This window comes from Pinus tabuliformis, chromosome X, assembly GCF_031772625.1.
Source record: "Pinus tabuliformis cultivar Carrire ecotype Pingquan chromosome X, CPIR1, whole genome shotgun sequence".
NCBI lineage: Eukaryota > Viridiplantae > Streptophyta > Pinopsida > Pinales > Pinaceae > Pinus > Pinus tabuliformis.
In genome coordinates, this window is record NC_142308.1 from 126,045,966 (window position 1) to 126,118,054 (window position 72,089).

General features: G+C 38.1%; 1 protein-coding gene across 1 annotated transcript; it reads left to right on the plus strand.

Annotated features, from left to right (window-relative positions):
• The first annotated feature begins 22,706 nt into the window (after nucleotides 1-22,706).
• On the plus strand, nucleotides 22,707-33,321 carry LOC149138756 (ARGOS-like protein). Its single transcript, XM_089446725.1, has 2 exons — nucleotides 22,707-24,278; nucleotides 32,539-33,321. Exon 1 carries the CDS (start codon nucleotides 23,875-23,877, stop codon nucleotides 24,157-24,159), a length of 285 nt encoding a protein of 94 aa, XP_089302851.1. The 5' UTR covers nucleotides 22,707-23,874; the 3' UTR covers nucleotides 24,160-24,278; nucleotides 32,539-33,321.
• Nucleotides 33,322-72,089: the final 38,768 nt, after the last annotated feature.

The window sequence follows — 72,089 nt, forward strand, 5'->3', positions numbered from 1 at the left end:
ACCTGATCACACCTCCCCACCGGGAACTTTTGGACTCCAAAAGTTTACTTCCCTAGTCAATATAAATAGGTTGGAACTCAAAAATACCCAAAAAATCACTACAAATTGTAAAATTTTCAATTGGTGCCCTTCAATCCCCAATCAAGGCACTTCACTTATCATCCTCATGAAGACCTGTTGTCATGTTAAGAATTGAGCCATCATTCTTATCGTTGTTGCAAGAACAAAATACTAATGAGTGGAATCTGAACATTCTCTCTACTCTCATCTTTGCATGGCTCCAAAAACACTTCATCTTGAATTTTAATTCGTTGAAGACAAACTTGACCCCATCTAGGAATTCAGAAGCAAAATAAACTTGCTTTAACGTCTTCAAGCTGAGCTTGTACATAAAAAGTACACTGCTGAAATTTTCCATGATATGATTGACCTTTCCTACAATACATAGTCATCTTATACAATCTTAAAAACAAAGATTCAATTCACACAAGTTTCAAATCGAATACTTGTATCAGTGAACATATGACAATTTGTAGACAACTTTGAATGACAATCTTGTACATTCACAAAAGTCCTTAACATGTGGACTATAACAAGTCAATACATACATCAATGAAAAACATCTACTTGTTGAACATAGTGACAATGAATGTTCACTTTACAAAAGTACCTAAATAGGTAATGACAACAAGTATTTACAAAATTTTACAAAACAACTTCACAATAAGTGTACCCAAACTTTGCCTCTCCTAGGCTTGTGGGTTCTCTTCTTGCACCATCTTGTCTTGAAGGTCACTTAGGATTGTGGAGAGTCCTCTTTGCCACCTTTTGTTTCCCTTGCATTATGCAGCATAATCTCTTTACCTTTCTTTGAATGAAGTTCTAGATGCAACTTCCAACATCGTTCAGTGTCATGTCCATGCACTTTGCAATGAGCACAGAAAAACTTCTTCTTGTTTGTTGACATAGAAGTTCTCTCATGCAAAAGAAAGTCATTATGCTTGATGCCCAAAATTTGGTTCATTCGTTTAACCATTATCATATGTTGCTCACATACAACCACACAATGGTCAAAAGCATCACAAAATGTACAAGGGTACTGATTCCACAAGTATTCAAAATTTCCATGCATTGGAAAACACTCTTGAGAGTTATACCTACTTTAGAGTTGCAGCTTCGACGATTGTCACAAGGTGGTGACATCTCATGCTCAGATGTTTGATGTACCTCAAGTTGTTTGGAGCATTCCCCAAACTCCCTTCGACCATATCCCAATCCCATATACTTCAGTCTCTCCTCAACCATAATTGGATTGGTAATACCTTGGCCATTTATGCTGAGGCCTCCACCTTCATATCCCATCTTGGAAAACAACTTCATACCTATGCCCTTGGTATGTTGTTCGAATGCTGCAAAAGAGTTGTTATGCATATAAACAGAAGGAGTGGAACTTGAGATGCTAATTACCTCCTTAAATTTGTCATTCATCTTTTCAGCTTTTGATGATGATGATGATGACCAACTTGTAGATGACTCTAGCCACCCACTCTTATCCACTGGAATATGGTGTGTTTCTTGAAGATGTTTGAAACAAGCACATGCAAGATCTTCCACATATGGCCCAAAAACATTATTTGAACCATGACCACATATTGACCTCATGCTGGAGGTTTCTCTTGCTGGTACTGGAGTAGAGATTTCTGCAACTTGCTCATCAAGCACTTGCTGCAAAACAAAGCGCATGTGTCTCTTCTCCTCTTCAGCTATCTCTAACATCCTTCTCAACTCTATGTTCTCCATCCGAAGAGCCAAATTATGCTCCTCTAGCTCTTGGAGATTCTTTTTGCTCCCTTTCTTGCAACTTATTCAACTGGTGCTCTGATACCAAACTGATTTGAAATTGGATTAGATGACTTCTCCCTCTTTTACAAAATCAAATAAAACAAAAATTAGGACAGTTTCGATGCTTTGCAAGATTAAAAATGGTCTTGAAACAACAAGTTTTTGAATGTCTCTTCACCTCATGAATTAGTATTCATATGTAACTTAACATAATGAACATATCATGACATAATCCATGCAGGCATAAAGAAGAGAAAGACAAAAGGTTTGTTGACGGAGTTCACCCCTCCTAGGTTACATCTCTGAGCATGTCACCATGACTAGACCACTCATATATTCAGTATCAAAATGAAGTACATAAACATTTGTTGAAGGTAAATATGTGGCTATTACCCCTATATGGTAATTTTCTCCTACAAAGAACTCTCACAACAACAAAAACTCAAAACATCTCCTACAAAGATGACATACTTCAACTGAAATGAGCTAAAAACATCATGTGAACCCTTCAATTCCACATTGAAGCACATAATCAAAACTTCATGTTAAGAGAAGTTGAACTTGAGCTAAACTTTGCTGGTTACAACTTCTACAGTAGTCTTCTGGAAGTGAGAATATCCCTACAAGGTCTTATCCATGCCCAAATACCTCCCAGAACTACTTCCAAAGCTTGACTGATCCATACACCTTTAGTTTCAAACCTGAAAAAAGACTTTGTATATGTTATCAAATCATAAATTAGAGGTTACCAATGGATTCAGAACATCCAAAAACCCCTAAGTAGCCTCTTTCTGAGCTCCATTTGGATAAAAACTCAAAAAGTTATGAGCTTCCAAGCTCTCTCATGAACTTCACTGTTAACCATCCTACAAATTCGCCCTTCTAACTAACTATCCTACAAATCTGCCCCAAAAATTGCTAACGGAGCAATAATTCCGCCCTCCACTGGTGCATTTTATTGGAACTTTAATTCAACCTCTAACCCCTTGAGACCGAAAATCAGGGTCGTGTGGGCACATAGGGCTGAGGGTTGGGCCTCAACACTCATCCCCACCGGTTAAGCTCTTAAAAGTCAACATATGGTTATATGGACTCCACGGGGCGGAGGGTCGGGCTAACACCCCGCCCTTCCTGCACATAAGTCCTGGGGCTGCCCCCCTTACCTTAGTGCCTTAACCCAAGCGCCTTTTTCTTTCCGCCTTCGGTAAATGCATTGTCAAACGACCAAGGGATGCCCCCCTGCTTTAACGCCTACCTTGTAGCCTTCGCTGCGGGCATATGAGGTGTAGTATGACAACGAGCCAAAGCTCTTTCCTCCGCCTCCACTCCTTAGTGCCTTCATAGGTTATATGGTAGCGGTCTGGTGGTACCTTGTTATGGCCTTGGGTTGGGGCTAAGCCCCAAGCCCTTGGCTCCCTCCGCCATGGTTCTGTGGTGTGTGGTGTGTCTGGGAGCTAGGGGTTAGCCCCGACCCCTTCCCCTATATAGTGCCAATGTATACTTTAGTGGTTAGCCACTATGACTTATAAGAACCACCGTGCACCCTAGTGGTAAGGCGCTTGACTTATGCTTGATTGGTCCCCTATTTGATCCCTGTGGGGGGAAATTTGGCCCATAACAAAATTTTGACCACCTTTGGGAGGCCACGTGGAAGCCACCCATTGGCCCACGTGGCTCCTAGTTATTGGACCACATAAAAACACCAACAACCAATCAAAACACATAAAAATTTGACCAATCCGGAAAGGATGAGTGACAACTTGTCATTGGCCCACATTGTACAATCGCCTTGTCGAGTCAACGCACAGACTGTATGGTCAACGTACCTTGCTTGTTTTGGAAAATGATCAGAACGTGATATCAAGAGCATATGATATCGGTTTTAAGCGATTCAAGTTGCGTTGGATTCAGATCGTCGAGATATTCAATTTTACGCTAGTTTCAAGAAATTATGAGCACTTTCATTTTTGAGCTTAAAATTGATCACTTGATCACACATAGATGTATTGGTTAAGGATTGAATCCATGATATAATCAATCCATTCTCTTTCAATTCTTACATATAATCTATTTCTTTCTACATAGTTTTATGAATGAGTAGTGCTTTCACATTTCATAAAAAGTGATTGAGGAATTCCATGGATATGAGGAGAAGAGTTAGGGTTTTCTGTGGTGCAATCCTCGCCGCCACAAAGAGTGTGTCTACTCCCACTTCATTCTATAATTTTCAACTCTTGGATCAACTCTAGATAGGTGATGGTGGAAGGCTTCCTCCATGCATTAAATCTCTTGCACACCTTATCATATCTGTCTTCCTTCTACATATCTCTTTCTTTAGCCGGTATATTTATCTTAAGTAAAGAGAGAAATGTCTCAGGTGGCATACATCCCCCCAACATGATAGTTCCTGCCCACACTCCTATGGATCTTTGATTTTTTATGTGTTTTATTACAATTTTCAACTCTTCTTGGGTGATCAATGACATTTTCATAGTCAACATAATAGATCGCTCCTCTATGAGCATGATCCCCTGGTTAACCATGCATCTCATTGTTGGATTCAGTTTATTGATGTTGATAGCAGGTCCTAAGGCCATGTACTGGTCTGATTTGTTGTATTATCTTACGAATCTAGGAGTTGGGACCATGAAGCAGTGTTCCGCTTTTTGGTTTAAGGTCGGAGGTTACTATCAAGTATTTTCTCGTTGCAATATTGGTCTTGCAATTTTCAATTTATAATGGGAGGCGATAGGTGGGTTCCTATGCCCAAATCAAACCTCATTGGAGGATATCTGAGCTACTTTTTGTCAGCGAAGCCAATGTACAGGTAAGGTTCCATGGAAGATCAAGCCTCTTTACGGGTGAAGAATGATGACATAGGGGAATAAGTGGAAGAAAAAAATCTAACAATGGCCTGAGTGGATCAACAGATCCTTTCTTCCTTAAGATGCCTAGTCCTGAGGCTGTAGGAAGCAAAAGTGACTGCCACAATCCAGATTTGACAATGAAAGTTCATTTCCCAATTTTCGTTAAATTCTTCGTTGGGAAATTCGTCATCATAATGGTATGTGCTCAGGATTTGTGAAAGACCTAAAACAAAAGATCTAAGAAAAGTTGGGAAAAACAATGCAAGATGTATCTAAGCTACAATAAAGCCTGATTTATGCAGGGAAAAACAATGCAAGATGTATCTAAGCTACAATATTATTGCATTCTAGCGATTCTTCCATCATATTAAAGCTGAGGTTATGTGGAGGATGCCCTGGATCTAGTAACCATAAAGGTCTAGCCTCATTCAAGGATGCGGTAAAAGGGAAGACTGAAGTGCACAAATCCTCTAAACACCTCCCCAATGTTCCTAGTCCCTATATGGTGAAGCAGATGAATCAAGTGCCAACATTGACAATAAACTTTCCAGTGGTAAATGAGCTCCACTCTAAATTTCAAACCAAAGCAGTCATATGTAGAATTAACAGTTTTTGTCCAAGAAGGAGGATTTATACCATTGGATCTTCTCTACTTGGACTAAAATTTGTGATATTCATCTATGTTCAAGGGGATTTTAATTATCAAATTTGATAAACAAAAGATTTGGATCACGCTTTAAACAAGGGAACATGGTTTTGGGGTAGTGCAAGACTTTTTATGATCCCATGGTTTCCGATTTTTGACACAAACACTATGGTGTTATACAAAATGCCGGTATGGGTCAGGTTACATAATTTGTCCCTACATTTATGACATTACAAAGTGTTAGAAGAAATAAAAAATTCTTTGGGCAAGTTCCTATAGGTGAATGTAGATAAACACAAAAGGACTTTTTACTTTTGTCAAGATCTACATAGAAGTGGACCTTAATAAAGGATTACATGATCACACCATTCTAATTCATAATAATTTACAGTGGGCTTAGCCTCTAAATTTTGAAAATAAGACATTTAGATGTTGTATTTGTCTTCAAACCGGACATCTACATAACTCGCGTCCTCTGGCAAAGAAAGACCCCAAAGAAAAAAGAGACAAGTCCAAAAGCCAAAGGGATGGTAGTTCATAGATTCATAAGATGATGAAGTAGGGGAAGAAGAAGCCCCATAAAATACTACAAATAATGTTGAACATAATTCCAAAGAAATCATAGAAAAGAGAAGGGTGGAACAAGTAGTTCCGACGACTCCATTTTCGTCCAAAATAACAATGACTTCAACTCACCATTAACATAATGAGAAGGATTTCTATGAAAAATAAACAAGCAGAACCAAAATAATTCACACATCAGAGAGCTCAGACTCTGCTAAAGAAACTTCAGTAAATGTAGAAGCTAATCAAATGGTCATTGTATCTTCCACTCCCAACTCTGGTGGTTGGCGAAAAGTGGATTAAAAAGCAATAGAAAATAATAATTTAGTGTTTTTTCTTTCTGATTTTTCTATCTTGGGAATCAAATAAAACTAATATGTTTAAATATTTTATAACATCTATAACATGTAATTTTATTCTTTTGAATAAATTCATAATTTTTCTTTAAAAAAAATATATTCGAGAAAACTAAAATACATTTTACATCACAATATGAAATATATAGGTAATATGAATTCCCACTATTGAAATGAAATATAACATAAATAACAATATAACATTTAAAAATTAATAACCCAATTTAAAATATATAATTTCCTTATTTTTATTTTCTCTCCTAAAAAACATATTTCTCATTTAAATTTGAAATACAATCTTCCTAAAAACATTATTACATTATTAAAGGTTACTTGATAATCATTTGCCATTGTCACTTCACACTCTTAGACAATATAAAAGGTTGCTAATGTCGTCCATATGCTCAATACATTCATCAAAAAAGTTCACTATAGACTTTCATAAAAGGGGGAAAAAATCAGCTATAACTTAACTTGCTTACTTCTAAATCAAAATATTAAAGAAATTATAATAGGAAACAATTATAAATATTTAGACATTTGCATGTCTAGTGTTTCATATTTTAATAGAGTTTGCTTTATTTAATTATCTCGAAAAAGTTGGATTTTTTGCAAAATTATATGGATCCACTTGTGAAGGCAATGTAAGGATGACATCATTAGAAAATTGTGTAAAACCTACTCTAAATAATGGCTGTGTCATGAGATATATATGACAAAGTGGCCATGTATGGACATAATTGAACTGAACTATCATTATGATTATTGAGAAGTAATAATTGTATTTATGTAATTAAAATAAATTATATATCATTTTTAAAGATGAAAAAGTTGTTTCAAAGTATAATTTTATCTATTTTTGAATTTTAGTAAACAATTCTGTTTCCATAAAATCAAGATGTAATGTGTGTCATAATATCCAATTATAGTATGATTTTATGTTAAAGTGATTTTTTTTCAAGGTGATAAAATTTATCATGATTTAATCATCTATCGAAAATAAGAACATTAATAATTGGTTATGATAAATGAAAGTGGATTAACTGTTACTATTATTCAAGAAAAATCATATTATTATTAGTGGTTCATAAGTGGTTTGATTTTGTCTCTTCATCAATCGGAAGCAATTTTAAGTTTCATTACACAATCAAAAAGTTGTTTAAAATATATATTATTTACAAGAATATTAATATCACATATTGTCTTTGCTAAAATTATAATAATAAAATCTCCCTGATGGGGGTGTGTATCGAGGAGATTGGTAGAATTGGGGGTTGTGCCCGCCACCTTGCAGAGGGGATTTCATGAAATCGAGGGGGTGGCGTGGCCACCCCTGTGCATGCAAAAACATGTAAGTATATTGCATTACATTAACCATTTAAGAGGCGGTCAAAGGAGGAAAGGGGGGTGGCAAGTCCATTTAAGAGACATTATCGCGAGGAAAAAGCTTGAAGCGTATGTAAATGAGGCTTGGTTTTCCTTTAAGGTGAACTCTAGGTTAGATGGAGGTGATTGTTTAAAAATAATATAGGAATATAATTGATTGGCATGCCTGGAAGTGGATCTAGAGGGCAAGGTTGTCAGAGTGAAGCTGTTTGTAAGTTGTGTAAAGGAAAATTGGGTGTTGGTTCTTTGGAGCTCGAGGCTAAGGAAGTTTGCTAGGTGTTTGAACCATCTTCTGACTACAAACCGTCATGTTTCAGATGCTTTAAAGGCACTGGTACACAAGGTCCCTCATTTGCCATCTTCCCTCAACGCACACAAACCACAACATCTTGGGTAATTCTGAAGCCTTCTTGTATTTATAATTTAGTTGTTGTCATTGTGCTTAGCTACAAGTGTTTGCTTCTGGTGTTGGTTTCTTGTATGGGATTTGATGTTGTCTTGTTGGTGTAGTTGTAGTAACAGGACTATATCTCTACATTGTAGTAGCTATCCTTTCACTTTTTATGGGTCGTGCATGCACCGATATTGTTTTATTTTATGTTGATGGATTTTTCCTCTCTGGAGTTGGTTTGGTTCCTTTTGGGTTTCATCGCCGTGGTATGTTTGACGGCTTTGACTTTTCCTTACCTCTGCTTTCAGTTTCCTGTTCCTAGCCAGTTATTTGTTGATATTAGAACGATACACTTGATCAACTACATGCAACATCAATGTATGAGAAGCAGGTGTGGAAGGGGAGGTCGTGGCCCATAGGGCTAAAATCGAGCTTAACAATAGGCCCAAGAGGCTTATGATATTTTCCAACCAACCATCCCCCCGGAAACCTGTATGAAATTCACCATTTGGAAACCTTGATAGCTAGATATAGGTAGGCCTTCTCAGATTTAGAGATAATGGACGAAATTAGGCAGTGGGCTTGTAACCCTGGTCATACCACAGGAAGGAAAAGCAATATTTTAATGCATTATCAATATACTGCCAAATGAAAACCCTATTGGGCAGGGTCCTTACTAAGAAGCAGGTTGAAAGATGTAATGCATTTAGAAGTCTTGAGGATGTCAAACATGTCCATAGAAACCTACAACTCTGTTTTGATAGAATGAACGCTTGACTGGCTCATATTGAGTGCCACATTCCATGCATTACTGCTACGTCAGCTCCTCCAAGATCTAGTGCCAAGGGTTCGACAATTCTTACCTCTTTTGATTCTTAGCTTTAGAAATGTTTGCTGATATTTTTGTTTTTTTATTCTGTAGTAGATACTTTAATTATGCTTTGGGTGTTAATACTTTTGAAGTTTTGTACAAATTATTCTATAAGCGGGTGGTAAAAAAAATTTGGTTTCTCATTGGGCAGGTTAAGGCCTTCTGCATAAAAACATGCTTAAGATGGATGGATGACTAATATGTCTTCAAATAACGTATATCATTGATCCTATATAAGAATATCATATATCATTAATCCTATATAAGACTAAATACTACGCATGGTGATGAGGAGGATTATGATTAACATTCATTTGAGACAAAAAATGGTCTATTGTACCTTAAGAAGGTAAGATATTACTTGGAATTCTTTAGCAATTTATTTGTAAGCTTGAAAAGTATTAAGAGAAGTGTTCCAATATCACCATAAGCTTTGTTGAGTTAAAAAACAAGAAAGTTTTTATTATGACAAATAATTTGAAATTTAAATATAATCTCAATATATCATGGACAATCTAAGAGAAAGTGTTTTTCATTTTTAACCCTCTCAGTGTCACAAAGGTGGCATACTCTTTCATCGGGTTTTCTAAATTGATCAATGCTCATTTTCACTTTGGAGCTCACGAGAATTTGTTTTTATTTTAGAAATGCTTATTTTCTTCTTTATACTAATTAAAATAGATACTTTTGATTTTCAAGATTTTATTTCAACTTTAAATAGAGAAAAATAAAGTAATTTAAATTATTTTTTTTCTTGTATTTTCACTTTCCATTACGAGGAAGATGTGAAATTTATTCCATTTTTAATATGAAGTACATGTATAATATTTAAAAAATATCAATAACAAAAAAATTAATAAAAACTATAAAATATTTTAATTTGTATGTTGAGTAAAATATTTTAATATCATATATATAGAGAGAGGGGGTTTTATTCCATTAATAAGTTCTTTCTAATTCAACGTATGATAAATTTGTAATTTATTGAATCTATAATATAGAGTTGACATGTAACATTTAAAAAAAGTATTAATAAGAAAAATCATTCTATATATTATACAAAACAAATTAATAATTAATAATTTCTTATAGTTCAACCATTTTATGAGTGTATTGTTTAAAACTAGCATAGGTCCGTCTTAACTCCAAATCTACCAAGTGAAGAGAAGAACCAAATCTTTCTATGTACAATTTTTTTTCCTCAAATTTGACACTCAAAAATAAGTTTACAATTTAAAAGATTTGATCCCTCTCATAAATCCAAAATATTAATTTTATTATTGATAATTTACTTTTATCTATAATATAATGTACTTAAACTAAAAAATATTTTTTTTTCAAAAATTTTAATATAAGTTTAATAAAAAAATTCTACCATAATTATTTTTATATATATATATATATATATATATATATATATATATATATATTTTAAATGTATATTCAAATGTTGTTCTTAGGTTTTCCGTATTTCTTACTTCACCTAAAACCTTAAAATTTAAAATGTAACTTTCTTTTTTTTAAATTGTCAAGAACCTTGACTTGATTTAATTGCATATCATATGTTAAAATTGTGTTCGCCATTAACATTGCTCTAATTCAACTTTGCAATAATTTTTGTGGAGCATTGAGGATAATGTTTAATATTATCTTTACTATAAGATTATTAGAGTTTAACTCAAAAAAATTTTGTCAATCAAAAATTTTTATTAGATTTTCATGAAGAACAATATTACATAATATGTTTCAATGACCTTTTCTTCTTTATTCTGACCAGACTTGTTGGAAGAGGGTGTTGAAGGATGTTTAAGATGGAACTTTACAATCTTTATTTCCTCCTGGCATCATAGCCATTTATTATAGTGGGGCTGCAAAGTAGCCATCATGCTCATGCATGTGAAAATCTATATGCTCCACTTGAGCTTCCAGATTGCGGAGGTGGTCATTTGTTTTGTGATGGTTCTGACGGAGAGAATCCAGTTGTTCCAGTATCTCATTTTGGTTGTACTGAATGTCATTTATGTAAGCAACAATCTCGTTGCGATCTTCGTACTCGTGGTCACAGAGGATGTCGAGATTGAGCTGGATCTCACGAGCTGCGTAGCTAAGGATTCCATGGTTTATGGCGCCTCAATTCTTCCTCGGGACCGAGCTGGGGAAAGCTCCATCTCACCCTCATGGGTCTTGCTAGCTAAAGTATCTGAAGATGAGCTATTGTGAGGAACGAGGCGACCAACATTCCCCAAATTTCCACCCCCACAACGTGGCCTCCCACGTTGACGAGGCATTGTTCTGATTGAGGGGATGCTGATCAAACCAGACTGGAGGCACCCAATAGTAAACCTGCAATGAAAAGAACAGTTGTTGCAACAACCCCTACCAAAGGAAGAGGATACCCGACACGACTGAGAAAACCTAGATACGGTACCATAAGGGGCTTCCCACAATTCGCGAGCAGAAATTTGGGCCAAGTATCCCCAGGCCAAAAACATCACTGACAACCTCCCCAACAGCTTGAAAAGGTACCCCAGAGACACTAAGCCGGAGAGCGAGAGGAACCAATTACTACTCGACTGAAAATCAAAGACTAACAACCCTTTGACCAAGTGACACTGAAAGAGAGAATGAAAAGGAAAACCAAGGTGGGAAAAGCTTCCAAGCGTGAGCTGAAGAGACCCAGAGAGAAAACCCAACTTGTCATCCCCACCATTACCAAGATACCCAAGTAAAAACCAAGTCCATGAGACAGAGTCGCCACCACCCCAGGGACCCCAAAACCCACATATGACACCCAGGATACTCCTCAGAATTTTCTTTAAGACAGAGATCACAATTCCTAATTCAAAACTGTTGAGATAGATTACCTTGAGCCAACAGAGCTCAGGGGCATGACTGAAAGCGAATTCTCGACCTTTGATAATGCCAACACCCAATTTTCCTCGCAGAAGAGAGTCAGGATCCCAGGTTCTCCTTCGAAAGCCACACTCCTGCCAGACTAGAGTGGACCTGACTTCCACAGTGCCACACCTCCAGAGCCAAAACCCCGACGAGCTACTATGGTTGCCATCACCCACTCCTTCAGCTTCCCGCTTACCAACATACATCGTCCAAATTCCCAACTGAACCAAGATCTCTGCCACACTGTTTATCATACCGACAACCTGCATTAAATGTCGCATATGCACCACGTGGTGGAGGAGGAAAGACCTAAGGCTTGTCTTGTCATTGTTTGATCACCCCCATCAGAGATGTTTAAATCAAAGTTATAAACATAGATATATTACAATTATTTTTAATAATAAAAATTTAAAAATAAAATAATTTATAGAAAATTAGATTTTTTTTTTCTTAATTTAATGGGACAACTTAAGTTCATCAACAATGTCTAACATGTAAATTTAAATCAAATTTGACAATTTTCTGACATTATTAATTAGTTATCAAAATAGTATTTGCTTTCAATAATGTAATTATATATGGCTTTTTAATCAAAATGTTAGTGTTGTTTAACTAGGCATTCAAGACATTGGTAGAAATTTAACATATGGAACATGGGCATTGTTGGGGGATCAAAATCCCTGGAGGTGAGCTACACATGGACACAAATACTTAACCACAATGCTAAATTAGGCCATTAACTAACTACATGAGGATATTGCCCCTTGACGAAAAGCATAGACAATTGGGAACGTTCAACAAGTTACCCTGTCACTACTTGAAATTGACAGGGTGAATATATCATGCTAGTAAGGAATCAAAAGGCCGTGTTGGACATTTGGGGTAAATGCTTTGTTACTCTAAAGATGGGCAAGGCATGGGAAAATACTTTGTCACAAAAACCATTCAACCCATGTTGTCATATGTGAATTTGTTTTGTGCACTCATGCTTAGGGGGATCAAATGCAAGGTTGTGTGTGGACATGGGCCCTTAATCAAATTGTCAAATCAGGGCATAATTGTGGTGTTTAGCGAGGCACTCACGCCATGTGTAGAGAGAATGGGCTTATAAAAACAAACCAATGTGCAATTATTGAACTACCAAACTTAACCAATTAAATGAACCACCTTGAGATAAATCGTGGTACTTCACACCCCAAACTATTTATGAATTATTGTTGTTTCAAAAGAAAAACTTGACTCTTGGCTAAAGGCATGGATTACTGTGATTTCTTTCTCTTTTTAACCCATCAAGCTATATGTGGAGTTGCCTTGATACATAGGCACCATAAGGCAAACGAATTGAAATCCAATACCCTATGAATATGGGTCTTTAACCGAAACACCAAATCAAAATGTGGATGGGTGTTTCATAATTAGTATTCATTTCATTTGTAGAAATTCAAGTAGAGTGACGGGATTTGTATCAATGCATTGACCCTTCACTTGCAACATTACTCATGACAATGTAACTTAATAGTTGATACTTTTTGAATTTCCCTCTCCCAACTTTTAAGGTCACACATTGGTGTATTGATTAAGGATCCAATATACATTGTGATTGATCTATTTCAAATCTCTTTTGACTCTTTAGTTGTTTACATCATTACTCTTTTTTTCCCATAGGTTATTTAATCTCCACATTTACATTGGTCTGCATCCCCCTTACCTTATCATACATACATATCTATAGGCACTTGGGGAACTAGGTTACTACAAAGAGAATCCAGATCCCACCATTGAGCACTTATTTAGCACACACTGTCCAATACAAAATCAAGTGGGATTAACCTTGAAACCTCCCAAAGTCCAAGCACTATAGGAGATTTTGCAAGCCAACTATCCTAGTGGGTCATGCCCATTCACAACATTACTCATAATAGTGTATCCATTGCAGTGTAATTGACTTGCCTTCAAATATTACTTCTACGACTTGACCTTTAAGATTACACATAAATGTATTGATTAAAGATTGAATCCACGATATAATCGATTGATGTTTTTTAATTCTTGCATATAATCTATTTCTTTCTATATAATTTTATAATAAATGAGTATTGCATCCACATTCCAAAATAAGTAATTAAAGAATTTCATCTTTCTTTAAATGCATCTAAATAACTAAAATACATTTTATATCACAATATGAAAAAAAAATGTATAATGTGAATTCCCAATATTGATATAAAATAAATAACAATATAATATTAAAAAAACAACCCAATAAAAAATATATAATTTCTTTATTTTTATTTTTTCTCTCATAAACAAAATATGTTTCTTAAATGAAATTTGAAATAAAATCTTCAAAATCTTCATAAAAGCATGATTACATAGTAACATAAAGGTTACTAAATCATCATGAGCCATTGTCACTTCACACTCTTGGACAATATAAATATAAAAGGTTGCTAATGTCGTCTATATGCCCAATACATTCATAAAAAGGTTCACTATAAATTTTCATAAAAAGGAAAACTTTCAGAGCTCCATAACTTAACTCGCTTACTTCTGAATCAAAATATTAAAATAAATTATAATATAAAAACAATTATAAATCTTTGGACATTTGAAGGCAATGTAAGGATAACATCACTAGAAAATTTTGTAAAACTTACTTTGAATAGTGGTCTAGTGTCATGAGATATATGACAAAGTGGCCATGTATTGAGACATGCATTGCATTGTTTGAAATACTCTAGAAAGTTTTGTAAAACCTACTTTGAATTAGGTAATAAAAAAAAATTACATATTATTTTTAAATATGAAAACGTTGTTTTAATTAAAGTATAATTTTCTCTATATATTTTATATTTTTAGAATTTTAGTAAACAATTTTATTTATTTATTTATTTTTTTCTCTATAAAATAAAAAGTAGGTAATGTGTTTCATAATATCTAATTATAGTATGATTTTATGTTAAAGTAATTTTTTTAGGTAGTAAAATATATTATAATTCAACTATCAATCGATAACAAGAATACCCATAATTAGTTATTAAGTAGACTAACTCATTACTATTATTCAAAAAAACCATATCATTATTAATGGTTCATAAGTGGTTAGACTTTGGCTCTTCACCAATCTGAAATAGTTTTAAGTTTTATTGCACAACAAAAAAATTATTTAACATATATAATATTTACAGGAAGAACCTTATCCCTTATTGTCTTTGCTAAAATTATAATAATAAAATCTCCTAATGAGGGGTGACAAGTTCGTCTGAGAGACATTATCACGAGGAAAAAGTTTGAAGTCCCTGAAAATGAGGCTTGGCCTGCCTTTTGGCGAACACTAGGTTAGATGGAGGAGTTTGGCTAAAAATAATATGAGAATATAACTGTTTGGCATCCTTTGGAAGCGGCTCTGGAGGGCAAGGTTATTAGAGTGAAGTTGTTGGTAAGTTGTGTAAAGGAAATTTGGGTGCTAGTTCTTTGTGGCTCGAGGCTAAGGAAGTATGTTGGGTGTTTAAACCATCTTCTGGCTGCAAACCACCGCATTTTAGTTACTTTAAAGATAACTAGTATGTAGGGTCCCTCACTAGCCATCTTCCCTCAACGCGCACAGGGCACCACATCTTGGGTAATTCTGAAGCCTTCCTGTATTTATAATTTATTTGTTCACATTGTGCTTGGTTATATGTGTTTTCTTTTGGTGTTGGTTTCTTGTAAAGGCTTGATTGTTATCTTGTTGGTGTAGCTATGGTAATGGGACTGTGTCCTTGCATTGTAGTAGTTATCCTTTCACTTTTTTCAGGCTTTATATGCACTGGTGTTGTTTTATTTTCGGTTGCTGGCTTTTCCCTCTTTGAAGTTGAGTTTGGATCCTTTTGGGTTTCATCACCCTAGTCTAGTTAACGACTATGACTTTGTCTTACCTCTGCTTTCAATTTCTTATTCTTTTCCAATTTTGTGTTGATATTAGAAGGACACACCTAGTTGACTACATACAACGCCAACATATGAGAAGCAGGCATTGGGGGAGGGGGAGGGGTAACCCCATAGTGCCAAAACCGAGTGCAACAATAGGGCCAAGGGGCTGCTAAGACCTTCCAATTGGTCATCCCCCTAGAAACCCGTAATGAAATTCACCAATTGGAAACCCTGATAGCTTGAGATAGGTAGACCTTCTTAGATTCAGAGATAATGGATGAAATTGGGTAGCGGGTTCCTAACGTTGGTCATACCATGGGAAGGAAAAAGTAGTATTTTAGTGTATACTGGGAAATGAAAACCTTGTTGAGTAGGGTCCTTACTGAGAAGCAAGCTAAAAGATATAATGCATTTGTAAGTATTAAGGATGTTAAACGTGTCTAAAGAAACCAATAGGCCTGTCTTGAGAGATTGGACACTCGGTTGGCTCATAATGAGCGCCATATTTTGTGAATTATTGCTATGTCAACTCCTTTAGGATCTAATGTCAAGGATCCGAAACCTCTTACCTCTTTCGATTCTTAGCTTTTGAAATGTTTGCTAGCAATTTTTTGTTTTTTAATTCAGTTGTTAATACTTTTGAAGTTTTGGACAAATTATTCTATAGGCAGGTGGTAAAAAAAATATGTTTTCCCTTTGGGTAAGTTGAGACCACCTGTTGACAAACATTCTTAAGATGGATGGATGACTAATGTACCTAGAAACATGATTTTGTGAGGCAATACAATATTAGCTTACAAAAAAATTTATAATAATAAAAACATATATCTTGAAATAACATATATCATTAATCCTATATAAGAATAAATACTACTCATGATGATGAGGAAGATTATGATTAACATCCATTGGAGACCAAAAATGGTTTATCATACCTTAAGAAGGTAAGACATTACTTGGAATTCTTTAGAAATTTATTTCTATGCTTAAAAAACATTAAGAGAAGTGTTCCAATATCACCATAGCTTTGCTGAGTTAAAAAGTCAATAAGGTTGGTATTGTCACAAATAATTTGAAATTTAAATCTAATCTCAATACATGATGGATGATCTAAGAGAAAATATTTTTTCAATTTCAACTCTCTTAGTGTCACAAAGGTGGCATACTCTTTCATCCCAAGAAGTTTAGAGAATTGAGTAATGCTCATTTTCACCATGGAGCTCATAAGAATTTGTTTTTATTTTGGAAATGCTTATTTTCTTCTTTAGACTAGCCAAGGTAGGGTTGATCACCTACTTATAATATCTTAATTTCTTTTTTTCCTCTTACTCTTTATCACACCATAATCTTTCCCTAAAATTTAAGGTAATAATATTATCCTTATTTTGCAAAATGATCTCTTCCTTTATCCCCCAATAGTTTAGTCAAGATCAAGCATCTTATGTGATCCCTATTTGAGCACAAAGTGGTTTTGGCTAGAGTTTGAAGCAATTTTAGGAAGCCTCTTCTCTTCAATGTTGTTTAACCTTTACTTATACATTAGGTACCTAGTCATAGCCATGCTCTTAATAGGAGAAAGGTCTCCTTTCATAGGGAGAATAAGATACAGTGCATATAGAAGATTTGTTTTATCTTTATTCACAACTCTTTGAGATTCTGAAACCTCACATCAATATAATATAATAAGAGTAATTAGAGTTTCAAAAATATTTTTTTATATTAAATTAAAAAATATAGTTATTCACAATTGTTCTGGAGTTAATAATACATTTTCCATCTTCCATCAATCATTTTCTCAATAATCTAATTATATTTAAACTTGTGATAAATATAGATTCTAAAATAATTGTAAAAAAACATTTACTTTAAATTATTATTTTCAACTTGTGATAAATATAGATTCTAAAATAATTGTAAAAAAAACATTTACCTTAAATTATTATATATAATATTTTTTATTTAATTATCACCCATTTCGTTTTGTCATTGTTGTTAACAGTCATAGTCATCTTAAAACATTCCCTAGTGGGTCATGCCCATTCACAACATTACTCATAATAGTGTATCCATTGCAGTGTAATTGACTTGCCTTCAAATATTACTTCTACGACTTGACCTTTAAAGTCACACATAAATGTATTGATTAAGGATTGAATCCACGATATAGTCGATTGATGTTTTTTCAATTCTTGCATATAATCTATTTCTTTCTACATAATTTTATAATAAACGAGTATTGCTTCCACATTCCAAAATAAATAATTAAAAAATTTCATCTTTCTTTAAATGCATCTAAATAACTAAAATACATTTTATATCATAATATGAAAAAAATGTATAATGTGAATTCCCAATATTGATATAACATAAATAACAATATAATATTAAAAAAACAACCCAATAAAAATATATAATTTCTTTATTTTTATTTTTTCTCTCATAAACAAAATATATTTCTTATTTAAAATGAAATTTGAAATAAAATCTTCATAAAAGCATTATTACATAGTAACATAAAGGTTACTAAATCGTCATGAGCCATTGTCACTTCACACTCTTGGACAATATAAATATAAAAGGTTGCTAATGTCGTCCATATGCCCAATACATTCATAAAAAGGATCACTATAAATTTTCATAAAAAGGAAAAATTTCAGAGCTCCATAACTTAACTCGCTTACTTCTAAATCAAAATATTAAAATAAATTATAATATAAAAACAATTATAAATCTTTGGACATTTGAAGGCAATGTAAGGATAACATCACTAGACAATTTTGTAAAACTTACTTTGAATAGTGGTCTAGTGTCATGAGATATATGACAAAGTGGCCATGTATTGAGACATACATTGCATTGTTTGAAATACTCTAGAAAGTTTTGTAAAACCTACTTTGAATTAGGTAATAAAAAAACTTACATATTATTTTTAAATATGAAAACGTTGTCTTAATTAAAGTATAATTTTCTCTATATATTTTATAGAATTTTAGTAGAATTTTAGTAAACAATTTTATTTATTTATTTATTTTTTCTCTATAATAAAAAGTAGTAGTAATGTGTTTCATAATATCTAATTATAGTATGATTTTATGTTAAAGTGATTTTTTTAGGTAGTAAAACATATTATAATTCAACTATCAATCGATAACAAGAATACCTATAATTAGTTATTAAGTAGACTTCATTATTAATGGTTCATAAGTGGTTAGACTTTGGCTCTTCACCAATCTGAAATACTTTTAAGTTTTATTGCACAACAAAAAAAATATTTAACATATATAATATTTACAGGAAGAACCTCATCCCTTATTGTCTTTGCTAAAATTATAATAATAAAATCTCCTAATGAGGGGTGACAAGTTCGTCTGAGAGACATTATCACGAGGAAAAAGTTTGAAGTCCCTGAAAATGAGGCTTGGCCTGCCTTTTGGCGAACACTAGGTTAGATGGAGGAGTTTGGCTAAAAATAATATGAGAATATAACTGTTTGGCATCCTTTGGAAGCGGCTCTGGAGGGCAAGGTTATTAGAGTGAAGTTGTTGGTAAGTTGTGTAAAGGAAATTTGGGTGCTAGTTCTTTGCGGCTCGAGGCTAAGGAAGTATGTTGGGTGTTTAAACCATCTTCTGGCTGCAAACCACCGCATTTTAGTTACTTTAAAGATAACTAGTATGTAGGGTCCCTCACTAGCCATCTTCCCTCAACGCGCACAGGGCACCACATCTTGGGTAATTCTGAAGCCTTCCTGTATTTATAATTTAGTTGTTCACATTGTGCTTGGTTATATGTGTTTTCTTTTGGTGTTGGTTTCTTGTATAGGCTTGATTGTTATCTTGTTGGTGTAGCTATGGTAATGGGACTGTGTCCTTGCATTGTAGTAGTTATCCTTTCACTTTTTTCAGGCTTTATATGCACTGGTGTTGTTTTATTTTCGATTGCTGGCTTTTCCCTCTTTGAAGTTGAGTTTGGATCCTTTTGGGTTTCATCACCCTAGTCTAGTTAACGACTATGACTTTGTCTTACCTCTGCTTTCAATTTCTTATTCTTTTCCAATTTTGTGTTGATATTAGAAGGACACACCTAGTTGACTACATACAACGCCAACATATGAGAAGCAGGCATTGGGGGAGGGGGAGGGGTAACCCCATAGTGCCAAAACCGAGTGCAACAATAGGGCCAAGGGGCTGCTAAGACCTTCCAATTGGTCATCCCCCTAGAAACCCGTAATGAAATTCACCAATTGGAAACCCTGATAGCTTGAGATAGGTAGACCTTCTTAGATTCAGAGATAATGGATGAAATTGGGTAGCGGGTTCCTAACGTTGGTCATACCATGGGAAGGAAAAAGTAGTATTTTAGTGCATGATCACTATACTGGGAAATGAAAACCTTGTTGAGTAGGGTCCTTACTGAGAAGCAAGCTAAAATATATAATGCATTTGTAAGTAATAAGGATGTTAAACGTGTCTAAAGAAACCAATAGGCCTGTCTTGAGAGATTGGACACTCGGTTGGCTCATAATGAGCGCCATATTTTGTGCATTATTGCTATGTCAACTCCTCTAGGATCTAATGTCAAGGATCCGAAACCTCTTACCTCTTTCGATTCTTAGCTTTTGAAATGTTTGCTAGCAATTTTTTGTTTTTTAATTCAGTTGTTAATACTTTTGAAGTTTTGGACAAATTATTCTATAGGCAGGTGGTAAAAAAAATATGTTTTCCCTTTGGGTAAGTTGAGACCACCTGTCGACAAACATTCTTAAGATGGATGGATGACTAATGTACCTAGAAACATGATTTTGTGAGGCAATACAATATTAGCTTACAAAAAAATTTATAATAATAAAAACATATATCTTGAAATAACATATATCATTAATCCTATATAAGAATAAATACTACTCATGATGATGAGGAAGATTATGATTAACATCCATTGGAGACCAAAAATGGTTTATCATACCTTAAGAAGGTAAGACATTACTTGGAATTCTTTAGAAATTTATTTCTATGCTTAAAAAACATTAAGAGAAGTGTTCCAATATTACCATAGCTTTGCTGAGTTAAAAAAGTCAAGAAGGTTGGTATTGTGACAAATAATTTGATATTTAAATCTAATCTCAATACATGATGGATGATCTAAGAGAAAATATTTTTTCAATTTCAACTCTCTTAGTGTCACAAAGGTGGCACACTCTTTCATCCCAAGAAGTTTAAAGAATTGACTAATGCTATTTTTCACCATGGAGCTCATAAGAATTTGTTTTTATTTTGGAAATGCTTATTTTCTTCTTTAGACTAGCCAAGGTAGGGTTGATCACCTACTTATAATATCTTAATTTCTTTTTTTCCTCTTACTCTTTATTACATCATAATCTTTCCCTAAAATTTAAGGTAATAATATTATCCTTATTTTGCAAAATGATCTCTTCCTTTATCCCCCAATAGTTTAGTCAAGATTAAGCATCTTATGTGATCCCTATTTGAGCACAAAGTGGTTTTGGCTAGAGTTTGAAGCAATTTTAGGAAGCCTCTTCTTTTCAATGTTGTTTAACCTTTACTTATACATTAGGTACCTAGTCATAGCCATGCTCTTAATAGGAGAAAGGTCTCCTTTCATAGGGAAGATAAGATACAATGTATATAAGAAATTTGTTTTATCTTTATTCACAACTCTTTGAGATTCTGAAACCTCACATCAATATAATATAATAGGAGTAATTAGAGTTTCAAAAATATTTTTTTATACTAAATTAAGAAATATAGTTATTTACAATTGTTCTGGAGTCAATAATACATTTTCCATCTTCCATTAATCATTTTCTCAATAATTTAATTCTATTTAAACCTGTGATAAATATAGATTCTAAAATAATTGTAAAAAAACATTTACTTTAAATTATTATTTTCAACTTGTGATAGATATAGATTCTAAAATAATTGTAAAAAAGGCATTTACCATAAATTATTATATATAATATTTTTTATTTAATTATCATCCATTTCATGTTGTTAACGGTCATAGTCATCTTAAAACAAAACATTTATTTTAATTGTTTTTAATTCATTACCAAACTATTAAATAATTTATATATATTTTCTAGCACAAACTCAAATCAAAATTTGACGTAAGGTATTCGTTTGAAATGGCCATTTATTTTTATATTTTAAAATGTGTTTCAAAATGCCATTGACCGTATTGAGTCACATTCGTGGACATTATTTTAAAATTCTATAAAATCTCAAGTGGGGTTTGAAGTCTGGAAAGGCACTCAATCCCGTGTACCAATAAAATTTGTTTCAGGTCTTGATACAATGTATTGGCCAGCAAGGAAGCGAATCGACGGCATCATTACTTTCCATCTTTACTGTGACAGGGAAGGCATCCTTGTCGCTTTAATTCTACTCCACAGTCCATTCAATGCATCCATTCCACACAGCGGTTCAGAGGTCCCGGACATCGTTGCCTAATCCATGACATCACCGCAAAAGTCTAAAGTTGGTAACCACGTCCCGCTGTCCCAATATGCTCATCGATGTGTTCAAAAGGATGGCCGGACAAATTCTTTAATGCCACATTCATTCGACCTGCAGATTCAAAGATGTGATGGAACCGCCAGAGGAGCAGAACGTGACCGAATGCCAGAGGAGAAGAACCGACATTGGGTACCGGACGGGAAGGAAGGACAGGGTATATAAGTCTTAGTTCCAGATACGATGGGCCGACAGTGTCTGACCACTATCAGACAGCCAGCCCCCACTCCGACCTATTCTCAAGTCCAATGAATTCGTCCGAAATCTCGTCCTCATGCCATGCGTCCTGACGCCTGACTCGTCACCCTTCCAATCGAATAAGCGGATGGGGCCACAAGGTGTCATATACCATATTTTATCCACCCCACAGTTCACATACATTGAATCTTTGTACGCAAATTGCAATGCATCAGTTAATCTTTTTGACCCCGGCCTGCGACTCATTTACTTAGGGTTTTCTGAGACCGCGGGATATTTTCGAATATATCGGGCGTGAACTGCCGTAAATACGGCGGGGTAAAATTTGTGGTTCTTCTTTACCACACCTTCTCCAAAGGGAAAAGAAAAAGATGGCAAGGCTAAAGCTGCCGTGTTGAACGCCATGGATGATGAAGGGATTGAAGGCTGGATTCAAAAGTCAAGAATTATCGAAGAAGCTTGAAATTAAGACGGGCCGGTGACTTCCGCATTCGAACAATCTCTTTTCTTGACGACTTTGGGTGCAGATTTGAAATCTTTTCGGTACAGAACGGAGAAATTTAAGGTTCCCAAGGCAGTAATTTGGAGCAGATCGAAAGAAGTGTGTTGGCCGTAGATTTGAAGTCTCTTTGTTATAGACTCGAAAGTTTGGACGTTTCTTTGGTATTATAGTAAAGCCGTTGGTGTAGATCGTATGCTTTTAGGTAAGGATAGTCAGTCTTTCAGGGAGAAAGGATGCGGCAAAAGCTCAAAAGGCGCGAGGCAATTCTTATGCCGGCACGCGAATAGCATTTAAATCGGACGCGGCCTTCAATTATGTGCATATTTTGATGTTACTTTCTTGGGCAGATATGAAGTTTTCTCTTTCTGGTGAAGCGCTGCTATTCAACTATTTTATGGAGTGTTGTTATGAAAAGGAATCGAAAACTTTTAACAACGGCTTAAGCTAGCCGTAGCATCGAGGGATTTAGTGCAGGTCCGAGATTTTTGTGCCGAGCGCCGGAAGCTTTATGTGTCAGATGTTGGCTGGGGGTAAAAATGGTTAGTTTGAGTAAAGCTTGATGCAGTTTGGCGGTTGAAGCGCGTGCAGGAGCTTTTCTGCTCTAGGTTATTCTTCAAATTCTCCGTTCCGAATGGGCCAGTGGTCCTTTACAGGTTAAATTTGTCGTTTGGCGGTAAGCTTGGATTTATTGCAATTTTTCCTCGTGATACATTATTATATATGACAAGAAGACACTGAAGGCGCCTCTTGCCGTAACGTGGAAACAAATTTGTGAACCTTGGTTGGCGAATTTGGTATATTCATTCATATTGCGATGAATCGACGCAGAATTCATCGTCGTTTTCTTTTCTGAGATTGCGAGGTCCAAATGTGGCTGGGAGCTCCAGATGCACTTTATGTAGAACATAATGAATGGTGTTCGCCATGGTTCATTCGTGGAAGTGCCGAGAGGACACATGAAAGGCGAAGAGCGGGCAAATAAGCGTTCTTACATCGCCGACTACTTCAGTATCGAATCTTTATTAGTGCTGTTTTGCCTCACGGCTTCGCTGCTTGTTCTTCCTTTAATATTGCCACCGCTGCCTCCTCCTCCTCTGCTGCTGTTGCTTCTTCCCATTGGAATACTTGCTGTGCTGATGATATTGGCTCTGATGCCCGCGCATATCACGAATGTAGTGGTTTCTTCTGTCTGATTATTGTCTTTCCTCATGGGAAGAAAACGTTTATTGAAGATGGCAGGATTTCGATGCCTATATTTGAAATCGAGACCCCATCTTTAAGGCCAGAATCTCTCTCGGTCCCTTTATACGAGGTAACCAAAGAGTTGCTGGTTGATTTAATATAAATTTCTACATAGAGATGATTGATTTTCCTATTGTGTGAATTTCTTTTCTGTATTCTGCTGTGCTCTTGGTCGAGGGTAAATAATTAGACTTAGAGGGATGGTACAGAAGCGCTTCCTTGAATCTGTCATTCTGCTGTACCTATTTTGCTTCTCGTATCATTGTATGGTCGATGCCTGCTTCTTCGTAACGAGGGTACCTTCTAAACATTTCCGATGCCTTGAGACAAATCTTGTCCAAAAGAAATGGAAATCTGTATCAGAAATCAAGCTATGTGGGTGAGTGGGGTTTGTGCGCCTGAACAGTCAAGTACTGTGGAAGGGTTTGTTCCCAGGAAAAAAGAAATCCAAATCTGAGGCCTCTGTAAAATCTCTGTAATTTGACATATTATTAACTGTATTGCCTAAACAAAGCTGTTCTGAATTTGAGGCCCGATTCTCTTGTGGGTAGATCTATAGTAATTCTGCTTATAAGTAGCCTCTGGCCCTCTGCTGCATATTGTGCTGTTTTTCTTCCAAAACAATAATAATATGTTAATTTTAGGTCATAGTCTAGTTAGATGTCAACTTTATATTTTGGATCTCTTACATAGGAAAAGGGACTCTCTGAGTATAGCTATTAGACTACTTAACCTAAGAAACTGTACATCAATTCACTCCCCTCTAAATTCAAATCTGTGTAACATTTAAAGAAGAAGCATATGTTATGAACTATTAATGAAAGCTAATCTTCAATAGCAAAAACTAAATCTAACTAATAGATATAGGTTACAAGGACATGCACTTGAACAGAAACATTTTCTCTATCTAATCGGGATGGAATTAGGGCTATAGAGAGATGCGACGGAAGGTCTTTAATGAAAGGTTATCTTCAATGGCAAAACTCAAATCCAACTAATAGATACAAGGTTACAAGGACATGCACTTGAACAGATAAACATTTTCTCTAGCTCATCGGGATGGAACTAGGGCTATTGAGAGACGCAACGGAAGGTCTTTTGAGCTAAGAGTCAAGACCAAACATACATGTCAATCATGTGCCAGATACAAAATCCAGCAGACTCCGAAGCAAAGGGGCAAGTAAAATATGCTTGCTTGTCCATAGTTTATTAGTCTGGAATACCTAATTTGTTGATCACTTTGTAGTGTTACTAATTTGTTGTCTTATTTATTTTTAATGAATATGGAAATTTGGGGGCAAAACACTTTTGTTGAACGAATAGATGAGTTTGGAAAACCTTCCTAGTTTGTGAAGCACGTCCTGACAAAAGTAATTGAACAGTATAATTACTTAGAGAACGTTGCCTTTCTAAACCAAGTAGGGTGAAATTTTTCTTTCCACGTGGCTTATCATATCTATCATATATCATGGCACTTCAATTAACATTGTAGGTGAATCTTTCAAAATGTCTTTTTTGGCCTCCGGCGCATTAATGTGTATATTGGCATCTTGGTTATTGATTTGGGTATTAAAGTCGAATTTCAAGTAGATAACTAATTTCGAGGTCAAGTCATTCATTTATGTTGACCAAAATACAATTTTGACCGTAGAAAAGGTTAACTTTGATCAAAATTTCAAAGTGGGGTTATTTGCTTACAAGTCGAATTTCAAGTAGATCACTAATTTCGAGGTCAAGTCATTCATTTATGTTGACCAAAATACAATTTTGACTGTAGAAAAGGTTAACTTTGATCAAAATTTCAAAGTGGGGTTATTTGCTTACAAGATCAAAAGTAGGTCAAAGGGATTGTTGAGTACAATATTCATAAAATGTGGGACAACCAAACGGTCTCTAATAAAAAATACAATGCATGAATATAAATGCAGGAACATAAAAGATACAATGTATGGAATGCCCTGACCAAGAAGATCAGACCCATCTCTCCTAACATCAGAGACTGACTGAAGAGTACTGAAAAAATTCCACAAAGTTTGTTGGCCTGATAAAGGGTTAGTGGGAGGTACATATTGTCCACTAACTCGTTGGCTAGGGGAGTTTGTGCACTGTTGAGGTCTGGAGGACCTAGTCCGCCTCCTAGGGACAGATCTGAGATGGTTTAGTTGTTGAGATCTCGTGTGGCAGGGTGAGGTCCCACGGATCCTCACTTGTCTAGAGTCTGGATATGAAACGGTATCAATCGTTCTCTTTGTGCCCCTGTCTGAAGGTAGTACCCTGAAAAATGTCGTGATCCTTTGTGTGGGGTCTGGTCTGATGGGAGGTTGAAGAATATGCACTCGGAACCTAAGAGCCTCCTGGATATATAAGGCCAAACATCTCTGATTGGGATACCTAAAAAAGTTTGTGAGGGTCTGAGAGTCTTTGAACAAGCAATGGAACCTTCCTTTGATCTCATAGTAGGTAGGGCATCCAAAAATGAAGTGCACCTCGGTCTCTACTTCTTGTAAATGACATACCTGGCAGATTTTGTTTGGCCTATCAATCTGGTGGTTCGTCTCTACCTAAAGTCTATGAGAACTTGCTCTAAACTGGCCTAGAGGAATGCAAAGAGCATGCATCCTGGGGTCGAATAATGAGCTCGTCTCTCAACTCTAAGAAGTGCTCAGCGTAGAAGGCCATCTTTGGGCGCAACCCTCCCAGAGGATTGACCCAGGTGACCTGGACGAACTGCCTGTAGATGTTCTCCTTGATGATTTTGTTCAACTCTTGTCTAGTAGGTAGAAGGTGACTAGGAGCATCCAAGGAATATCAGAAAGGAGGGAGATGATCCAACTGAATGTCCACTGTCTCAGAGATCTGAAACTCCTGTAAACCACCATCTAGCCCGGCCTGAGGGGCTAGAACAAGCAATATTCTCATAAGAGAAATATGCCAAGTAAAGGTAACAGTCCCTACTCTTTATTGAGACTGCAAATCCCCGGATACGATGCAAGAATGAGACCAAACTGAAGACTGTCTCAAGCCAAAAGGGTTGAGCTCCAAACACTGCAAGGATGATGTTTTGAGGTATTATTTGTTTGCATCTAATGATGCGGCGGAGAAGAAGAGTTTGGACTCTCTCAACTGAAGCCCAATCTGATTGAAGTAAAGACAACCACCAAATCTCTGAGTCATATAGAACAGTGGGATGAATCAAGGTGTCCATGAGGCTCGTCTTGTATGAGATGTCTTGGAAGTGATGTCGAAAGCACTGTCTCTCGAGAAGGGCTAAGGATCCATATCCTTTGTTGATTCGAGGCTGAAGCGCTGGCCGCAAACTGAAGCGGGGACCTGAGAATTTCACCCCCAAGTACGTATACGTGTTGGTGATCTCAACCTCCTCCCCATTGAATAGGAAGTGAAGGTCCGAAGTTTGCTTCACCCCATTGAAGATTATAACCTTGGTTTTACCGAGGTTGACCGTCAACTGTTGAAGATCGCAAAACAAAGCTAAGGCATCCAACTGCCTCTTTAATCCTTCTGGAGATGAGGAGAGGAGGACCATGTCGTCAACAAAGAGTAGAATAGATATCATGACCTGGTGAAGAAGGCAACCATCAATGTCCTGGATATGATCGTGTAGAAAAGCCTCCAACTCATCAATATAAATCCCAGATAGGGTAGGGGACAATGGACAACCCTGTTTAACCCAAATAGTGCTTTGGATGAAATCAGACATCCCATGAACCATGCGAAGACGACCAAGGACAGACTCATATAGGCGCGTAATCGCTGTCAATAAGGTCACCCACATGCCAATATCTCTGAGTTTCTGGAGTAAGGCTTCTCTTTGAATATAGTCAAAAGCTTTTCGAAAATCTACGAAATAACAGTAAACTTTCGAAGAGCGATGTTGTGCCTCCTCAATCACGACACAGAGGCTGAAGATGTGGTCAATGGTCTGATGAGCTCGTCGAAAACCTGCCTGTCCCCTAGCTCTGAGTTGTCTCTTCTCAAGATCAATGGAGAGCTTCCTATGTAGAATAGTAGCATACAACTTCGAGAATGTGTGACCCACCATGATCGTTGTGCAATGATTAGGATTTGAGTTGGAGCCTGATTTGTGGATCAGATGGATGATGTGGTGTGACCATGCTGATGGAAAACCTTCACGGACTACATGGTTGAAGAGATCAGCCAAATAACTAACCAAAGCACGGAAACCGTGTTTAAAGAACTCTGCTTGGTAGCCTTCCTCATCAGCTGCTTTGCTGCTGTTCATCACCCAAATGGCCTCTCTAATATCTTTGTCTGAGAATAGGTAACAAGAAGGGGGTGGGGAGGTAACACGAACTTGGCCCTGCCCTGGAATATCATAAAGGTTGGAAGTGTGAGAGAACATGGATGTAGGGTCGAGGTCAGATGGAAGAGGGGAGCGTCGGGGAAGGATGGTATGCCAGAATTGTTTAGGGGAGTGGGCAAGGAGAGCAGAAAGTTCCCGTCTTCTATGAGAGACAAAGAGTCATTTCTTGCAACGAAGGAGACGATGGTAAGAAGCTTTGATGTCAGGGTAGAAGGGTTGAGAGTGGGTGAAAGCATATCGAAGTTCTTGATGTAGAGTCTTGCATTCATCATCGTACCATTTGTTCATGGGGCAAGATCCAACTTTTCGGGAGGTGAAAGTGGAACGAGTGGAGTGAGGGAAGGATTTGAGTGCTGCTTCCCAAATGGCAGATGAAAAACGGGTGTATTTACTGAAAGCAGAATCAAGCAAGGAAAATTGGGTTTCTGATGGGAGGATCTTGCGTAGAGTAGAGGAGAAGATGTTAGGGTCGCCTTTGTCAAAACGAAAGGTGGTTCGGGGTGGGCCCGGATATGGATATTGAAAAGGTTGATCGGTTGAGTAAAAGATGAAGCTAGAATTTTAGCCTCTGAAATAAAGGAGAAAATCATTTAGGTTGGATTTTTTCATGAAATCCTACATTTGTGAATTTGCATATAGTTTTGTGTATGGTAGTGCCGCATATTTGACGAGATAGTAGGTAGTAGGTACGAAGAGTTCCTTTGCTTCTTACTCAAAATGTTTCTACTTTGAAATTACTGATCAATTAAGGATGTGCTAGATATCTTCCGAATGATTTATGGGGCAGTTTGTCAGTGATAACTTATATAGTCCTTGTTGAAAACAAAGATCGTTCTAGTTGTGCATTGAGCTTAACACTTCACCTCAGTAGGGAAATATTTGTTAAACAGGCTCTGTTTTTGGTAAATCGTATCTGGTTCATTGTGGAGACTGGAGCATAAAATGACGAGATTTAGCCTGGCACCAAAAACTGTGTCTGTGAATACAAATGCTAAAAATCCAAGGATAAGAAGGCTAGTAAGGTTCTTAACGTCTTGGGGTTCTGTTAAGTCTTGAAATACATTGGTATATGCACCGAACTTATAATGTCTGTTGTTGAACGGTACATTTAAAGGATTTCTATGAAATGTACTACTATATTTGCACCTATAAATGGGGAGCTAACCTAAAATTGTCCTGGTTCATTTCTTTACTAACAATTAATGCAATATTCAAGGGCCCTAAGAAAGATCTGATCCAGCGTTTTATTGGCAGCTGAGCTTCACCTATCAGTCTTTTAAAGGATTCCCTAATACTACCAACATAGAAATTTTTTTCTGGTTTTCTACACATCATTTATATAAACCTTGAAGAACCTTTTCTGATAAAAAAAAATTTAGTCATATTATTCATTTGGATGTTATCAAATGAGTGAGCTTAATGGTTAAGAGCATGTGTTTCCTCCTAAGAGGTCACAGGTTCAAAACCAGAGGGGTAGAGTATGTATGCCTTTGTAGACTTAGCAGTCAAAATCGCTACACAGGGGTGGGTCCCTTGTCCCACAAACAAGAGAGTCTCATACAGCAATTTGGTGTCTGGCTTGGCTGTGGCTTTAAAAATAGATATTATTATTATTATATATTACCAAGCGAGGGCACACATCGTTCCAACCATCCTTTACAGGGTAGAATATAAATATTGAAAAGCTTGGTTTCAAGATTCATAAAGAGTGCCTACGAAAAAAGAAGGTTTCAATTCATTCGGGGCTTTTCCTTACCGCATTCTACTTGACTTTTACTTCTATCCCATGACTAAAGTGTCGAGGAAATGAGAGATCACAGAGTCCATATTGATGTTTGATAAAGTCACTCTCTCATCCTCTGTTCAGGGTTAATATTTTGATGTTGGAAGAAGTTAATTTACAGAAATAATTTCTGATTTCTAATGGCAATGAATTCCTTCGAAACTTAACCTCTTGCTGTTTCATCCTCATCGTTTAAATTCCCTGGAATTCTCAAAACCCGTGTTCATCTTTTTCCCACTACAAGGAGGGAATGAGCTACTCAAAGGACAACGGGGCACTCCAAGTACATTCTTCTTTATCTGTTGGGGTTTAGCGTCTTTGTTGTTGCATTTTCAAGTACATTCTTCTTTATGGTTGGGGTTTAAGGTTTTTATTGTTGTTTTTATTTAGCGTCTTTGTTGTTGCATTTTCAAGTACATTTTTCTTTATGGTTGGGGTTTAAGGTTTTTATTGTTGTTTTTATTTTCTTGTAATATGTAAAATTATGTAGGTTGGATATTGGATAGACAATTGAGGATGCGCTTTAAGGCTCGACCATAAGCCCACCACCCAAGCCCGCCCCTACTCAGCATTTTCTCTTGGCGGAGGTTTTTCAAGATTCCCCTCCGGTCCTTTTGGTCGAGCACCTCTCCTCTCCCTCTCCTCTCCCTCTCCTCTCCCTCTCCTTAACAGTCGAGTACCTAAAGGTCCTTATGGTCGAGTACCTAAAGGTCCTCTCCTTAACAGTCGAGCCTGCTTGCGCATCCTTAACAGTCGAGTACCTAAAGGTCCTTATGGTCGAGTACCTAAAGGTCCTTAACAGTAAACTCACATTTTTTTGTGTTTCGATATGGATTAACTGCCTCTTCTCATGGATTGTTGACTAACACTTACGGGTTTTGGTTTAACAGCAAATTGTGATTCCCAACAAGTGGTGGAGTGTAGGGGGTCAGAGTGTAGGTCACGAGTTCACCCCGCTCGCGTTGGGGGGAGATTGCTGGACATTGGGGGGAGATTGCTGGGGGGGAGATTGCTGGACATTGAATAAAACAACGCTCTGTGTGTGTTTCTTGTGGATCCTTATCTCTGACAATGCGATCGTTGACCAACACCTGCGGGTTTTGGTCTAATGGCAATCATGATTCCCTAACTATGTAACCTTCAAAACTTCAAATCCAAACTTAGAAGGGACTTCATTTGTTTTGGTCTAATGGCAATTGTGATTCCCTAACTATGTAACCTTCAAACCTTCAAATCAAAACTTAGAAGGCACTTCATTTCCTTTCCCTTCCTTTCCAAATCTTCCATTTCTTTCTTCACTCGCTATCAAATAATGAGAAATCAAATGGAGTTGTCTTTAATGCGACCTTTTGGGCTCTCCGGTGCTGCAGAAAAATTTGAGGTGAAATCTTGATTTGTGTTATTTAAACTGATTTTTTGACTGTCTATATGGATTTGAGGTGAAATCTTGATTTGTGTTATTTAAACTGGTTTTTTGACTATATATGGATTCAGTGCCCTGAAAAACACCAAGGGCTCTTCGATTGTGCAGGGATTACCCATCCAGCTTTTAATTTCAATAAATTCAGAAAAATTAGACTAGAAAAACTCACCAGAAAAACTTCCAAAAAATCTCAGTAAAGACAATTCAAAATCAAATTCAAAATTATGTATATAATAACATTATCGAAATTCAAAATTATGTATACAATAACATTATCGAGAACATCTTCAGACAGTATGTTCAGAGAGGGCATCTTAAGATATTCGGGTTACGTGGGTAGACCCACCCAGGGTTTAAGATGGCCTTCTATAGAGACCACTTGACGGAGCGAAGGGATAGGCTTCCACTAGATGCATGCTCTCAGGATCCTCTTGGGCAGTTTCTGTGGGTTCTCACATTTCCCTATTCTGGTTTCCGATGCCTGGGGACTTCCCAGTACTTGAGGACACAGGTATTTGCAACAATCTAGCATCTTTTACGGATCTTTGTAGCACGGCCTTCCATGTTTTTCAATAGAAAAATGGCTCTTTATTTCTTTGGTTATGTATCTAACGGTCTTCCATTGATTTTATTACTGATAGGGCTAGATTTCCGACAGTTTTACTTTATGGTTGCAATCATGCTTTATGATAATAAGATAATGCGTTGATGTATAGGAAGACTTCGTTAAACCACATAGTCTATTTTGTTAGCTATTAACCTATTCTCTTATTTTGCAGCAGATTTGGAAATGGATACCACTGATTGGAACGTGTTTGGTATCCCAGACATTGGCAAGAACCTCATTTCTAGTGCGACTATTGGTTAAACAAAGCCTTCTTCAGGTCACAATGCAGGAACAAAATGGGATCTGGTAAATGATTGAGGTCAATATAGAAGGCCTGCAGGATTACAAACATATGTTGCAAGTCAGTAAGGACAAACATTTTTTGGTGGTTGTGATTCTACAAGGGATGTACTGTCTTCCAGCGTATGAAGCATTGGTGTTGACTAGGGTTTCCTTTTGACCTATTATGAAACTGGTAAGATGCAGTTACCAAGAATGCCTTTCCGGAATTTTTTGTGGACGGTTACTATTTTCAGCGGTTGGCTACGTTGGAAACATTGTTCAGAAGGAATCTCAAACAGAATTTATTTTGTTAGAGTTCCATCAAGATCTGCATTCGGCTGGGAACCTGTTTTGCTTGTTCTATGTGACCCAATATCGAATATGCTTCCAATGAAAAATGATGAGATAAACAGCAGTAATTATCGACCTTGCTCACAGGTTTTCTGTATAGGACTGAGAAAAGGGATGTTAGCAACCATCACTAGCATTTCTGTATAAAATCATTTGCATTCTGCAAAGCAACCTTGCAGGAATTGACATTCTATTTTGCAGCTCTTCTTTTACCCTTTTTTGACGAGCATTTCCAATAGGAAAATGCAGTTATTGCAAAGAGAAGCAATGAGCATCTGCAAAAATTATTCCAAGTTCAATAGAATTATCTTTCTTGTCCTAAGAATATGGCTTGTCCGAGTTTCTTAATTATCCTGGTGGGTGTGATTGTGTTCTGATGCCAAGCGAATGTGAACTCCGATTGCTACTCAGGTAAATCCTATTCTTACCTTGTGATATTGGATCAGAATAGGTGCTTGAATATTCTCTTCGTCATTGTTTAATGCATTCTTTACCTGAAATCAACTGCCAAGTAATATTCTAGGAATGAAACTGTTTAGTGGTGGTATGGAACATTTAAGAAGCATCACATAGTTATTTAATGCTGGTTGATTTTTGAAACTTGAGGTCCGAAACATCTATTACAGAGATGATACTTGATATTTTTACATAAAAACGATACCATGCGAGATAATATTACTTAAAATTTAAAATAGGATACCCAGATAATATTTTAAATATTTTAAATTCTCAGATTAGAGGTTTCTATGATTGCTTGATATTTTTACATAAAAACGATACCATGCGAGATAATATTACTTGAAATTTAAAATAGGATACCCAGATAATATTTTAAATATTTTAAATTCTCAGATTAGAGGTTTCTATGATTCTCAGATTAGAAGTTTCTATGATTTATGATTTAAGTAAAGATTTTTTTTTTAAGAAATCACATAAAAATCTTAAAGCAGTGTTTGTAACCTCTATCTAAATCCAATTCATATCCCCTTGATGCAATTCATGAAGTATGTGTATGCTTTAATGGAGAGGTGTTCTAACCTTCACTTGGTTTGTAACCTCTATCTAAATCCAATTCATATACCCTTGATGCAATTCATGAAGTATGTGTATGCTTTAATGGAGAGGTGTTCTAACCTTCACTTGGTTTGTAACCTCTATCTAAATCCAATTCATATCCCCTTGATGCAATTCATGAAGTATGTGTATGCTTTAATGGAGAGGTGTTCTAAACTTCACTCGGTTTTTTATGGTGTATTTTGACAAGTTAAGATTGTTGTGATGATACTGACTAAGGATACAGTGGATTGAAATTGGAAAAAAACATCCCAAAACGAAAATATATCATGAATTTTAAAAATAATTAGGGAATATTTAACATTTGTAAAATCATTTCCTTATTAGGCTGACCGGTGTAATGTTATGTTATTATATGTGTTATATTGTGCAAGGGTATTTGGAACTTTTCTAAATAAATAGCTGATATGATGTTTATTTAAGAATCAAGGTTAGATGTATTTTTCCTAAATGTTGAGAATTGAGAATTATTATCATTTAGGGTATAGATTTGTTCTAATTTTATTATACATAGTGTATTTTCCTTAAATTTATTTCAACAATGCATTTCAAAGCTGTCTATTTTCATCAAAATATAGACATTTTATACAAATGTCTCTTATCCTACCACAAGTTATTAAACTAAAATGTAAGAACTTTGAACGACTTTTCCTTAGTAGTCTTTAAACTAAGAGGTGGGTTTCTTCATTGCTACCATTATTGTTTTATGGATCAATTCTTGCTATTTTACTTTATAGAGTTTTGAGTACTTCAAATACTTATATTTAATGTTGATAATCACTTTCAACATGGTTATGAGTATATTTAATAATATTCGCTCTTGTTTTGAGGATGGTACTCAAGATAAACTAGATTTTATAAAAGCTTGAGGCTTTGGCCTTAAGGTTGTTATAATAATACAATCATTACATTTCACTTGTGGAAGTTGAACTTGGATGAGGATGATAAAACTCTTCATTTCTCGAGATAGGCCTTATTGGCAAAAACAAATTATAATATATATTATAGGGGTTTGTAATATATATTATGGGAAACCTCATGTACTTCCCCTCATTTGATGGTACCCATGATAAATTGGATTCGTAAGGACTCGAGGCTATATCAATATGTTAGCAGGGAGAATAGAACTTAGTTGAGGAATATAATGATCATTCCTTTGAACCATACAAATTAGACCCACTTGACATATCATATTACATTTATTTGTGAACCTTTCCTTCATAACACGATAGTCATTATTGTCAGTTGGGTCTAGCTCAAGCGACTGAGAGGAATAATTTGTCATCCTTCAAACTTGAGTTCTATTCTTTTCGGTAACATGTTGAAACAACCTTGAGCCTTAAATATATCTTGTCTATCATCCTCAAAATGAGAGGAAGTGCTTAGGGGTTTCCTAAGATATATAGTCCAAGAAGTTTATATGAAAAACATGATATCCATTATTGTCACTTTTCCAAACATTTGTAAACAAAGTAAAATGTGATGTTTCCTCACATACCATAGAGGAAGCATTTAGTGGATGTGTGTCTCTAAGGAGGGTAAACTAGTTATTTGAATATGTTGTAATAAGATAAAAGGTACGAAATCAAATTAGTTTTGGGAAATATAGTTTGTATATATGAGAAATTTGTATGACTATGTGAAAACAAGGGTTTTAATACAATGGAATCTTTTTTGACTTTTTTATTATTTTGCGGGGGGTGAGGGGAAAGGAGGCTAGGAAAATATAGTGTATATGCCCATGTTTGTGCATCACTTTAGAAGGTAAATGATAAAATCTGATAAAAATATCTACAAATGTAGAGGACATGATTGCACTAATGAACAATTTTTACTATAAAAAAAATAAGATGGTTATATATATTTTAAATTCATAAAGTTAGCAAAACCTTGAAATGATGATAATATATATATATATATATATATATATAACAAATAGGAATATCTATTTTATTTTATTATAATGTAATTTTGCATGGTCTCTACGATGTTTTTAGTATCTTAAACTATGATAAAGTTATATATATATATATATATATAATTTTAATTTTAATGTAACTTTAGATTGTCTACACTATGTTTTTAATGTTTCGAGGTATTAAAAACATTGTAGAGAAAACCAAAAGTTAAATTTTAAAAAATAAACATTTATATTTGTAACATGAAAAAATAAACAACCACCTTCCAAAACTTATATATTCAGAATATGAAAAATCGGAACTATAAGGTATTCAATTAGAGATTAATAAGCAATATATTTGATAATATTGTTAAAAGAAATTGACATAAATGAATATGGGTTGGTTTATGTAGCCTAAACCACTAAATTTGCTACATTGAACCTAAACTCAAAGACATTGCATTGCATAATTTGTAGGCTTTTAATATCTTCTATTTAAAGTGAGTGTGTTTTGAAGAAGCAATCCCATTTAATGAAAGGCTAATAATCAATAAATATAGTCTTTAATTATGTTATTAAGATCCATATAAAGGACATGAAGGTCAATAGGTGAGGCATCCTAGATTCATTTTATAGGCCTTGCTCTATGGTGGTCTAGGGCCATGTGCATAGCTTATAAGCTCTAGAAACAATATGTTAGGGCTTAAATCCCTTGTTTTCATTCTTGAACCATGATCTAGGAAGCAAGACCAACACCTAGTGTTGAAAAATTTGGATTGGCACCCATATCCCCTTCAAAGTTATACATTATTTTTTGTAACACGTGTTTGGTGATTTGGGGCCATTTGCATAAGTCGTGTGTCCTATAGAAGTAAGTTTTACAACCTAAATCATTGACTTTCATGTTTTGAACATAACATAGGCCTTAAGGCCTATCCCTAATGAGTTAACTTTGAATTGGTGTCCATATCTCATTTATAGGCCACAAATTCTCTCTCTAGAACATGTTTGGTGGTTTGGAACCTTGTGTATGGCCCATGTGACCTAGAAGCATATTTCAAGGTATTAATTACCATATTTGGTTGGTAAAACCTTAGAATGGTGTCAATATACCACTCACAGGCCAAATATATAATCTATAGGGTATGTGTTATAGCATGAAGCCTCATGTATGACCAATGATCCCAAGAAGTATCTGATAGGTGATATGAAGTTACCAACTGCTATATATCCTACTAGAGAGATATCAAACTATAGTTGTATTCTCATCTTTTAAGCATTGATGCCTTCAGATTTGGCAATAGAGTTAGGATTCACTAGCATGTATATTTGACACATTGATTTGATATCAATGTTTCATGTATATTATGCATTTTTGTATTACCTTGATGTTCATGTTGTTTGTTTTATAAAATGTATTATTATGTATGAGACCATATTCATTTAAATTTGAAATATTATATAATTTTTAACTTTTTCATTATTATTTTTTTGTTTGTTTGTTTGTTTGTTTTCTATCTATATTAATTGTTTAGAAATATAAATTTTAACTTGATTAGACTACTTTAGATTCATTTTAAATCCAAATCTACCAAGCGACGAAAGGGATCAAATTTCTTATTGTGTAAATTTATACATACATGACATGAAATTAAATGAAAAAAATAAATATATATTTACACATTAAGAAATTTAATCCCTATCAGTGCTTGATAGATTTAGGTTTAAGACAGATTTAGGTTAGTACATGTAGATGTAAAAATCAAATCTCCTTTAAAAATGACATCTCTCCAACTAAGTGGAGATATCAAGAAAAATGAAAAAATTATACATATAATACAATAAGAAATAACTTAGATGTATAATATCTCCTTTATATAGCTTCAAGAGAAGATTCCCTATCTTAAAATAGAGCAATGAATGTTCCATATCTTTAACATGATAAAAGTTTTAAATACATTAGATCCTTCAACTTCAATCTTTGGGGTTTTTGTTGTGATAGTTATATGGAGGGAACACATTTAGACATAGACGAGGGGGGCATGGGTATCCCATCATCTTGTTGCTTGTCTAGTAAAATTTTGAACAAGACTTTGCATTCGTCCTTGTTCACCTGCTGAATTAAATACTTCATTAATGTGGGTTGAAGGAGAATTATGTTTTTTAAATCTTAAGGGGATATTGAATTCCTTCTTTAAATATGTTTGAAGTAGTGTCAAATATTGTCTTAGTTTTCTTTCATATACAATAGGAATTGCTTTTACTGTAAAACATGGTCAGATCTTCTTGATTAGTATTGCTTCAATCAACCAAAATTCCTTAGCCTTGGATTCATAGTTTTCAATTTATCATTTGTAGGGCTCAATATTTGAATTTTATTTAATGGGAAGAGATAAGCCTAGAAGAATTTCACTTGTTTTGTTAGGCTCCACATTGTCTTTGTCCTCCTTCATGACTTGATATAGTAATTTTGCTTCTACATCATCGTCCCATGCTTTAATCCATGAATTTTCTTCATGGGGGTCAAGCGGGATTATAATCTTTTTATTGTTTCCCTTCAATTTTATTCATTCTCTTTCCAAAGAAATAGTAGCTTTCATATTATGTCCCCATGCCATCAGAATAAGGTTGGATAAATTGGTATATTCGAATTTAAGCTTCTGTGATCTATATTTTGAATAATAGAAACATTTTCGGAAGAAATCACATCAGAAGTATTTGGTCGACGCTTTTCGAACCAACCTATGTGGTTCATCATCAAGACAAGATGAAGAATCAGATCATAGTTGTAAGTTAAATATGGAGATGGGCCTTCTAACAACTAAAAGGAAACAACTATATTTGACTGGGTGAGGAAAACAGAGAAAAAATATATTATTAAATTGATATATTTTTCTCAATTTAATAATATATTTTTTCTTTGTTTTTCCTCACCCAGTCAAATATAGCCATTTTTATAGCCATTTCCTTTTCGTTGTTAGAATGCCCATCTCCCTATTTAACTTACAACTATGATCTGATTTTTCATCTTGCCCTGATGATGAACCACATAGGTTGGTTCGAAATGCGCTGAACAAATACTTCTGATGTGATTTCTTCTGAAAATGTTTCTATTATTCAAGCTGGTATATCTTTGACTAAGTCAATGACTTCAAAGTTGACAAACACTAAGATGCTCATTATTAAAGTTTGAACAAGCTATAGTGTATCGATGAGCTCCAAGAATCTTTGATTTGCTAGCTTTAAGTAGTTGATCGATCTTCCTAATTTTACCCAAGTATCTTTGGGAAGAATATTGACTTGCGATCCAAAGTCGACAAGAAATTGAGCTATCATATTTCCATTTATTTCGAGGTCGACTTGAGGATTGTAATATTCTTGAAGTATATAGAGGAGCTCATTTAGTCCATTGATTGATTGTTCTTCTTTTGAAAGTTTTAGAAATTCCTCTATAATATTATACTTAGTAGACATTTTATTGTGACCTTCATTTTTAAAGAAGTCAACTACCTCTCACATAAGGTCATTATGGTATTGTAGATTTGGGTATTGGGCAAAAAAAATTCACGGTCAAATTTTCTCTTGCATTCTAAGTTTGTTTTCTTGTCATGCTCTAGATCTTATGATGATGTGTAAGTTTTTAGAGTGTAAGACTTCATGTTTGGGAACAGAGTTGAGCAAATTAACACCTGTTTTATCCATTAAATTTTTCGAAAATTTTGGGACAATCCTTCAAGGAGTGATCTTCCAATCCACACATATTACAAAACCATAGGTTGGGTTTATCTTTCAGTGGAGAGTCGGGTTTGATATGCCCCTCCTGCCAGCATGTGAAACAATATATTCATCCTTGACCATGATTGCGACCTCCTCCAAATTTTCCATTAAATCCATCATGGTTATTTTGATCTCCTTGATATCCTCCACAACCTTAATAGTCATTTCTCTTTCTTAATATGGGTTTCCTTTTCATGCTTGAGTAGTTAGGCCACCTCACTGGTCAGATGCTTTTGTATGATAAACAATATGATAATTGGGTGTATTTCGACTACTTAGTTGACATTCTTGAGTAGAATGGGTGGCTTACTTGTATATAACACACCACTACGAATTTCCTTTTTTAGATTATACTGGTATTCTCTTGTTGTGTGGTTTAATGCAATTTGGCAAATTTCACAATATATGTCTGATCGTACTTGTTGAACATCTTGCTCAAAGTGGTATGAAAATTTTCAATTATATTTTAGTGTTCCCCTTTTGTAGTTGGTGCACCATAGCTCGTTTCGTTATAGTATAAGGTACATCAAAGACTTGTAACTATTGGAATTTTTCTTCTATTCTCTTTTTCGCCAATCAGGAAGTCCATGGCCAATCGTCATCTGTATCATTGTGCTGGGACTTTTCCAAATCTTCTTTGCATGATGCGATCTCGTGCATTCTCAATAGGCCTCTAATTTGTTGCGAAAATCCATCAACCTACAATTTTACCAGGAGAGCTTCCTCAGTGACGTATGTATTTGAGTTAACAAGTCCTTGAATCTCTTGTCATATTCTCTAATTATTTCTCCTAATTTATATGGACTTCTAAGGGCATATCTTCTCCTATACAGAGTTTCCTTAGAAGCTATGAGGAGCACATTCATTGTAATAGGTCTTCATTGTAGATACACGACCTACAATGGAGGACTAAAGTTTGTCATGTTTACAAAAAATGTCCTCCCTATCTCAAAATAGCACCAAACATTAAAGTATTTATTTGCAAACAACATTAAGACACTTTTTGCACTGTGTGTATGCTCAAACTATTAAACATACCAATCACATGCAACTTTATAAAGAACAACAAAAATGAAGTTTCAACAAGGATTGAATATGAATAATTGGGAATGAAAGTGTTGCTATGCACTAGACAAGTGATGCTAAAATCAAACTTATTGGACACAACAAGCCTTGATATATATCTTGGATAAGTTATTACTATTTATTACAAAATGTACCATAGGTCCCCAAGTATGTGAACAATCCTATTTCTCCTCTTCAACAAGTACCTTGGTACTCCAACGTTTTCCTCAACTTGACTCTCAACATGGCAATACTTTTCATTCCAAAACTAATATAAATATAGTGAATCCAAAGAAACACAACACACAAGTTTTGTGGGTGAAAACACATGCAATTAGCATTAAGGGGAGTCCAAGCTTTCAAAGTTAGTTTTGAAGACCTACATTAAAGGACATTGTGACAATCAAGGGAGAGATGTCACATAGGGACATTGCACACTATAATTGAGTAAATTGTGCAGGCACACAAGGAGGACTTGTAATAAATCTGTATAATTTGGTAACTAACCTATGGTGGGGTTAGTATGGTCCCCATGGAGAGAAACCTATAAAAGGATATAAAGAGAGATCATTAAGAGAGAGTGTGTAGAATATTTTGGACAGAGAAATTAATCTGGAACCTTGGAGTTGTCTTTGCAAAGCTATCAAGTTTTGTAATGGAAAATTTCTTTGGGGTTTTGTCTTGTAAAGATCCTTCTTCTATGAAAAATGAATAAAATATATATCTAGTTCTAGATTCTATGAGTCTTATATGTTATAATGAATGTGTTCTTTAACTGTTCAATTCTAAATAATTTGTATGTGAATGTTTGACATATTACAAACTAGTTGTTATGTTGAATTGCTTCATATTTGAATAAGAGCTCAAGCTAAAGGTTCTGCAATTCCTTTAAATGTCTTGGGTGAGACCTTCTCCATCCTTTGGAGATTGAAGGTGTCGATGCTTAATGGGTACTTTTTGGCCAAGGATCTTGAGCCTTGGTTTTGAATCCCACACAAACAAATGCAAAAACACATAGTAGGTTACATTTACGAAGACATCTCCAAGGAAACCATTAAAGCTACCTATGGAGCCCATAAACAAATAATATCACTTTTTAAAAGACTATGAAACAAAAAAATAGTAATTGATTTGATGGATCAATTCCAAATTTGTGAATTGTTGCAATACACTTTTCAATGTAATAAGACTTTCTTAGGATTTTCTATGATTTCATTAAGCTCTATGCATTATGTGTTCTTTTTTTCCTATTTTCTTTTCCCTACAACTAATCTTTGTACATGACCTTCTCATTAGATACCACATCTCTACTCCTAATTATTTTGTGATTTTCATAAAATTAATGAACTCCATATCCAAAAAAGCACACTTCTTGGATTTTGCCCCAATCTTTGTTCTATTTTCTCTATCAATATGAACAAATGCTTCATAATCAAAAGTATTTGGAAATGAACACTTTACCTTTTTACCTATCCAAGCTTATTCTAGAATGCCACCATCCAAGGAGCTTAAAAGTAAACAATAATATTTACAACGTTTGTTCAAAATTATAAGAGCAATCTTGCATGCAATGTCATGCTCTTTGCACACTCCATGTTTGTCATATTCATCCTTTTCGACACACCATTTTCTTGAAGTATTCTTAGAACTATTTTCTCTCTCCAAATCCCATGATATGAATATTAACTATTAAACTCTCACTAGTCTATATGGCATAATTTCCAATGTTTTTCCAACCACAATTCAAGAAATACACGTTGGATTTCTAACGAACATAGTTAGGAGTGTTCATTAAAAAGGTTTCATCACACTATCAACAATCATATCCCTCTTTTGTACATTTGACATAAAAAATTTCTACGTAGTATTTGCAGAGTGATTTAATCGCACTAAAATTTCAATGAGTCTTTCCATTCAAACTCTAGAGAAAACATTTAGTTTTCATGCATTTGATGAAAACAATTTCCATGTGGTATTTTGGGGTAGGTCTAATCCACCACTTGTTTGTCATAGTATCAACATTTGTGGTAATGAAACTCTGAATATTATAACAATTTGCTGTACATTTGACAGAGAAAACTTCCACACAACAAATATGGAGAAATTTCATCTACCAAACTTTCGATGATCTTGTCGTCGAAACTCTGATGATGATATCTAGTTTTCATGCATTTAATGAAGTAACACTACCACGTGGCATTTTTTTGGGTAGGTTTGATATACCACCTATCCATCACAATGTCGATGCCAATGGCGTTGTAGATCCATTAAAACTAGCTAAAGAAAGGCAACGTTTGACACAATGAATTGCACTTCCATTGGAAGAGAGGGGATATTGTAGGCACCCTTTCTCAGAATAGAGACAAATGGGAAGGCATGTTTGACTCATACTAGGTGGGTATTTTCTATCAGATATTCGTCGATGGCGTTAGAGTTACGACGATAGATTTTTTTTATTTGATTTTTTTTTTTTTTTGTTTTATAAATAAATTGATTTTGTACATTGAAATCCATGCTTAGGATGCATTGAACATAGGGGCCTTAACTAATTTTGAGGTGCATGCATTTGTGGTAGATGTCCTATTGTATTTCATTTTAAGTATTTGATTCCACCATTAAAAAATATCCCTTGTGGAATATGGAGCTACCCTTATTCGATCAATGCTTTAATCCCCTATCCGAGATTGGTAAAAAAATTAGATTGCCAAATGGGACTAGAAAGTGCCAACAATGATGAAGATTCAACTTCTAGGCCTTCAACTAAAAAATAATTAAACAATACTTAGTAGTCAAGTGTAAGTTAATATCTTAGCTTCACTATTCATGGATTCCCCTAGAAGAGTTTGAGAAGGTTTTCAAGGCATACCCATGCCTCATGATAAGAATAAAAAACTTTCATCACTAAATGGATTCTATGAATATTTCAGAAGATGATTGGATTCGAATTCGATCATAGAGGATAGAGTCATTGCTAGCAGGATGTATAGATAAAACTTGTCAAAATTTAATTTATTGAAGCACCACAAGCAGGGTGTTCATTTCCTAAGGTAAGGTGTGCATTTCCTCAGGCAAGGCACACATTTCCTAAGGTAGGGTGTGCATTTCTTCAGCTAGGATGTGCATTTCTTGAGGTAGGATGTGCATTTCTTGAGATAGGGTGTGCATTTCTTAAGGCATGTCATGCATTTCTTGAGATAGGTTGTGCATTTGTTGAGTCAGGGCATGCATTTCCTAAGATAGGGCAGACATTCCTTGAGATATGATGTGCATTTATTTCTTTTTTACGATTAATATTTAGTTATTTTTTCTAAATTTTGTACCCCTTGAAATAAGCATTTACCTTCAAAGTCCACCCACTTGAAGTTCAATAACTCTCACTTTATGCTCGACGTCCCATAACACTCATTTTGCATCGCTTTGACATCTAGTCATATTTCATATATGATAATTGTGGACTTCCTTTATGTCATTTTGTAGGTTCAAAGTTTTGAAGTTCCATTGTTCAAAAGTACATATAGAATCAACATAGATCATTTAAAAAATAACCATATTTATGAATTTTGGGGATTTTCCCTACATGTCATCACCCACGTGCCATCGATGTAACATAATTGAAACCCCTCTATACATTGATGATGATATGGGGTATCAAATTTTCACTTTTCTCGTTCAACCCAAAACTCTTTTCTAATATTTCCATCACCTCCTACTTGTCAATGTTTTTGATGGTATAGATTTTATTGAAATCCAAGTATGGATCATTGAGATATGATCATTTGAATATTTTGAACCTTGGAACCTTATCAAAACTATTAAGAAACTGCCACATGGTAGATGCCATGGCACCCCTGTCCATGTGTCGTCATTGGGTGGCGCCAAGAAAACACTAAGACCATTTGACCTACCATGTTATTTGTTGTAGCTCCTAGAGACAACCCCTAGGTTGAGGAGAGGTTAGTGCTTAGGACATCTTAGTCTCTCTTGAAGATAAATCAGTGCAACTCAAGAGATGGATGTAAAGTGATTTGGATTTTGGTTCAATTACCTTTCTCAGAGACAACTTCAATATACACATGAAAAATGTATCATTCCCCCAAGAATAAATGCTCAGGTATGGTGGCTGACACATAGAGAATAAAGCTTAGTTTGTTGTTGTAGTAAAGATGGGAAGGAGAAATATAAGAGAGGAAATTGATGTAGGGGAATGGCTAAACACAGAATCCCATGCAATAAATCCTAGTAGAATCATGGAGAGATAAAGGAAATGAAATGCAAAAATTATGGAGCGCGTTTTAAGGTCTCCAACTCAATATCTCATAGGTATTGTTTGCTAACACATAACATAGATAAATCTACAATCTAGTAGGTATTGTCTGCTATCACATAACATTAGTACATCTACAATTTAAGAGTGAATCCAACAACTATAATTACATTTTTTCTGAAGAAGATTAATACACATATGAAATGACATATAAAGGTAGAACACATACTAGATATCTCAAATGCTTGGAGTCACTAGAAAATTTTTCATTAATCTTCCAGAGTTAAATACATGTCACAACCCAGACCAGTGGGATTCACAAGACGATAACAACTTTCTAGAATTAGGAAAATCAAACCCTCCCTACTAAGTTCCTCTTCCCTTTATAGGGAGAGATTTTAAACAAACAGTTACAAAATATCTTGAATGCTCTAGTTATATGAATTTCCCAGTTGTCCTAACAGATTTTGATTCCTCTTTGAAATGAAATCTTTGCAAAACATAAACAAAACATACGGTGTCATGATTGACACAACAAAATATCTCCTTTGTTGATTCCTCTGATTTCCTAAGGGGACTCATGCTCTATTATCTGGGTTCGTGGTGGGCTAATGAGCTGGAGTTGCCAGGAATTGATGAACTGCTCACATTTATGCATAATTAATTACTAAGAATGGGTCTTTGAGTGGCCTCCATATTGAGAATTAATTCTTAGTCACGCTGCACAAAGATCAACTATACACTAGCATGACCTCTTTGATCTAATGACATTTTTCTTCATTTAATCCCCTCTAACGTGCACGTGATATCAGGGATGGCTTACTTCCCAACACAAGACAAGACTAAAATTCTCTTTGCAGATCGTGGTCCTTCTCACCTTGACCCAACGATATCTGCAGTTGCAATTACTCCTATGACACCAAACTCCTGCACACATTGATATAGCTTTTGACCAATTCGTCTTCCATGCTCTCTATGTCACAGTATCAAAGCTTTCTCATATTGTAGCTATATTAAAATAGAAGTTACGAAATTATAACATTCTGATTCCCATAGCCCCTTTTCTATTGGCCTTCTTATCGCACCTCTACCATAAAACCAAGTTCCATGACCAACGACCTGGTGCTCGGGTGATAAGGCCTTCAGTCTCCTTTTGGGGGCCTATTTCCATTTGAAATTCTCTTCCACCCCTGGTTCCTTTAATTGCCCCCCCCCCCAACCATGAGCCATCAATGCATAGGAGCTCCTTCATCAGATCAATTTTTTTTAAATCGACATTTATGTCGGAGTTTTGATAACTCCCACCTTTGAAAAACTGACCTCTAAGGTGACGTTGTGTTGAGGTCATCATCTCCACGTGGCGCCTCCTTAGTGGTGACACATGTCACCCAAATTTTCCACAAAAGGCCACCCCAAAACGCCGAAATTGACTACCACATGTCCACTGTACAACCACGTCATGTTGACATCATTTGCCACATCTGCTCCTCGGGGCTAATCACCAGTTGCCATGTGTCTTCTTTGGAAGAGAGAGAAAGGGTCCCTCAGGTCCTTGGTTTCTTGAACGATTACCTTTGTATTTCCTTTTATCGGCAACCTCGAGGATTTCAAAGGAATTGAATTTGTTAAGGAGTTACGAAACTCCGATGTTCAAATATCACTTTGCTTTGAGGTATTTTCCTTTCGATATCGGGCTCTCAAATGCTGAGGCTCCGATATGCCATTTTGAGCGCACTTCTAAAATTAAGTCTCCTAGGTATCCATGTTCCTTCCTCCGATATCCCGAAATCGCTAAATCAGCTTCCAATAATCGACTCCAAATTTCGGCTCTTCCCTTTTCGACTCCCTTCCAAATTCCGGCGCTCGAAATTTCGGTTCTCCCTTTGATTTTGGCCCTCGATGCGCTGAGCCTTCTCCAAACTCATGATCCCAATGGTCGGTCCTCCTTTTTAGCTTTTGGACTTAAAATCTCTCTTTTGGATTTCCCTTTAGTCAACCAAGAAAGCACATGTCCTTCTTTGCACCAGGGATGAAAAATAGGACCGTTTGACACAAATATAAGATGGTATGACTTGATTAGGTGATCAAATTTTAGCTCAAAAATGAAAGTGCCTAGAAAGTCTTGAAATTGACATCAAGTTATAGTGCTATTCGTTCTGAATCCAACGACGTTCATTTCACCTCAATCCGACACTATATGCTCAAGCTATCACGTTTAATCATTTGGAACAACAACTAAAAATGAGCAAAGTTGATGATTGGGCTTCCGTACAATTGACATCATCTAGGGTGACTGTCTAGGTATAGACCAATCGGGAGCTACCAAATGTCAAGCCGCGGTTCATGCAGGTGGTCGAATTTGATTGGTTTTGTTTGGACCAATCATGGGATGCCATGTGGCACCTCCCGAGTGCACTAAAATTTTGGTTTGGGTGACTAGAGGCCTTGGTGGGATCAAACCCCTGACCTCAACTCTAATAGCACAATGCTCTACTCTTAAGCCTGCAGGTGGTTCTTAACTCCTAAGGGCTTCGAGCCTATTTAAACTTTAATTGGCGCATATATATGGAGGAGGGGTCGGGTTATCAGCCCCGACCCTTGGTAACTTGCACCACACAACCTTAGCATAAAGAAATTGGGGCTTGGGACCTTAGCCCAACCCATTGTCACAGGTTTCCTACAGGACCTTAGGAAGAGTCTGAAAGGCGCTCGACTACGGTAAGCTCTAGGTCCAAGTCACTTGGGTGCCACAGGACCATGGCAAGGGCTCGATATGACCTCCAACATGACCGCAAGAGTTGAAGAGAGGGAGCTCGGCGGTAAGGGCAGGCCTCGGCGGTAAGGGCAGGCCATTGGCCTGGCCCTCGGGCCCATGGGCGCCAACATGAACACTAGTCCGACATATAAGGGGCTAGGCCAGCGGGGGCAGGCGGTTAGCCCCAGCCCTCAACCGCATGGCCCATGTGGCGAGATTATTCCGCATAAGGGTTATTGGGAAATTTAAGTATCCAACAAATTGCACCTTCAACGCGCAAATTTTTCGCCGCTACAGTGGAAAACTAATGAGCCTCATCATTAAGTAATTATATGGACCTTAATTGGCCTTAATTCACCTCCTAGCTTAGTCAAACCAACTATTCTCACAACTTATTACATACTTTTGATTATATTTTGTTTATGAGATGAGTTAGAGTTGGATATTTTTCTTTGTGGTATAATGTGCATGTAATGCGGGAATAAAGGATAAGAGCAAGGGAAATGTAGGGATAAAAGGTAAAAGCAAGGAACTATGGTAAAAGACCTTGGTAAAAACTCGGATGGGACAAAGGAGAGAAATTAAAAGAGGTAAATCCTCCTCATTACTGCTCCTCCATTCGAATATCCCTCCATAAGCTAAAAGTACAAACAACCAAATCAGGAGTACTAAAAGACAGCCAAGCAAGTGAAAGTACAAGTACCCTCCCTACTAGAAGGCAGCTGGGCTAGTGAAAGTGAAAGGACAAGTTACCATTAAGTTGGGAGCTGTACCTCCCTAATTTTGAGGGAAGTCGTTGGAGACTTCAGATGTATAAATAGAGATGCTTAGGACCTCAATTTTTTTTTGGTCAGTTAGTCAGTCACCAATAGTTAGTCAGTGAGTGAGCAAGTATTCAGACTTTTTTTCCAAGTGTATACTTGTAACAGTTTTGATGTAATACAATGTTCCTTTATAATGGAGATGAGTTTTGATTTGAGCGAGCACTGAGTTAACTCAGAGGGCTGAAGCTCTTGGGTTAGGGCCCGACCCTAACAGCCAAAGTTCCTCTTTATTGTATTATTATTCCAACTTAGATTCATGTTTTCTGTTTATTTATTTAAGCAGTTCATTTCCATTACAGCGGTAGCATAGATGCATGGTTTGATTGTTCATTTGTTTAAGTAGATGCATTTTCATTACAATGGTTCAGCATAGATTTATGGCTTTCCTGCTCATTTACTTAAGTAGCTTCTTGTTTTCTATTCATTTGCTTGAATACTTACAGTCTCACTACAGTAGTGCAGAGTGGATTAGTTGTGATTCAGTCTGCTTCCGTTTATGCTTTCATTCAATCAGTAGGTTGGCATAGAAAAGTTCCACAAGGTTACTTGCAGGTGTCTCGGCGTCACCTTCTCCCTCTGGGACCATGACATGAGGAAGAAACCCTGCAGCAACCCCAAAAACATAGTGTTTTGGTTTTCATGGAGTTTTTTGTTTAACACAGTCACTGAGGTAATTTCATAGCACTCTATCCCTTTTATAGTCATTTGTTCCTTCACTCTCTTCCTGTCATTTGACCTCACTCACATTCCCATGTCATTCTCCTTTAGCCTGAAACGCCTGAACGGAAGCTGTTAATTCACCGTTCAAATGATTTTTACCCGTAGATCGCCTTTCACAAGAAAAACCGACCAATCGCTGCACGATTCACTTTTCACGCTAACTTTTTGCCCTTTAAATCCAAATCGTCAATCTGCCTTGTCAGATCTGACGATTATCACACACTCGCTCACCAACTCGCTCGGTCAAGTCTCCACCGTAGATTTGCCTTGCCAGATCCGACAACCATCGCACCATATCGTGTGGATTTCTGTCCGAACATTATCCACCTGAGGGCACACAAAATGGGTGGTTTCCCCATGCTACGTGTCGGCTGGGGAGGCTAATTGCGTGAAATTTTGGAAAACCACTTACAACTTTGAGGGCATGCAATATACTGCTTATTGCCCTCTAAACCCGCTCCCCCATTTCGGCACGTTCCTTTAAAGTGCTCCCATCTCCGCCGTCGATCCGTTTCCTGATCTGAAGGCCATCGCATTTGTTGAAAATGCAACAAGATGATGGAGCTTAGTGGAAAGGAGTTGCCTTCACTAAGTGGGCCCGTAGGCTATTTTTGGCGCAAAGTATATTTTTAGACTGCCTATTTTTAGACATATGGATCATGGTCTATGAGTTGCAGGATGCTATTTGTGGATGATTGATCATGTTGGTAAAAATAGATGGACTTCTATTTTTAGACATATGGGCGGTTTCTATTTTTAGACTGCCACGCTAAAAATAGAACAGTCAAATATTATTAGCTCATAATAATATTTGGACTATAAACATTATCTTATCCTCTTGGAACACTTCAGTTTGAGCTACAGATGTGGCACATGCAGCTGTCAGAAGGAAATACGCTTTTCTTGTGGGTCAGTTGAGCTATTGCATGCAGGACTTCAGTTAGAACTCATGTGGTTGAGTTTCGGTGGAGTTGATTGTGGAGTTGATGGAGTTGTGTTCAATTTGATTTGGTTAAACTAGTTGTATTTAGTCTAACTGCAGAATACACTAGTGATGAGTGATGTGAATTAATTATTAATTAATTAACTAATTGTTAACTCATAAAGCAACTAAAGAATACATCAGTTAACTCAGTGCATGGACAGTTCAGTGGAGATAGGTGTTAGAGGTTGAGATTGCTATCAGTTGTGACTATAGTTGTGCATGAGATCTTGCACAATCAATGGATTGAGTATTGCCAATGAGGATTACGTGGTTTAGCCAAGGAAATACGAGTTTGGTTCAACCATTCATCATTATTCTCATGCAGGATTGCGCAGTGGAGGCAGGAAAAGCAGTGGAGGAGATTTGAACCTGTGATTGATTCAAATCTAAGCTAGTTTTGTGTGTAATAGGTGGAGATAGTACTGAGTACTTGTGAGGAGTATTGTAATATGTATTGTTACATGTTCTCAATCATTATAATATACAAATAGTGTGGGATTTTCAGCTGTATGCTTTCCCCGGGTTACATACTGTGTTAATGTGTGCATGCGATTGATGTTTCATTGTTTTTAACGCTGCTAAATTGATGATAAACATAGAGGAGGTTATGTATTATGCATGTATTCCGCAATAGTGTATAATCGGGATAATCTCTGTGAATAAGTGTCATATTATTCAAAATTTCTACAACATTAGCCGATCACTTTATCCCCTTAAAAATCCTACCGTCGATTTGCCTCGTCTGATCCGACGACTGTCACTACAACCGATCGCCAACTAGCTTGGCCGATCTCCGCCATCCATCTACCGATTGATTCCACCCGTCCACCTCTTGACTTCGCCTCCACGACATAATCTCAACCGTCCATCCTGTTAGTGAACCTTGTTCGCCCATTTACCTATGTACCCTTTTGCAATCCGATCTCAACCATTCAATTGCCTTTCACCCGCCTGATCCAATGGTTCTTATGCGTTGTTGCTCCCTCACGTCCTCTTTTGAACAATTTGACCTCCGACTGCTTCTTCCGCTTAGACACAGACTTAGCATAGTTTCCATTGTTTACCCCTTAGCCTAGTTTTGATGCTTTTACTTCTGCAACTTAGATAATTAGAATTACATGATTGCTTTCTTCATTTCTGTAGTAGAATAGCTCTCCCTTGGAATAGGTTTTCTCTCCTTCCATCAAAATCAAGCTTCTTTTGACCCTATAGAAGTCTGGCTTAGAACCCCGGGGTCTCTTGCTAGATGAGCAGTGACAACAGGCAGTGCCTTCACTTATACTTGTGTATATAGCACAGTCACCTCCAAGTTTGTACGAATCCCAGGTTGATAAGTGAAGCTGGTAGCCCTCGGAGTTGCAACATTCTTACTACAATACCTAGGCTCATCACTTTTTGGCGCCGTTGCCGGGGAGGTGTCAGAGTAGGATGTGAATTACTGTTTTCTTCTACTTCTAGTCTTCAATTTTCTTCCATTAGTTTGTTTATGCAAAAATAATCTAGTTTCTTTCTTTCATTTGTCATTTATCTGCTTTCCTTTCCATTCTGCAAGTTAATCTAGTTTCCTTTCATTCGAAAATTTCAATTTAGCAAGTAGTTTCCTTTCTGTCAGTAGTCTTTCATTCAACAATGTCATTCTGCAAAGTAGTTTCCATTATGTTAGTAGTTTTTCATTTAATCAACAATTTCCTTTCTGCAGAGTACTTTCCAGCTTTAAAGAAAATCTCACAAAAACCCAAAAACATTTCCTTTCATGCCTCGTAAGATTAGGGATAATTCAGGAAAATTCTTGTGAAATACCCCCACTGCATCCAACAGTCAACCTTCTTTCTTCTTCACTGACGGTGAATTGGAAGCCCCTTTAGGCGAGCAACCTGACATATTTGAGGAACCTATAGGGGAAGAAGAAGAGGAAGAACCCATTCCTACTAAACCAATCGCTGAACATTTAAATGACAGAGGAGATAGAGGGAGAATTGAGAGTGCCTTCCCCATTAGGGAAACCAATGGGGACACTAAAATGAAGAATATAAGCCTCTCTGCTCTACCTCATTTTCATGGCTTTACCACAGAGGACCTTGACACTTTCCTATTTGAGTTTGTTGTTGCTTGTTAAACCTATGACTATACAGATGATGAGCATAAGTTGAAACTGTTTCCATCTACTCTCAAGGATGCAGTGTTGCGCTAGTTCATGGGTTTACCTGGAGATAGCATAACAACTTGGACTCAGATGCAGCAGGCCTTTAACAACAAATATAGGGACTACAGTAGGTCAAAAGACACTAAAAATGAGATTTTTAGGATGACCATAGGCCAGGATGAATCCCTAGAAGACTATGAAAAGAGATTCCAGCTCAGTTACAAGAGGGATAGGTGCACACTTGACCTTGAGTCATTGAAGCTGGTCCTGCTTAGAGGAGTAAGAGAGGACATTCTGGATACCTTACATATGTTAGCAGGAGGAGATATCTACCAACTACCCTATGAGGACATCAAGACTGTCCTTAGAAACCATTCTAGGGCAACCAAAAACAAGGGTAGAACTAGTCAACCTATTCCCAGTACATTGTCCTCCAACTCATCCATCAAGGGTGAAATTGGAGACATGCTGGAGGACATCAAAAGTGAGATGCTGCAAACCCTTGCCTTGTAATTAGACACCATGAATATCAGAAGAAAGCAAGAAGAAGGAGAGAGATCCTTGGCCATCTTCTGTCCTAGGTGCACCAGGAGGCATCCTAGGAATGAATACCCATTAAACTGTATTGAGATTTGCTCAGTTTGTGAAGAAAACCACTCCATAGACAAGTGCCCTTCTTTTCCTAGACTCAAAGTTGTATATCAAGGAGATAAAAGGGTCACTGAGCAACTTTGCTACATTAACCAAAAGAGACCTCCTGGGCCTAGACCATACCAGCAGGGTATGCAAGGATCATCCCATGCATATTACAGACCCAACCAAACCACAACTACACCTTCTTGGAGACCCCCTGCTCATCCTTCCTGGTCTACACCCCATCCTTGGTCCCATGCATCTCAATATCATTCCCAGCTAGCCAGCCAGTCATTTCAACCTTACAATCAGCCACAACATTATTGGAATACCCCACCCCAGGGGTGGAGGCCCCAATTCAACAATGTTCCAGCTCTATTGCCTCCATCACCTACCCAATCAAAACTCCTACACTCTACTCCACCTAGGCAACCCCAGATGCCTGCCCAACGAAATCCAAATCCAAACAATAGGCAAGCCCAAAAAACATACGGTGGAGAGACATCATACCCAGCTTATGCTGTTGAAATTCAGGAGATCAACCTGAGATCTGGGAGAATTCTCCCAGATAACCAACCTCCCTCTCCACATAGGGAGGTTGAGGAAGAAAGAGAGGAAAGAAACCTTAAAGCAAATCCACCCTTTCCTGAAAGATTAACCCAATCACCCCAGACTACCCCAGAAGAAATTGAACTTCTGGGAGAATTGAAGAATCTATGTGTAAAGATCCCCCTTCTCTAGACAATCAAAGATGTTCCTATATACAATAAATTGATTAAGGAGAAGTGATTTAAGCATCCGTGAAGAAGAAAAAGGGATGCCCCTACCATTAATGTCATTGGGCAGTTATCTAACTTAATGTTGGGGCATGAAATATGTCCAAAATACTTAGACCCTGGAAGCCCTGTAGTTGATGTACATATCAATGGCACCATTGTCCCACACACTTTGATTGATCTTGGGGTTGCCATTAATGTGATGACCAAGGACACCATGCTCAAGCTTAACTTCCAAGGGTCATTAAGGAAGACCACAACAATGCTGCAACTTGCAAACTGTTCCATAGTCACCCCTGAGGGAATTGTGGAGGATGTAATGGTCTCCATTGATTCCTGGGAGTATCCTGCAGATTTCCTAGTTCTCCAGCCCAAGGCTAAGATTACTGGTTACCCTCTCATCCTTGGGAGGCCATGGTTGGCCATAGCTGATGCCTACATTAGCTGCAGAGATGGGAATATGACCATCAAGGATGGGAATATGTCCAAACAATTAGTCCTATACCCTCCTGCTCAACCCTCCCTAGAACATGATTTACCTTTATGGTTGGAGGAGGAGGAAGAAGATGAGCTTTATTCTGCCCACCTTTATACTTTAGAACCCATCATAGGAGGAGGACATCAAGATTACGATGATTTAATGGAACACCTGCTCCAAATTACAACTCCTAGATCATTACCATTAGAAAAAGAAGTAAAGGAAACACTGAATAATCATCCAATTGACTTGATCCATCTCTTTCTACTCTAGAAGAGGGACAACTATGCAACTTGTTGAGAGAGCACCTAGAAGCCTTTGCTTGGAACTACAAGGAAATGAAGGGAGTACACCCCTCAGTGTGTATTCACCACATATACATCAAGAAAGGTTGTAAGCCAGTCAGGCAACCACAAAGGAGGATTAATCCAGCCCTCAAAGACATAGTTAAAGAAGAACTGCAAAAACTGTTAGATGCAGGGTTCATTTACCCCATTTCTGAAAGTGAGTGGGTCTCTCCTTTAGTGTTAGTTCCCAAGAAAAATGGGAAGTGGAGGATTTTTGTCGATTATATGGAGCTGAACAAAGCCACAAAGAAGGATCATTTTCCCTTACCCTTCATTGACCAAGTGCTAAATGGCCTGGCAGGGAAGAAGTTCTTTTATTTCTTAGATGGATTCAGTGGGTACAACCAAATCCAAATCTGCCTAGAAGACTAGGATAAAACCACATTCACCTGTCCTTGGGGTACTTTTGCCTATAGGGTCCTTCCGTTTGGCTTATGAAATGCTCCTGCCACTTTCCAGAGAGTAGTCTTGAGTATTTTCGTTGAATTAGTTCATGATGCCGTGGAAATCTATATGGATGATTTTACACCTTACGACTGTGATTTCCAAGAAGGCTTGACTAAGCCAGGCAAAGTATTACGCAAATGCATTGAGATGAACCTGTCTCTCAATCCATAAAAATGTGAATTCTTAATGAATGAAGGGACTGTGCTAGGTTATTCCATGTCTCAGCAAGGATTGCAGGTGGACCCAAACAAAATAACAATCATTCAAAGGGTCCCACCTCCACAAAAGCATAGATATGTTAGGAGTTTCTTAGGGCTAGTTGGATACTTCAGAAGGTTCATAAAGGACTTTAGCAAGTTAGCCTCTCCTTTGTTTGGATTATTGGCCAAAGATTCTGAATTCATATGGTCAAAGCACTGTCAAGAGGCCCTAGACATTCTAAAGGGTAAATTAACCACTGCACCAATCCTTAGTGGCCCAAACTAGGCCCTCCCTTTTCATATCCATGTTGATGCCTCACATAAAGCCATAGGAGCAACGTTAGTTTAGGTAGAGGATAAATTGCCTTATGCCATCTATTTTACCAGCGAAAACTTGTCAAACGCTGAGCTAAACTATACCGTGACAGAAAAGGAACTCCTGGCTATTGTGCATTCATTGAACAAGTTTAGGCATTACATTGCAAGCTATCAGACATTTTTGCATACTGATCATGCTGCAATTAAATATTTAATGAACAAACCAGATGTAAATGTTGGAACCATAAGATGGTTACTTTTATTGCAGCAATTTGATCTAACTATTGTTGATAAGCCTGGTAAGGAGAATGTTGTTGCTGACTTTCTGTGTAGAATAAATCTGCCTGCAGGTGAAGAAGGAATGGTGGATGATTAGTGACCAGATGAGCATTTGTTCGCTATTTCAGTGCTCTCCCCATGGTTTGCTGATATAGCAAACTATCTAGTGTCAGCACAGTTCCCACCAAACCTGCCCTCCAGAGAAAAAAGCAAGATAATCAGGAAAAGTGCCCCCTTCACCTGGATTGGGGGCAATCTGTTCAAACTTGGCCCAAATCAAATCTTGAGAAGATGTGTAAGGGAAGAGGAGGTCTTTGACATCTTTCTGACTTGTCATGATGGGCCTTGTGGAGGTCACTTTGCAACAAAGATGATAGCATTAAAAGTGCTGCAAGTAGGCTATTATTGGCCTACTCTTCATCAGGATGTGAAGAAGTATGTTAGTCAGTGTGATCAGTGCCAGAGGATGGGAAAGCCGACTCCAAGAGATGAAATGCCCCTACAACCTCAAGTGACTTTCGAGCCATTTGACAAGTGGGGCATGGACTTCATTGGGCCTATCAACCCTCCTTCAAAGCAAAAACAACACATCATTGTGTGCACTGATTATCTGACTAAGTGGGTTGAAACCAAAGCAATCAAGGCAACAACAGAAGAAAAGGTGGTTGAGTTCCTAAGGGAGAATATATTCTACAAATTTGGGTACCCTAGAGAACTAATCACAGACCAAGGCAGCCAATTCACCTCTAGCATGATTGAAGAACTGCGCAAGCATCACAAGGTCAAGCATATGACCTCCACTCCTTATCATCCAAAAGCTAATGGGCAAGTGGAGGTGACCAACAAAGCACTGGAGAACATCCTAACCAAAGTAGTGAACAACAACAAAAAGGAATGGGCAGAGAGACTAGTTGAGGCCACCTGGGCCTATAATACAACATGGAAGGCCACCACTGGGTTTACACCCTATGAGCTGGACTAGGGGAAAAAGGATTTACTATCCATTGAATTTGAATATAACACATTGAGGATGGTAGCCCAACTAGATTTGGATCTCATCCATGCACAAAAAGAGAGATTTTTCCATTTGAATGGCTTGGATGAATTCAGAATGCATGCCCTCTTTCATATAGAGGTAGTTTAGCTTTACAGGAAGATCTGGCATGACAAGCATATTAAGGAGAAGTTATTTCAAGGAGATTGGGCATTATTATATGGTTCAAGGTACAAAGACTTCAAGGGCAAGCTACGAACAAGATGGCTCGGATCATATGTGGTGGAAAGATTTAAAATGTACAAGAGGCCTTCATCTAAACAAGAGTTCACTGACAGCATCAATAAGACAATGATGATGATGGAGCAAGTTCCATCTCCTCCCTCATCATGTCACTGAAAAAGAAAAAATAGAATAAGGATTCAGGTGAAAACCTCCATTAGGCGCCTAAGTCCCATCTTTGGGTTGAAAACCTCCATGAAGCGGCCCAAGGATGAGAAAAATGGAAAGAAAAAGAAGATCCTTGGGTGAAAACCTTCCTTGAGGTGCCTAGGGTAGATACTTAGGGTGAAAACCTCTCTGAGGTAGCCTTGGTGTTTAAAATTTATATATATATAATAAAAGAAAAGAAAAAAAACATAATTGTTATTTGCAGGAGGATGAGAAAGACAATCAGGGAGCAAAGAGAAGATCCAAAGGGAGCCCTGCCTCACATATGTTCATCTCCTCCACTCCTTACCATGCATCCCTCCATAAATTCCATTGTTTTTCACTTCATTGCTTCAATTCATGAGAAGATTGTGTTTTCCATAGAATCAACTCATCCACTACCATCATCCCTGCGTCCACACACACTCCTACTCCCTCTGTACGGTCAGCAGTAGCATCTGATCTGTAGTCACAGACACCATCAACAGACAATAAGGGAGGAATGAAGATGACCATATAGCAGCAGCAACAACATCGGCTCTGCAGTCAAGAAACCATCAGCAGACAACAAAGGAGGAAGAAGAATGACCATCAACAGCACCTCTAATCTTTGATAACTCCACCATGGCATTAAGACCATGGGTAAGTATCCTACTCACTCACTCATATGCATCATTTGATCAAAAGTTGTAAAGGTTAAGAGGTAGTTGGTTTGCAAGTGAAAAGGTGGCCAGTTTCCTCTAAAAAGTTGGTGGATTACTTGCATAAGAAACTCTGTCTTTTGCTCATTTCCTCTTCAAGCCTCACAAGCAATATGCTCATAAAGTATATCTCATGTGAGGGTAGATACACTATTTTTTATGGCTACAGTTAATTCACCATGGTTTGATCAGGATCCTCATTAAGGATGCCCTCCTAAACCCCAGGATCCCTATAACATGAACAATCTTCAATGTCTTACTAGCAGAGGCTGACATCAAAACCTTCATCTGTGGTGTTAGTCCTTCTGTCCGTTAGGAGGAGGCAAAACAAGAAAAAACAAATACATATCTAGATGGGGATGAGATGGACAAAGAAGAAACTAATACAGAGGGACATGATGAAGAATAACACAAGGAGGATGATGCTGAAACAGAGGAGGAACCGAAGCAAGAAACTGATAGAGATGAAAAAGAAAAACATAAGAAGAAGAAGGCATTGAAACAAAAAGAAAGAGAAGCAAGAAACAAAAGAGCTAAGTGGCTTCAGGGACAGAGAAGCAGTTGAACAATCAAATCCCATGGCCCTAATCAGCACCCATAATCTAATTGCAAGTGATCCTCAACTAACACTTAGATATCTTGCTGCCCAAGGGCAAGCAAGTACACATTTTGAGGATATGTTTACGCTGATAAGAAATGATAATATACATGCCTGCTAAAAGAGATGGAACACACTGCCACATAGCTTGAAGATCAGAGAATATCAGTGGGAAGAAGTAGAAAGGAAAGCAGGCTGCTATAAACAAGAAGAAAAGACCACAATAGAAGCATGGGATGTCAGAGAGGCTACCAAAGCCACTAAGTTGCTCATAGGATGAGCAACACTTTTAGTAGGGGGTTGATGATGAGCCTCATCATTGAGTAACTATATGGGCCTTAATTGGAATTAATTTACCTCCTAGCTTAGTCAAACCAACTATTCTCACAACTTATTGCATACTTTTGATTATATTTTGTTTATGAGATGAGTTAGAGTTGGATATTTTGCTTTGTGGTCTAATGTGCATGTAATGCAGGAGTAAAGGATAAGAGAAAGGGAAATGCATGGATAAAAGGTAAAAACAAGGAACTATGGTAAAGGACCTTGGTAAAAACTCAGATGGAACAAGGGAGAGAAATTATAGGAGGTAAATCTTCCTCATTTACTGCCACTCCATTTGAATATCCCTCAATCAGCTAAAAATACAAACAGCCAAATCAGGAGTATTAAAAGACAACCAAGCAAGTGAAAGTACAAGCAACCTCCCTACTAGAAGGTAGCCGAGCTAGTGAAAGTGAAAGGACAAGTTACCATTAAGTTGGGAGTTGTACCTCCCTAATTTTGAGGGAAGTCATTGGAGACTTCAGATGTATAAATAGAGATGCTTAGGACCTCAGTTTCTTTTAGTCAGTTAGTCAATCAGCCAGTGAGAAAGTATTCAGACTTTTTGTCCAAGTATAGACTTGTAACAGGTTTGATGTAATACAATGTTCTTTTATAATGGAGATGAGTTTTAATTTGAGCCAACACTGAGATTCTTGTTTTCTATTCATTTACTTAAGCAATTCATTTCCATTACAGCAATAGCTTAGATGCATGGTTTCATTGTTCATTTGTTTAAGTATATGCATTTTCATTACAATGGTGATGAGCCCCAAATTTGGTAACTTGTTGGGCTCATTTGGCCTAATTATCCTTGTTCAATCCTTCATTTTTCATAGCTTATGCATTATTTTTCAGTATGTTTATGTCATTTGTACGAATAAGGGTAGTCACTCTTCCTAGGTGGCTAACACGTGCTCATTTCAGGTTTTTTGACACATGTTGGAGCAAAACCGAGCAATCACGGGCTAGAAGACAGCCAAGCTTGAGGTGAGGATTCGTAGGGGGGTTGTCTATGGCATTAAATAGCCTTCCTCGGGATCTTCACCCCCAACTCCGAGCTCCAAAGGCCACCAAAACTGGATCTAGAAGGCAGCCAAACAGATTTTGGAAGGGGTTGTCTACTCACAGTTTGGACAACCAAGTCCCATAGATTTAGGAGGCCAGGTAGGGCCCTCGTGGTGTATAAATGTTAAGGCCTCAGCCTTCATGAGGGACTTTTGGAAACCATTGCATATTTTTCACTACAGTGATGTTAGCTCTACTTTGTTCTCTTGTAGCCATTTTGGGCATAACTCTTGACTTATGACTATTTTTTGATAATGAGAAGCAATCCGATTTTATATCAACTCTAAGTTTTCTATAGGAGCCATAGCTCTCAGTGTTGGGCCCAACCTGAGAGCCTAGGGCTTCCTTTTTGTACTGTTACCTTTCCTTTATGCATCGTTGTTTTCCTTTTATGCATTTGAAACGTATTTCTGTTGGGTAGATTTAGTTGTGTTGGTTAAATAGGTCATTGTTTGTGGATAGAATTGCTTCAAATGTTTAAAATGGATTGGTAGGATAATAACAGGAAAAAGATCCAAGAAAAGGGTCAACAACACTCTCTGTTTCGCCTCATCCTTATTGGATCAGGGGCTGGAATTGAAGAAACAGTGCTGCCCCAACAAAAACACTAGTTTGCTTGACCATGCAATCCTTAGTGTACTGTTTTCATTTGCAGAAGTTAGTTATGGGTTCAGATCTCTGAAATGTTTCTTTGCATGATTTATGTACATGGTTTTCTTTCCAAATAAAGCTGCTGTTCATTCGTTTTATTGACAGTTAGATTAGATTAGCTAGGACTTTGATTATTTGGAAGACGTTGTTGATTCGGTTAAATGTACATTGTTCAGGGCATCTCTACCACTCTCTCATCCGCCTAAGCTTCATCAGAGCCAGCTGTTCCATCTCCTAGCTAGGTTCCTCGTCTCACACCTATCCTTTTGCCCACGTAACCCTACCTTCTTGCTCCATCATTGTCTTAGCCTTCTTTAAGCCAAGTCAGCCTTCTACACCCTCTCACCACTCCATCCACTAGTCCCTGGGTCACTCCAGGCCCCTATCCTTCCTCCCTATCCATTCATGCATCTTCCCTCACTCACCCATCCTCCAAAATCCACGTTTCAAACATCCTGTAGAAATTTCTGAACATCCTGTAGAAATCTCTGAACATCCTGTAGAACCCCTGTAGACTTCCTGTAGAAGCTCACAAATGAGGTTGTTGATAGCCAAACTTTGTGAAACTCTCCGGAAGGGTGTTGGGACTCCTTAGACCCTCTCTGAACCTTCGCGACCTCTTCCAAGCATTTCTCCTCCTTGATCCACCCCTGCATAGTAAAAAGCCAGTGAAAAAGCACATGCATGATAATTCTAATAACTTATTCAAAAATACAAAAAGATGTTTTCTTCAGATAGAGGTAGTCTAGACACATGTATTTTACCTTCATAGAAGTAATGGAATCTCTTCCAGTAGTTTGCATTCGCTCCTTTGCATCAGTAGGACTAGCTGGTAGAATTAGGGTTTGCTAGGGTTTGTGTCACTTTTTGGCTTTCAGTTTCTTTCCGCAAGTAGATTAGCTTCCTTTGAGTTAGCTTTCATCCATCAGTTAAAAAGCTTCTTCTAAGAGCTCATAGAAGTTGGCTTAAGCCCCTAGTGGACTTGTGTCAGCTGACCAAGTGACAGCTGCGGCAAGAGCTATTACTTGTGCATACAGTACCGTCGCTTCCAAGTTTGTTACGAACTACCGAGTTGATAAAAGTAAAGAAGGGAGTCCCAGGAGTTGCAGCGTTATTGCTGCAATACTGGAGCCCACCATCTTTTTTGCGCCGTTGCCGAGGACGCGTCAAAGTATTTGTGATTGCTGCTTTTCTTCTATTTTCCTACTCTCGCCTTCTGCTAAATAGTTTATTTCATTTCCATTCTTTCTGCAAAAGTAAAGTAGACATTTCCTGCTTTCATAGATTAGAATTTCAATTCTGCAAGCGTAAAATAGAATTTCAATTTTGCAAGCGTAGTCTAGTATCTCCTTCTTGCAATTTGATTTCAGCAGAGTAGATTAGTCCTTTCCTGCTTTCATTTCAATTCAGCATTTTCATTCCCACAAGATAGATTCTAGTTAGTTGCAATTCCATCTGTTTCAGTTTTGCAGGTACAAGCAGAGAAAAAGAAAAAACAACCAAAAATCCTTTCATGCCTCGTAGGAACAGAGATAATATCGGAAAATTCCTACCCAACACCCCCACCACTTCACTGAGTCACCCTTCTCTCTTCTTTGGTGGCAGTGATCCAGAAGAACCTATAGGTGAGCCTCCTGAGATATACGAAGATCCTATAACAGAAGAAGAGCAAGAAAACATTCCTATTGAAACCATGGCTGACAACAGAAATGGTGGAGACGATGACGAGAGAATAGAAGGTACCTTCCCCATTCGAGAGACTAACGTGGACATGAAAATGAAGAACATAAGTCCCTCGGCCTTAACTCATTTCCATGGATTGACCACTGAAGACCCTGATACCTTCCTGTTTGAGTTCGTTGTCCTTTGTCGAACCTATGATTATACAGAAGATGAGAAAAATTGAAACTCTTTCCCTCTACCCTCAAGGATGCAGCATTACGCTGGTTCATGGTGTTACCTGGAAACAGTATCACCACTTGGGCTCAGATGCAACAAGCTTTCAATACCAAATACCGAGACTACTGTAGGTGCAAGGAAACCAAGGGAGAAATCTTTCGGATGACCATGGGAAGCGATGAGTCCTTAGAAGATTACGAGGAAAGGTTCCAACTTAGCTATAAACGGGCCAGGTGCACACTTGACCCTGAATCCCTAAAGATGGTTCTACTCCGAGGAGTCCCTGAAGACCTTCTAGATACCCTTTACATGCTAGCTGGGGGAGACATCTACCAACTACCTTATGAGGACATAAAGACTGTTTAGAAACTACTCTAGGGCAGCTCGGAAAAGAGGTAGGGGGAACCCACTTTCAGCTAGTACCACCTTCTCCAAGCATGAGTTTGCTAACCAGATGGAAGACCTCAAGAGTGAGATGAGACAGACTATTGCCATGCAACTTGATACCTTCCGAATTCAGCAAAAGAAAGAGGAAGCTGAGAGGGCTTTGGCCATCTTCTGTCCCAGATGTACGAGGAAGCACCCTAAGAACGAGTGTCCATTGCACTCAGTAGAGGTATGTTTCGTTTGTGAGGAGGACCACCCCACAAACCAATGCCCAACCTTACCAGGATTTAAAGCCATATACCAAGGGACTGAGGCACCCATTGAACCTCTCTACTTCCTCAACCAAAGGAGGCCGCATGGACCTAGACCTTACCAGCAGGGGATGTAAGGGACATCCCAAGCTTATTATAACCCCAACCAGTTTGCTCACATGCCTTCATGGGGTCCCCCTGCTCATCCTGCCTGGTCTGCACCTCCTCCGTGGTCTTATCCTCCTCAATACCATGTTCAACCCACTGCTCATTCGTTTCACTCACATGTCCAGCCATAGCCTCAGTGGAATGCACCTCAACCGGGGTGGAGGCCCCAGTACAACACTCCTCCCGCATTTTGCCTCCACCATCGGCTCAACCACAACCATTACCTCCTGCTCCTCCAAGACAACCCCAAATGCCTGCTCAACCGAACCTGAACCTCAACAACCGACAGGCCCAACAGGTATACACTGGGAAGACAACATGTCCTACCTATGCCGTGGAGATCCAGGATATCAACCTGCGATCCGGGAAGACTCTTCCAGATCACCAACCTCCTCCCCCAGAGGACGAGGAAGACAAATAGGAGAGTGAACCCAAAGCCATTCCACCCTTTCCTGAGAGACTAACAGTAACCACACAACCAAACCCGGAGGAGACTGAACTTCTAGGGGAACTGAAACAGTTGTGTGTGAAAATACCACTTCTCCAGGCCATCAAAGATGTACCGATATACAACAAATTGGTTAAGGAGAAGTGTTTCAAGCACCCAGGCAGGCGAAAGAGAGATGCCTCAACTATCAATGTCATAGGACAACTGTTCGATCTTATGTTGGGGCAAGTAATCTGTCCAAAGTATTTGGATCCTGGGAGTCCTGCATACCTTGATTGATCTAGGGGCTGCCATTAATGTGATGACCAGGGACACCATGCTTGAACTCAACCATCAGAGTTCCTTAAGGAAGACCTCGACAGTCCTGCAGTTGGCAGATCGCTCCACCGTGACTCCCGAAGGGATTGTGGAGGATGTCTTGGTCTCTGTTGACTCTTGGGAGTATCTTGCGGACTTCTTGGTCCTTCAGCCCAAGGAAAAGCTTACTGGATACCCCCTCATTTTGTGAAGGCCTTGGTTAGCCACTGCGGATGCTTACATAAGCTGCCGAGCGGGAAACATGACCATCAAAAATGGTCCTATGTCCAAGCAGCTAGTCCTATACCCTCCTACCCAACCTTTGTTAGAGCATGACTTACCACTTTGGTTGGAAGAAGGAGATGAGGATGAGGTATACTCTGCACCCTTGTGCACGATAGAAACCACTAGGGGAGGTCCTCAAACCGAGGATGATTTGATTGAGACGTTGATTCAAAATCCACCTCCCAGTTCACTCTCCTTAGAGGAATTGGTGGAAGATACCCAAGCCAACACCTTGGTGGACCTCTGTGTGACTGATCCAACCTCTCCCAGAGTTAAGAATGTGGAGTTTGGTCCCGGAAGAACTCTAAAGATCAACTCCTCCCTATCTCCTTCCCAGGAGAGGGAGCTGTGTAGCTTACTAAACAATCACTTAGATGCTTTCGCTTGGAGCTATAAGGAGATGAAATGAGTCCATCCTTCGGTCTGTACCCATCACATCTACATCAAAGATGATTGTAAACCAATCAGGTAGCCCCAGAGGAGAATGAATCTAGCCCTTAAAGACATTGTCAAAGAAGAGTTGCAAAAATTATTGGATGCAGGATTCATCTACCCTATGTCCGATAGTGAGTGGGTTTCGCCTCTAGTGCTTGTGCCCAAGAAGAACGGGAAGTGGAGAACATGTGTATATTACCGAGAACTTAACAAAGCCACCAAGAAAGACCATTTCCCTTTTCCTTTCATAGATCAAGTGCTGGATGGACTGGCAGAAAAGAAGTTTTTCTCTTTCCTAGATGGGTTCAACGGGTATAATCAGATCCAAATCAGCCCGGAGGACCAAGATAAGACCACCTTCACTTGTCCATGGGGTACCTTTGCCTACCGAGTCCTTCCCTTTGGGCTATGCAATGCCCCTACCACTTTCCAGAGAGCTGTATTGAGCATCTTTGCCGAGTTGGTTCATGATTTGGTGGAAATCTATATGGATGACTTTACTCCTTATGGGTCCAACTTCCAAGAAGCATTGACTAATCTTTTAAGCAAGTGCATTGAGATGAACCTGTCCCTCAGCCCTGAAAAATGTGAATTCCTGATGACTGAAGGGACTGTGTTAGGTCATACCATTTCTTGCCAAGGATTACAGGTGGATCCTAATAAAATTGCTATCATCAAAAAGGTTCCACCTCCTCGGAAGGTAAGAGATGTTCGGAGTTTCTTAGGCTTAGCAGGATATTATAGAAGATTCATTAAAGACTTCAGTAAGCTAGCCTCGCCATTGCTTGGCCTCTTAGCAAAAGATGTTGAGTTTAAATGGACCGACGACTGTCAGAGGGCTCTGAATGAATTAAAGGATAAGTTGGTGTCCGCCCCGATCTTGAGAGGTCCAACTTGGGCCCTACCTTTCCACATCCACACTGATGCCTCGAACAAAGCCATAGGGGCAGCCTTAGGACAAGTTGAGGAAAAACTTCCATATGCCATATACTTTGTCAGCAAAAACTTATCCAAGGCAGAATTGAATTATACTATAACTGAAAAGGAGTTTTTGGCCGTGGTCCATTCCTTGAACAAGTTCCGACACTACATCACTGGCTATCAAACATTTGTACATACTGATCATGCTGCAATTAGATATTTAATGAATAAACCTGATGTGAATGCTCGTATTATTAGATGGTTACTTTTGTTGCAGCAGTTTGATTTGACTATTGTTGACAAACCAGGTAAAGAAAATGTTGTCGCTGACTTCTTGTCTAAATTGGATTTGCCTGCAGGTGAAGAAGGAACAGTGGATGACCAGATGCCAGATGAACATCTGTTTTCTATCTTAGTACTCTCTCCCTGGTTTGCTGATATAGCAAACTACTTGGTCTCAGCACAGTTCCCTCCGCATCTATCCTCAAAGGAGAAGAGCAGAATCGTGAGGAAGAGTGCCTCATTCACTTGGATTGGGGGCAACCTGTTCAAACTTGGCCCCGGTTAGATCTTAAGGCGTTGTGTAAGGGAGGAGGAAGTCTTTGACATCCTCCTAACCTGTCACGATGGGCCGTGTGGAGGACATTTTGCAGCGAAGAGGACTGCCTTCAAAATTCTACAGGCAAGCTACTATTGGCCCACTCTTCATCAAGATGTCAGAAGATATATCAGCCAATGTGACCGATGCCAAAGGATGGGGAAACCGACTCCAAGGGACGAAATGCCTCTCCAACCTCAAGTGACTCTTGAGCCATTTGAGAAGTGGGGTATGGATTTTTTGGGTCCTATCAACCCTCCTTCAAGGCAAAGGTCTTACATCATTGTGTGTAAAGACTATCTGACAAAGTGGGCGGAAACCAAGGCAATCAAAGCAGCAACAGAAGAAAATGTGGCAGAGTTTTTAAGAGAAAACATCTTCTACAAATTTGGCTACCCAAGAGAGTTAGTCACCGATCAAAGAAGCCAGTTCACCTCCAACTTAATTGAAGACTTGCTCGCTCATCACAAGATCAAGCATAGGACTTCCACCCCATATCATCCTCAAGCAAATGGGCACGTGGAAGTCACCAATAGAGCAATAGAAGGGATTTTGACTAAGGTGGTGAGCAGCAGCCAAAAGGATTGGGCAGATCGCCTGGTTGAGGCCACTTGGGCCTACAACACCACTTGGAAGACCACAACCAGTTTCACACCTTATGAGCTGGTCTATGGGAAGAGAGCTTTGCTGTCAATTGAGTTTGAGTACAACACATTGAGGATGGCTGCTCAGCTTGACCTAGATCTTAGCCATGCTCAACAAGAAAGGTTATTGCAGCTGAACGGGTTAGATGAACACTGAATGCAGGCCCTCCTCCACTTAGAAGTGGTTCAATTTCAGAGGAAGATATGGCATGACCGACACCTCAATGACAAACAATTCCAGCCGGGAGATTGGGCACTGCTGTATGATTCCAGACATAAGGATTTCAAGGGGAAGCTGAGGACAAGATGGCTAGGACCATATGTAGTGGAGAAGTGTAATGACAATGGTTCTGTTCTTATCCGGACCATTGATGAAGAAGCCATCCCCATGCTCGTCAATGGGCATCGACTAAAGATCTACAGGAAACCTCTTTCGAGGCAAGAGTTCATCAAAACTATGGAAAAATCAGTGCTGGTCATAGAGAAGGGTTCTGCCTCTGTTTTGGGCACACCCTGAGCATCATTATATATATATATATATATATATATATATATATATATATATATATATATCTAAAGGGAAAAAAATGCAATAAAAAAGATCCTTGGGTGAAAACCTTTCTGAGGCGCCCAAGGCAGATGGTAGGGGTGAAAACCTCATTGAGGCGCCCCTGCTGTCTCTCTGAAAAAAGAATTGGAATAAAAAGATCCTTGGGTGATAACCTCTCTGAGGCGTCCAAGGCAGATAGTAGGGGTGAAAACCTCATTGAGGTGCCCCTGTTGTCTCTTAAAAAAAGAAAAGAAAAAAAAAACAAAAAGAAAGAAAAAGAAAAAAGAAGAAGGAAGAAACAGAGAAAAAACAAGTTTAATGTCTGGAAATTGCTGCAGGTTGCAGGAACACAATGCAAAAAGAAGGCCTCTCAACTCAAGGACAAGGGTCCCTACCAAGCTACCAGGCAACCTCACATACAATCCCTCCATGAACACTCATTTTTCCCAAGGTTTGGACACAATCTGGTCATGGTTTAACCTTCTACAGGAAGTTCTGTATTTCTAAAGGAAACATCCTGTAGAGCCTTTGGGCGGGCCAGGATCGGTTATGAAGAAGGATTTGAAGCTTGAAGTCCGTTGAGGAGGCATGCAACCGCTCTTTTCTTCCATCCTCCACTTGTTTCACATCCTTTCACCACCATTGCTGCCATCTAGTCGAATATACCTGCACAGTCATACCAGAACTTTGTTTTCTCAGATAAAATTTTTGTTTTTAAGTGGGAAATAAAGCATGCAGAGGCTCGCACACTTTACCTGTCAAGGCGATCTTAGGACCCTGCACCTGTGAACGCGAGTCATTTATTTCAGTATGCACCCCAGGAGGAGAAATGGCTACATGATGTCCTACAGGAATCCTGTAGCAGCTGATCCGGCTGGAGCACATACCATGGAGACACCAACAGCTCATGAAGCCGGTGCATGCAGCGTTCACCACCAGGAAATCGGGTCTCAAGGTCTCGTAGCCAGCAGCAGCCAATGAAGAGGAGCTCTAGCATCCGTGCACGAAGCAACAACAAGCAAATCCAGCATTCCTCGTCTTGAAGCCTGAAAAACCCACGTCCACGACCGCACAAGTAAGTGCCTAACCTTATTTCGTCAAATTACATAAGCTATACTTTAAATGTGCATGACTGTGAGAATGGACGGATTGAACAAGTCGGGTAGCCATTCAACTGGCCACCACAACCAGTCCGACGGCCTCGTAAAATCCGAATGGGCTTGGTTATGTCGAAAAGACGGGCAATTGACACGTGGGAAGTGTCCAGTCGGAGAGAAGCGGTAGTATAACAGGAATGGCGGCGGTGAATGCAGAGGGAATAATTCGGCGGTCAGGGACACGCCGAGGAATGATTGCTGTGACGTCGGCCAACGGATCGACCGGGACAACTCACCCCCGCGCCATGAATTCCGCAGCAATTCAAAATCGGCCGGTTGAATAACTTATGATACACTGCAGTCATTTACTCACAACTGTTTTGCAGCCGAGTACGCGTCCTCCTCCTCTGCAAGTTGTTAGCCCGAGTTCTCGGTCTGTTCCAACGTCCTGTTGCTGCTCAGAAAGTCCAGAACCATTGTAACGTTCTCCAGAAGCCGTGCACGATTTCTACAGGAAGCTGCGCTACAGGGAGCCCGGCATTACGAAGAAGCTTGGACTATTCACGTTGAGGGTGGAAATTCTCAGTGAGGTAGGCCTGAACATAACTTTCCCATGAAAATAATTCGAAAGGTGGTGAATTCGACGTGTTGAGGGGGTAGGGAAAATGTGAATGCAAGTCTGTCTATGAATTCAAAAGCCATTTTCTTATCGCTGCATGAAATTGTCTTCGTAATCTGCATGCGAGATTTTCTCCAGGGTCTTGAATTAAAATCCCTCCTGTAGAAAAAAATTGAGACACCGTCAAGGCTCACCGGTGGAAAATTGTGAATTTTATATGATTGTGTGCATAATGGAGACGTAGCTCCACGCTCTGTGTAGAGAAATCCCGAAGTCCTCCTTCTATACACGAGTAGGCACGTTCAGAACAACAAAAACAGGGTTTTTTTTAACCATGTCGGGAGGGTTCATTAGAAAAGAACCTTCGGATTCCAAGAAATTATGGGAACCCTTGAGGTGGTGGACTTGTTTTCCTGTGCACTCTGGATGTCATTCTGTGACAAGCTTCAAGGTCATGATGACGAAATTACAGAAGAATTCCTAAGGTCCTTGAAACCGAAGTCAAAGACATTGGCCGTTGTCAACTTCAGAGGATTGACCCTTAGACTCACCCCACAGCTCATTAGCAGAGTAACTGATCTACCGATGGGGGTACCCTGGGATAAGGAGGAGAGAAAATTGGGTCAGAAAGCTAAAAAAGAGTTCTTGTTGCCAGAGGAACAATTTTCAGAGGACAAGAATGGAGTTCGAAGAACTAGCCTACAACAATTCTGGAGTGAAGTCGGCCTCCAAATTATGAAGTATATTACGTGTGAGGGGCGATTTAGCATCGTGTATGGCTATCATTTCCAGTTGCTCACAGAACTCAGGCACCAAATGGACCTACCCTCAGAACAAAAATTGAGCATTCCTTACTTCCTCCTGCAATCCATGATTGAGTGTGCCACCAAACTGAGAGAGGGGACACCGGACCAGCTAGCCTATCATGGGCTTATCAAGCTCCTTGTGGAAGATGCACTCCACACTTACACTGTCCCTCTCTCCTGGGAAATTTTTCGGAATATGTCTAAAGATGATGACATCCGAATTTTGGCCGAGGAGCTCACTTCCTCCAGCAACGAGGAGAAGGAGCACACTCAGGCAGAGAAGAAAGCTAAAGGATAAGAAACCCTGGGCAAAACACCAAAGAAAGAACAGAAAGGAACATAAGAAAAAGGCCAAGCTGCCAAAACAGGGGGTGGTAAAATTACACCAACACCCAGGGAGAAGAGACTACAGAGCAGGGTAAAAAGGACTGAGAAAGTCCAAGCAAGTGAGGGCACCCCTAAGGCAGCGTCAGCCAAGATAAAGGAAAAATCACCCTCAGCCAAGCAGGCTAAAACGGTGCCATCTGCTTCTACAGGAAACCAGAAGGCTATTTCTACAAGAAGCTTAAAAACGACTTCTACAGGAAGCCAGAAACCAGCCACTACAGGACTTTCTACAGGAGGTCCGGAAAAAGGATAGCAGAAGGAGAAATTGGCCGAAATTTTAGCTAGGGAGGCAGCAGTTGTGCTGGCCACCCTAGGTACCTCTCCCAAGCCAAAGGAAGAACGAAAGAGGGAGACTCCTCTGTATTTTAAAGTAAGAAGGAGTGTGACAATTAAGGCTGGCAGACCCCAGCCTCCATCAAAAGAGCCAATCACAATTGTGGATACCCCTACCACACCAAGGGATAGGTCCCCCTCCAAGGCATCCATTACTTATGAGCGGGGGAGCCTGAAAACATCCTCATGGAGGGAAAGGATGGAGAAATTGAACCCGGAAGCCTCTCTACAGGATGCAGAGGCGGTTCTACATGAAACTTTGGCTAGGCTGAAGGAAACTGAGCAGATGGAGGAAAGAGCAGCTAAGTCACCACAGCAGGAGGAGAAGACCGAGGTCATCATGGAACCAAGCCCCAAGCCCAGCCTGGTCTCTTATTATAAATTTTTGGAGGCCGGCAAAATTATTCCTCAAAAATTCACAGTGCCACTGTTTCTAGCACTAGAGGAAGAAAGAGTACGAATCCACACTTGGATGAGGATCGCTAAATCCAAGGGGGTAGCAGATATAGGGCCTCTAGAGGAAAGGCTCAAGGAAACACAAAGGGAGTTGGCAAGAGTACGACATGTGGAAAGCTCCCAACAGGCCAAGTTAAGAGAAGAGAATGAGCTGCTTAGACAACAACTACAACTATAGGGACAGAGGGAAGAAGAGGACACAACACCCAAGGACACCACAACAGAACCTCAAGAAAAAGAAGGAATGCAAGCTGATCTTGAGGAACTAAACCGGAAACTACAGGAAAGGGAATTGCAGGCAGGCATAGAGATACAATCTCTAAAATAGCAGATGCAAGAAAAGGAGGCACAACTGGCCTGCATGGCCAGTTGGGCAATGGAAGCTCTGCAATGTAGGCAGCTGGCCAAATCCTATGGCCTATACCTAAGGGATCAGTGGCTGCAATTTCAAATCAACACATTGGCACAGAGGGGTATCTCCCAAATCCAAAACCCCCAACAGTTCATGGATTTATGTAACAGCAGTTCATTGGAAGACAAGGCCAAGCTATCAGAGTTCTACCTTCATAATTTGGCCCTTCCAAATGTAACCTCATGGGACCCCAACACAGCAGTAGGGGACATGCAACTGATGGCAATGACCTCATGGTTAAACCACGAAGAAAAGAGAGCGACAGAGGTTAGAAGTGTCATGAACCGAGAACTACATGAACCACTGCTGATTAGAGCAGAGCCAAGGGACCCCACAGCATTGATATCCGC

Excerpts from the sequence above, each read along its gene's own strand:
- LOC149138756 (XM_089446725.1), top strand. The coding sequence starts at position 23,875 with ATGAATGGTGTTCGCCATGGTTCATTCGTGGAAGTGCCGAGAGGACAC.